The sequence below is a fragment of the Camellia sinensis genome, chromosome 9 (genome assembly GCF_055761805.1).
Source record: "Camellia sinensis isolate YWXY chromosome 9, ASM5576180v1, whole genome shotgun sequence".
NCBI classification, from domain to species: Eukaryota; Viridiplantae; Streptophyta; class Magnoliopsida; order Ericales; family Theaceae; genus Camellia; species Camellia sinensis.
Window position 1 is genome coordinate 93,813,236 of NC_138969.1, and position 72,089 is coordinate 93,885,324.

At 34.6% G+C, this 72,089-nt stretch overlaps 1 protein-coding gene and 1 long non-coding RNA gene across 4 annotated transcripts; one reads left to right on the forward strand and one right to left on the reverse strand.

The window, feature by feature from the left end:
• Positions 1 to 8,927: 8,927 nt before the first annotated feature.
• LOC145798693 (uncharacterized) lies at positions 8,928 to 11,838 on the forward strand. The gene is made up of 3 exons (XR_014340100.1): positions 8,928 to 10,210; positions 10,423 to 11,632; positions 11,753 to 11,838. It is a non-coding gene; the product is annotated as an uncharacterized LOC145798693 (long non-coding RNA).
• A 9,883-nt stretch (positions 11,839 to 21,721) lies between these two features.
• Positions 21,722 to 37,490, reverse strand: LOC114314888 (ribosomal protein L29 family protein). Of its 3 annotated transcripts, none has more exons than XM_082887305.1 (4): positions 37,172 to 37,490; positions 28,850 to 29,031; positions 22,935 to 23,092; positions 21,722 to 22,157 (listed from the first exon to the last, which is right to left on the reverse strand). In XM_082887305.1, exons 2-4 carry the CDS (start codon positions 29,013 to 29,015, stop codon positions 22,050 to 22,052), a joined length of 432 nt encoding a protein of 143 aa, XP_082743431.1. In that variant the 5' UTR covers positions 29,016 to 29,031; positions 37,172 to 37,490; the 3' UTR covers positions 21,722 to 22,049. The 3 variants fall into 3 exon arrangements, with proteins under 3 accessions (XP_082743431.1, XP_028117217.1, XP_082743432.1); XM_028261416.2 differs by having other exon boundaries at positions 37,161 to 37,476; XM_082887306.1 differs by lacking the exon at positions 37,172 to 37,490 and adding an exon at positions 30,010 to 30,088.
• Positions 37,491 to 72,089: the final 34,599 nt, after the last annotated feature.

The window sequence follows — 72,089 nt, forward strand, 5'->3', positions numbered from 1 at the left end:
TGGGTTTAATTGTTGCTAGTGTCTCTCAAATTTAACAGATACCAGTGATTTGAGAGTGATTGCTAGTATTGGGGGTTTACTCTACTGGATAGGTCCAAATGCCCCCTGCCTTGGAGATTCCTTGTCATTAAAAAAAAAAAAAAAAGAGAAAAATTTGTATCATTTGGATGAGGATTTTTTTTCTTTCTTTCTTTTTTAAAAAAATAAAAATTGAGAACTATATTTTAACCATAGCTTAAATTTGGAGCTGGGAATGAGAAAGATGGCAGACAGCAGCCAATCAATACCAGAATAGTCCAACATGACATGGGTCTTGGATCCTCACAAGTAGAATCAGAGATTGCTGCATATTTAAGAACAATTAATTAGGTGGGGATTGCTTGTTCTGTTTGAAACAAGCAAATCATTTGTGGCAAGATGGTTGTGATTTCTGTTGAAATTCGTGAACTATTTCTATTTTTTCTTTTGAAAGCAAACTTTAGTTATAGGAATCGACTATTCGGGGAGTGTTTTCACTTTAGAATTGTAATTTTGCGGTTCAAAGCAAAAATCGAGATAGAATACATTCTTATTCAGATAGAATCGTGTAGCTTCATATATTTAGTTAATATCCTTGTACGAATATAATCTTCCATGAGAGGATTTCAAATAGCTATTTTTACAAAGTTAATTGAAATCTATCATTATAAAGCTCTCACATCCATTGTTGATATCAAAATCTAAAATAGTACATTGGTTTAAAGGCTTATACTTATCAAATTATTAATGTCAAATCTATTTATTTTAAATCCATAAATCCAAAGAGAGCTTTATATATATATATATATATATTAGTGGGTGTGTGCCTACTCGATGATTGTGCTATAAATCTATAAAATATATAAATTTTAATTTTAATTTAAAAATATATATGTTGTGTTACTCAAGTAATAAAGATATAGATGTAAATGCTTTCCTAAGCACTCTCAACCTAAAACTCTTCTTATATATCCTCGCACCCCCACCCACCTGCACTTGCATTTCATGCAACTAAGAAGCAAACAACAATCACTACAACAAAAACATACTTTAGTGGCACTACACTAGTGGCATATTTTTAGAAAATGCCACAAAAAATGATATTTAGTGACACGTTTTTGAAAAATGCCACAAAACGACAAACATAAAAGGCTCTAGTGACATTTCAATAAACAAGTGTCACAAAACTACAACAAAAACATACTTTAGTGGCACTACACTAGTGGCATATTTTTAGAAAATGCCACAAAAATGATATTTAGTGGCACGTTTTTGAAAAATGCCACAAAACGATAAACATAAAAGGCTCTAGTGACATTTCAATGAACAAATGTCACAAAACTATAACAAAAACACACTTTAGTGACACTATACTAGTGTCATGTTTTTAGAAAATGCCACAAAAATAATATTTGGTGACACATTTAGATAAATGCCACAAAGCCACAAACATATAAAGCTCTAGTGGCATTTCAATAAAGAAATGTCACATCAATTTTATGGCATTTTATAAAATAATGACACAAAAAATTATGTTCGTGACATTTACCAACAGATACCACTAAACTTTAGTAGCAATGGCATTTTTTAAAAAATGCCAGGACACTAGGTAGGTGCAAATTACTTTTTATGGCACTTAGGTGAAAAATTTCATAAACAAATATTTTATAGCATTTTGAGAAATGCCACTAAGTCAAAAACTTTCCAAGCTTATAATGGCATTTTTGAAAAAATAAAAAATGCCAATATATTTTTAAAATTTTTACAATGCAGTAAATGATTAAAAATAAATAAATTAAACTCAATATACACTACAGGAAAAAGCATATTCGGCGACTAAATTTCCTGACCAAAAAAAATTTGGTCGCTGATAGTATAGCTTTCAGTAACCAAAACAACATTAGTAGTCAAAAGTAAAGGTTTTTGGCGACTAAATAATTTTAATAGCCAAAAGTCTACAATTGGCGACCAAAACTAAGTTTGGTCGCTGATTATTTGGGTTTTAGTGAAAAAAAAAATTTAGTAGCCCAAAGTAAAGCTTTTTGGCAACTAAAAAAATTTAGTAGCCAAAAGTCTACAATTGGCGACTAAAAATAACTTCGGTCACTGATTATATGGGTTTTACCAACTAAAAAAAATTTAGTAGCCAAAAGTAAAGCTTTTTGGTGACTAAAAAAATTTTAGTAGCCAAAAGTCTATAATTGGCGACTAAAAAATAAGTTTAGTCGCCAAAAGTGGTTATTTTTAGCGCGGGAGAACTAAAATCCTAAGGCGGAAATTAAATTTTTTGGCGACCAAAATTTTGGTAGCTGAAAGTGCATCTTCGGTGACCAAATCCGATTTTGGTTGGCAAAAGTTAAGTTTTTTAGCAACTAAAAATAATTAGTAGCCAAAAGTATAGAATTGGCGACTAAAAAATATTTTGTCGCCAAAAGTGGTCTTTTTTTATTTTACTAGTAAATAGTTTATTTTACATAATTTATGTTCAATAAAATAATTATGTTTATACATATACTTTTATATTAATATAAATGTATGTACTATATAAATAATATATGTTGCATATATAATTATATGGTGCTATAGAGGTGTAGTGGGAAGAGTTTGGTGTATAAGGTTTATGGTGCGGGAGGTTGGCGGTTCGAGTCTCTGCAAGAGCAGATCAAATTGTTCTACAACGAATTATCGTCACAAATGGCACTTGACAGCGTCACGAATAGTGCCTACCATGACATTAAAGTGTCACTGAAAAGTTTCAGTCTTGATGGTGTAATGACACTTATAAGTGTCACTAACTCTTTTTTTAATGGCGCTTGATAGTGCCACAAATAATATCTACCATGACATTAAAATGTCATTGAAAGTTTTTAGTCATGATGGTGCAGTGACACTTGCAAGTATCTATCGTGGCACTCGTATCTACTGTGGCACCGATAGAAGTGGCACTTGTTCAAAATGCCACAAAACCAAAAAATGTCATTAGAAGAATAGTTTTGTGGCACTTTCAAATGTCACTAAACTAAGAAAATGTTGTAGTGAATGATGTCTTGTCTTCTTGTAAAATATCCTAGAATTTCAATGATTTAGAACAATGTCTACACTACTTTTAACTCAATCAAATCAAATTAGCATGTTAATTAAACACATTTTGAACACAAATTGAAAAAGATTTTCTAGCAGTTCCAATAAAAAAATTTCTCTAAAAAGGATAGCTCTTTTTGGCCAAGAAGCCCTAACCCCTCCTATACTCTATCACTATAAACCAATACAAGAGTGTAACTTAATTAAGTACAGCCTTTTTTTCTGCCACAATACAAAAAAAAGTAAATTAAAAAAACAAAATAAAATCTTGTAGCAATGAGAAACAAAAGAAAACTCATGTATTTTGAAATATGCAATCATTTTGTGGACCTTCTAAGCTTGGAATTTTACTTTTCTGTATTTCTCATATTGTCCTTCATTTTTTTTTTCTCACTTAGCTATCGATGTTGGCAAATGTATCAAGCATGGCGATCTTAGTTGATCATAGTTTCTCTGATGCATGTGTCGGAGAATCAAGAGATGGGTCCTCGGCTGTAAGATTTTCAACTGGTGATACAATTTCCATGAATGCTATTATCCTTCCGAAGGATGATGACATAAATGACCTTCCTTATGCATGCTTAGCCATATTTAGATCTCGCTTTGCAAAGATGGATGGTGCAGTTTCTGGAGTGTGCTTTAAGTGTCAAAACCAAAATCAAACAAGGGCAGTGAGTCTTTTTGTATGGAAATCCCTCCAATTGTGCTACTCATGGATTCTAACATCCGATTATCGTAAGACAATTTTGCCTTATTTTGATAACCTTCCTCTTCAATTCAAGTATGACATCTTTCGGGTGGTCTATGTTAGTTGTGATGATGTACTAAACTTTCAGTCTAATCTTTCCTCATCATCAAATGTTGAAAAATGAAGTGGAAAGTAAACAAGGAAGCAAGGTGGTGCAAGATTGGGAGTGAATTGTAAAGCATATTAAGTAGTTGCACCATTTAATTTTGGATTTGTAATTTAAGTTGGTTTATATTATGGGTTTTTCACCAATGAAATTGAACATTTTTATACAATTATAGATTATAGATATAGATGTGTAAATAAAACTTATTTCATTCCTTCTAATTCACCTTTTCTTTCTCCATGACCATCTTCTTACTTTTCCCTCGAGTTAGTTTCCTTTTTACTAATCTGCCTCTTGGAAAATGCTTTCTCCAGCAGTTTTAAACATTGTTTGTATCTTGAATTGGAAGGGAAAATACCAGCAACGAAAATAAATTGAACTTTTTTATGTATTTATTTTTTTTAACGTTTAGTTGGTTTAGGGAAAAATTGACAAAATGAATAAATATTTCCCATAAAAAATAAATAAATATGAATAATTGCATTTCTCGTTTTGCTGTCAAATCAAGATCCTACACAGCATTAAGGTCATGGATTTTAATTTACATTTGAAGTCAATAAATTTGAAGTAAACGTCCTTCATCTCTCTAAAGTTTAGACTAGTTTTTTTTTTTTTTTTTTTTTTTTGAAATGTGTGAGGAGCCTATTGGATATTTCCGTCGTCGTTTGAGTACGAATCATTTCCTTTTTTCAAAACAAAAAAATTGCTATGTGGAGAAGAGTTCATATCATATCCCTTTTCACCAAACACATTCACTAACAAATTAACAATAAAGCTTGACATCTCTAATTAGAGGTGCCACTAGTGGTGTGGCAGTCGGTCTCCCCCACTGCCACAGTGTATGCTGTGTCTTTTTTTATTTTTTTCCTCCATTTCCACCTCACTAGTGGTGGATTTAGAGCTCTAAATCATTACTGCAAATTAATATAAGCCGTTGTTGCTTGGATAAAAATGTTAAAATTTTCACATTATTGTTGGATGCATCAATCATGAGATACTTGTTCTCTTCATCAAGTGTTGCATCTTGGTTGATAATTGGAAAATAATGCCATCATATTCCTGTGATTAGAGATGCATTTAGCCTTAACTAAACGGTGTGCTCACCTAGTAGATGTGCTTTTAAAAATTGAAGTAATAATATTAGAAGTTGACAGTTAGATAAGGAAAGTTACATACACTACAGGAAAAATGAGATATAACCACGTTTTTTTGGTGGCGTTTTTGGCAAATGCCGTCCAATCTGTGAACAAATCTTTTAAATTCCCGATTATGCTAGACAAGTTTATTAGCAAACGGTGGTGTAACATGGTATGAAACAAAGGGTAACATTTGTGCCAGTAAAACGGCACGGTTTTGTGTACGTGAAATAGGGGATTTTTTTTGCCCTTTTACAAAGGTAATTTTAGCGATGATATGCTTTTCGATTTCAGTCGATTGAACAGAGACGCGACTTGAGAGAGAGAGAGAGAGAGAGAGAGAGAGAGAGAGGGCTGGTTCTTTGATTTCCATCGATTTTTGGTGATTTTGATCTAGAAATTCTTGTTCTCCCTCCTGACCTGAGAGTATATCTTCGAGATTGTTTGAATCCTTCTGATCTAAATCGATCTAGGGCTCAAGGTAAGGGTTTTCTAACCTAGATTTACTAAGTTCACTCAAGATCTGTAAAATCTCATGGTTAAAACAACGTTTTGGAATATATTTTTGGTTGATGTTTGTAGATTCACTTGCATTTTTCCCCCAAATCTAGCGTATTTCTTGCATTTTTGCTTTTGTTTTGTGTTCTTTCTCTTCATTTGTGGTCTCTTGCTCTTTCTAGTCCATGCAATGGGATACATGGAAAGCTTTTCTCGTTCATGGCGAATGGATTTTGTCTAGGGTTTTGAGTGCAATGTTAGTGTCTCCAGGCAATTAGCGGTTTATATAATCGAGATGGGTCGTGAGTTTAACGATCTAGAGACGTAGATCTTATTCTCAGATCTGCTATCTCTCCGATCAGATCTGTAAATATCAGGTCTAAATTCTATTTGTTACTTTCTTCTAGTTTTGATTGGATTTATGTTTCAGCCACAATACTATTTTGAGCAGTTGGAAATTGTGTTTTATTTTAGTTTTTGGCATAGAATTTAATTTGTTGACAGTCCATTTAGTATTAGCAAGTACAGAGAAATATGTTTTGAAATAGTTTAGAAAGGATTTTAAGAGATATATATATATATATATATATATTCTGCAGTAGTAGGAGATGAAAAGGACTCATTTGAGTTTGTTGAAAAGATTGTTTACTCCTTAGAAAAAAGAAAAAAGAAAAAAAAAGAAAAAAAGAAAAATAGTGCTGGTTTTGCAATACATAGGTTGTGGGATCTGGAGCTGTTTTATTTGTCAGGATGTGATTTGTTTATTTGTTCTGGTTTTCATTGATTTACATTCCATCACTCTTGTTTTTGATTTCTTTTATTTAGCTTGCTAGGTATTCAACTTAAGTATTTGAGTCACTGTAGTGCAAGGAGGAGTTCTTCAGTGCCCATTGGGACACCAAGAAAAAGCCCAAAGATCTGGTAAGTTTAATTGAAACTCTGAACTCTGTTTGGTTGCTAAGATTTTTTTTTTTCTCATTCTTCTGTGAAATATTGGTTTCTTTTAAAAAATTTATATCTTTATTCCACTTGCCTATATTTCTTAGAATCAAAGGTCTGAAACTTTAGATTTTCTTTTAAAAAATTCTTCTCTCTCTCTCTCTCTCTCTCTCTCTCTCTCTCAGTCAATCTAACTCTCTCTCAGCTATGAAGCTTTGGTTCGAATCAATCTTTTTGTTATATTTTTATATGTATATATATATATATATATATATATATTATATCTGTGTTCATTCATTGCAGAGTAACTTTGATTTATACTGAGATTCACATATCTTTTTGAGCTACTTTTAATTTTGGTCTATATATCTTTACTGTAAGTTCAATAGTCATGATCAGTGATGGATTTTTGTGGTTTTGCATGTATAGAAATTGGATCAGCATGTGCTCTGTTTTAACTTAATCGAAGTTTAATTTATAATTTCATTTTGTTTGTATTCATGTGATTTTGCAGTGATTGCTCATGGAATCAATGTCGGAGATGTGAAGAAGCTTCAAGATGCTAGGATCTACACTTGCAATGGCTTGATGATGCACACAAAGAAGGTGCATTGATTTTCAATTTCGATTTTGTGAAGTTTTTAAGTTTGGCGTTTGCATTCATGTTAAGGTAGCCAAAACACATTTGATGATTATTTGATGATTTTGTAGATCAACTGATACTCAATTGGAAGAAAACTTATATATATATATATATGTATTTGAAATGTTTAGTTGAATTAATACTTGTTGAAAATTTGATCAAATTTTTTTGCTGTGTTAAATTAAATCTAATATTTGGACTTTCGAATTGGTCATGCTAGCAAAAAGCAACTACGTTCATTCATCATAATAACATGTATTTGGCATGATAGCTTCACATGATATTGAATTGAATGCCTTAATTTGTGAATCATCATAATTGAGCAGTTCTTTAATCTCGTGTAGTACAACCACTGTTAATTTGCTTTGAATTGATGATATATGAATTTGGACCATATTGTTCTTCTGAATCTTGTTAAATTTTTAATTCTGCTTCCTTAGTGGAATTCATTCATCTTAATATGAATTTGGACAAGGTGTGCTCCCTATTTATGTTGTACTTTGATCATTAGTTTTTGACTCAAATGTTTGTACTGTTGCATTTTGTTAGATGACTAAGATTTCTTCTTGTAGGTAGAAAAAATCATCTAATATTTCCTTTGGTTGACTAGTTTCATTAAACTCTGAACACTGGCACCGACACTAATAGTTTCTCTTACAGAGCTTGGTGGGATGGATTGGACTGAGTTTCCTTTTTACTAGAAATACAAGTGTTGCTACTATAGTTTGCCCCTGTTTATTTTTTATTTTATTTTATTTTCCAGAACTACTCAATCATTTCCGACCATCCAGAAGTCATTGATGGAAGACCAGGGACTCTGGGAATAGAATCCTTTATAGGACGTGCCCGAGGGAAACACCAAGGACCAAAAGATTGACACATTCAATAAGCAAAACAATGTCAAAACCCAGGTCAACCCAATCCAATTCAGCAACATTAAGACAAGTAAAAAACACTAACACACATTTTTAAGTAAAAAATAATTCTAAATTTTAACTAAAAGGACACCATCACCTACAAAACTAACACAAATGTCAAAGACAGCCACAATCCATCAATAAGCATCCAAACACAGTAAAAGTTTGGAGGAACTGAATTAGATTGGAAGATCATGTAGTTATAGATTAAATTGTTGTCTTCTTTTAGGAGTATTTTGTCTTCAGTCCACCAACATAAATGAGATGGTTCAGCTGAGCCTATGACAGTAAAGTCTATGAGGTCCACCATGACTATCATTATGACATTGTGATTTGTTCATGATCACATTATACATTACAATAAATAAAAATTTTAAGTATCAAAGTTTTTTGTCTTCAAAAAATAAGAATTTTGTTGTAAAAATCATTTGAAACCAATTCTTATCGTGGAGAATTTTGTTATAAAAAACATTTGGGACCAATTCTTATCGTGACGAGTATAATCGTTAAAAAGTCATCTCAAAAAGTCAAAAAAAGAATTTTTAGCAGCAAAATTTTTAGGAAAATTGCTTATTTATTTGTATCAAGGTGACAATGGCAGTGGATCCTTCTAATGTTGAATCTTTTTGGGGTATGTTGGTTGTTAATTTTGATTTTTTTTGGTTTTTATTAGTTGGTGCACTCTTTTTGAATTACATCTGTTGGTGTGCTTTACTTTGCTTTTGTTGAATTTTTATTTTTATGCCATTGGTATATGGTATGTGACTGTGTGGTGGGGGAGGGGAAAAACAGAGAGTTGTGTGTGGCAGTGTGATGGGGGAGGGGAATACAGTGAGGGTGTTGGTTGTTCGTTTGTGTTTGACATTCACTAGCATAAGGCACCTAGAATCCTCATCTTCATGTAATTATGTATTTTCGAAATGCAGCTTCTCTGTTTACTACTATGTGTGTACCAATTGGAGCAATTATTATGTTTTTCCTTTTTTAGGCCTTGAGTACTATTTTATTTGATCAATTGTTCATATTTTACTTTCTTTATGTGTTGTCTACTCTATCTTTAAGCACCATTATGTTTCTGCTTTATATGGACTTTGACGGAAGCAATGGAGCAACCTAAGGTTGTGGGTATTCATTCGTCTTCATCTTGCTGGCCCTGTTTGGATATTCAGTGTTTTGTAGAAGGCGAAGCGGAGGAGAGTGTTACCATAGAAGATCGGTACATGGTCATCATCAAAAATCATGTTGGCAGTCCATTTATTTTTTGGTCTCTTCTTGTTTTGAGATTTTGTATATATGGAAACAATTTTTGGGACTTCACTCATCTTTCCTTTGTCTTACCTCCTGAGATAGCTAAGAAAATCCATGCTATCACCCTCCCTTGGTACAAATCTGAGCCTGATATTAGGATTTGAAGTGATTCTCCTGATGGTAATTTTTCTTCTAACTCAGCTTATCTTCTTTTTAATAATTCTATCAACTCTCCAAGCCTGGACTGGTCTTGGATTTGGAAAATCCCCTCATCCCTAGGATCTTGCATTTTCTTTGGCTTACTCTTCATAGTCGCATCAATGTCAAAGCCAAACTCTTCAAAAGACACATCACACCTGATCCACTCTGTCTTTTGTGCAATCGGGAACCTAAAACAACTTGTCATCCTCTGAGAGATTGCCATATGATTTCTCACTATTGGACTAATCTAGGTATGCCTCTTCCCGTACTCAACTCTTTCACCTCTAACCTTCAATCCTGGATCAAGAGTAATTGTCAATCCAAAACTCTGCACAGTTCCAATATCAGTTGGAAAGTTCTATTTCCATTTACCTGCTGGCACATTTGGAAAGTGAGAAACACCTTCTATTTTGATCCCAATAATCCCAACCCTTTCAATATTGGAACTACCATTGCTGCAGCTACAGAATGATAACTTGTGACTCTGCCTATCCTTAATCCCTTAATTGGAGAAAAGTACAAACTCCAATTTATTAATTGGAGAATTCTATAGTTGTACGAACATGCCAAAGCAGGTTGTTGGATAGATAATACTAACTTCATCTATGGTCTTTGTAGGTAGCGATTACTCTAGCTACAAGACTGCGGTCTGCCTTGGACAGTGACCATTTTGGTGTAGGTTTCTTCCCTTGTGCTTCTTTATTAACAGTTAGTCAAGACCAACAATTTCTAAATTAGAAAAATTCAACCACTGCATAAAGCCTTGCAGTATGATGAGCATTTTTTTTTTTTGTGCATATGTATGTCTAGGCTTGAATAAATTTTTAATTGGCAGCCTCTCATGCTTACTCTAGATTTGCTTGGAATTTTTTTTTATTTTGTTCAAGTATGTTAGGAGTGCCATTGGTCCTCAAATGCACCAACCTCCTTTTACACCACCGTTTTATGAGCAACAACAGCACCATCAACATTCTCAGCCTTTTGTTGGTCATGGACGACTAGCTTATGATCACTCTTCCAGGTCATTCAAAGGTCTCTCTGGACCTCTGCCTTCAGATGTTGCAATGGAGATGAACAATGTGCTTAACAATCTCACTGGAACCAAAGAGTCAATCAAAGGTGCCAAGATTTGGTTTATGCAGAGGTCTCCATTTGCACCAGCTCTGGCCGAGGCACTTAGGGATGGTGTTTAGTGCGGATGATTCTAAGAGACAATTGCATATAATTTACCTTGCCAATGACATTCTATTTAACAGGTACACTTCCAGTGCTATGCCAAATCTTAGTTCAACATAAATTTGAGTGCTGTTAAAATGAATTTGATTTTGGCTGCTTTTCTGTGTGTGAATACCTATTGCTTTATTTTCTTCTTCTTTATTACATCTATTGCAGGATTCTTATTCACTGATATTTTCTGCGTCTTAAATGCTTCCACTGCTTCATATCTCGTGGTGTCCACTGGCTACCCGAGTACATTATTATGTGTCCTTCCAAATTTGTCATATAAAAAATAATAATAAAATTTGATTTTCCTCCCAGATAGAAATTTCTTTTTAAGTTTGTTCAACTTGATACAATGATATTACACTGGTGTTTTAATGAATATGTGGTATTGATTTATCCTGGTAATTATATTTTGGCAAGATAGCAATGTTCTTCGATTTTGATGATATATTAAGGGGAATTAAAATCGAGCTATTGTGATGCGAATGCAGGAAATTATTTCTTTCTTGAATGCTTCTTAATTGTTTAATCTTTTGGCTATCAATGTGTGCATTGATGCTACATATGTTTATCTTTGGGTCATTCTTGAAATATGCAGCTTGCAGCGTAGGATCAACCCTCATGAGCTTGATAGAGAAGGGAAATGCAAAGTGTCAGATGTGGAGACAATCCAGGAGCTCATAGAGAAGGGAAATGCTACAAGAAGTGCAGGCACAACCGGTGCAAATGAGGAATCATCACGTTCACATGCCAGTCTTCAGCTTGCTATACAAAGGTCAGCTGATGGCAGTGAATCTAAGCCTCCGAGAGTTGTTGGCAAGCTCTCCTTCATAGATCTCGCTGGAAGTGAATGAGGTGCAGATACTACTAAAGGTTCAATCTTTTGACTCTTTTGGCCTATCTTCAGATATTTATTCATCAATGAAGGTTCAATATGTCGACTCCTATGGCCTGCAGATCCATGATTTTGACATACTTCTTTCATATTTGTAGGAGATGAACCTGTTGGTTGAGGCAGATCAACCAGGAAATCAGTTGGATGATTATATAGCTAGATTGAATGCAATCCTGTCCCAGAAAGGAGCATAATGTTCTAGTGTCTTCTTTTGATTGCTAGACTAGTATATGTAATCATTTTCTATGTTGTAGATTCCATTCTTTTTTCAGTGCTCCAAATACTGTGACTAATATAATTAAAATAATATTAAGATTTTTTTTTTTTTTGCACAATGATTGTGGACTATCATTTGATATGATTTTATTATTTGAGTGGGAGTTATTATTTTCTATTAGTGTTATTCAATTTTATTAGAGGTATTTTTTTAGTTAATTCGCATAAAATTAGCACAATTTCAAAAAAAAAAAAAAAGGGATACCACGGCGTTTTAAGAAACGCCACCTAAACCTATAAATCTAACGGTCACGTTTCAAAAACGTCGCTAAATATCACAGTGATGTCATAGTACTGTTAGATAAGACATTTGGCGGCGTTTTTAAAAACGCCGCCTATACTAATATAGCGACGTTTTTCAAACGTCGTAAAGTTATAGCGACGGCCGCGTCATCGGCGTTTGGTACTAAACGTCACAAAAAGAATTAGCGACGTTTTTAGTACTTATAGTGGCGTTTTTTAAACGCCGCTAAAAGTGAACTTTCCTGCAGTGATAAAGGCAATTTTGAAAAAAGAAAAATTATAACAAAATTTCATGTTCTGGGATGTACACTTGTAATAGTATAAATACGGAACAACCAACTACATGCTTTACAACTTGTATCAATTAACGGAAAAGGTCAAAAATAAAGTTTAATTTTTTTGTTTTTGTTTTTGTCATTTAAATGAAAACCTTTTATTTCAGAAAGAAGTATATCTAGGGAGGACATAATGGTTGACAAGTTTTATTATGCAATATTGTTGCATAAACTATAAGTTTGTCATGCCTAAAAAAGTGTACAAAGACAACTAAAAGAAATGCTAGATACACTTCCAGTTCATGAAGTATCTTTCATTTTTATATTGGTAAATTTTGGCCAATAGTCCTTAAAGTTTCTGTAGAGCTTCAATTCATTCCTTTTTTATTTTAATTGCAACACATTAGTCTTCAAGTTTCTACTTTGTTTCCAATTAATTTAATTGTTAACCTCCTTATTTAACAGAAAACAATCACTTGCAAATTGCAGTGCACATCACTATGCTTTGAGGGTAATATGGTCCATCCACTACATCCTCTTTTAATCCAACTAGTGATTTGAGTTAATATGTACCGATTAATGTACTAACTAATATACTAACAGATGATGTGACATAATTTTAGAAATTTTGTGTATTTGTAATTTGTATAATAGGTGGAATTAGTAATAATGGCATTACACTAATTAGTACACTAACATGTACATTAATTTGTGCATGTAACACCAACGTAAGTCAGTCAGTTGGAGACCCAACTCATCTTCATCACCAATCCAGCCATTGCCTTCCTCACTCAACCCCCAATTAACCACAAAACTACTTGTGTGATAATCATTCTGCCACCACCAAACCACCCCTAATCAGCCACACCCATCACCAGCATCTCACCCTCCATTACCTCCACCACCACTGAATAATCAGAGCACACCCAAGTGCCCCAAAACCTTCTTATCCATAAGTTGTATTATATCTGTATATGTTAATGGCGTTGTGAGTCTTCACTAATTTCTAGCCCATTTGGGTTCAAATGGTGCCAGCTAACATGGGGGAGTCGGGGCTGGATTAAACATTTCTCTTATGTGAGGGTTAATAGCAATTTCCGAACTTGTACTTTTGGCCTTAAAGGATAAGACTTTGACCTTAATCCCCTATGTGCTCCATTTTTAGATTTATCCTCATTTTTTACTAAAATAAATAAATATATTTATATATATGTATATAGTGATATTTTTTTTTTACTATTTTTTTTATGGGGGAACTAGCATCTAAAAACATACATTACAATGATGCTTCCTCTCCTTCCACTCCCTCTCCAATGTCAACAACTCTAATTCAAACCATGACCCACGTTGAGAATGACTAATTATTTTTTTTACTTTTTTGAATTATTGTTGTAACATCTTACTTTAAGGGTTGGTTTGGGGTGTCCTAAAAAAGTGCACTTTTTGTCTTTTTACGAAAAGATGTGCAGAAAAGTAGAGAGGTGATGTGATGGAAAAAAGATAAAAAGATAAAAAGATGGATTATATAGGTTATGCCAAACGAGGCCTAAGTCTTCTCAAAAGGTTTGAAAGGTTTCAAAGCCCTGATTGACTTTTAAGCCATGTTTAGGCTTAGGCCAAGTTTGGCATGATTGAAAAAAGATAAAAAGTCAAAAAGTCACTATCCTATTTAAGTCACATCATCTTATTTAAGTCACATCACCTCTCTAACACATCATTTCAAACCCAACCCAAACTCAACCCATATTTCATAAAAAGTCAAAAGGTACACTTATTTAGTCTTCCCAAACTAGGCCTTATAGTATGGGAAGATAGTAAAAAATAATTGTTTAACTTCTAGTTAAGTTTTTGATTTTTTAGATAAATGATTTAAAAAATTGGTAAAAAGTGACTTTTGAATTTTTTTATTAATATTTATTTATGATTTCAAATCATAATAAAATAACCAAACTATCCCTATTTAATTTAAAATATTTACAACTCCACCTATGTAACACATTTTGATCTATGAGGGATAGAATTATAATTTCACCATTGACTAAAAATCAACTTTCCAAATGAAAAAAAATTCAAAAAAACCAACTTTTAACTTTTGTTACAAATCAAAAAAAAAAAATGAATAAAAGCCAACTTCCCAAAACAAGCCTTAATAAAGGCCAAGTTTGGCATTACCTAAATAATATAAAAAGTCAAAAAGTCACTATCCTATTTAAGTCACATCATCTTATTTAAATCACATCACCTCTCTAACACTTCACATTAAACTCAATTCAAACCCAACTCATATAAGCTAATAAGTTAAAAAGTACACTTTTTTAGAATACCCTAAACCAACCCTAAGAGTTTTTGAAAATGAATTGGAATAGCCATTCGTGGGACCCACTTAAATCATATTCTTTTGTAAACAAATGGCATGGGATTGCTACAATCAATCTCTCCCATATTGAAGGCTAAAAGACCATTTTGTCCTTCATTTCGCAAAACCATCAGAGTTACATTGCCTTCATTTGGAATGTGAATTGACTCTTTAATTTTTTGATTATTTTAGCCGGAGGCTAAAAAGTCTTATTTGTAATAGATTTTTTAACTTTTTTGACTTTTGTGAGAGAAAAAATGAAATGATTATAAGTTAGATATGACATTTTATCTTATTGATTTAAAAAGCATATTTATTTTTTTATAACTAAAATAGTTCAACCCAACCCAACCCAACTCAACCCTCCATGCCAAACGAACCCCATGTATGTTTACAAGGACTTTTGCACAATTTACAAATTTAATTCCAATTAATTAATACCACCACACTAGACAAACAAACACATTTTATCTTAGACCATCTCCAACGGTGAACCAAACCCAGCATCAAATTTAAATTTTGATGAAAAATCTACTTTTTCAAGCTCCAACCGTTGCACCAGATTGATATCAAAATGAGATTTCAGCAAAAAAAACATCAACTGAGAACGAGACACAGATTTTACCAAATCACTGTTACTGACCGTTGAAAGAGGTACACCGGTCAACCAGCCGGTTGCCTAGCCGGTTGACCAACCGGTCAACCAGTAAAAGATTCAAACAGTTCAGAAAAAAAAAGTTCAAACCGTTAAAAAAAAAAAAAAAATTTGCCTAACCGGTCAACCGGCAGGTCGACCACCCCGGTCGTCTAAAAAAAGTTCAGAAAGTACAAAAAAAAAGTTCAGACAATTCGCCAAAAAAAAAAAAAAAAAAAAATTTTTGCCTAACCGGTCAATCGGCCGGTCGACCACCCGGTTGTCCAGGGATAGATTTGGTGAAAGGTGAACCGTTGGAGTGAGTGGTATCAAATTTAGTGAAATAGATCATTTTTAACTCAAATTTAGTGAAAAATTTGAGTCACCGTTTGAGATGCTCTTATATCACTGAACTAATACAATCATACTAATAATATCATCACTCAATTCAATCTCACCATATTCGTAATTCCATTTAACCTAATCTACCAAACAAAACACGGTCTAATTACGTCAATTTTATAAAATTCCTAAAAAATAAGCTTTTTAAAAAAATAAAGTACATACAACAATTCAGTGCAAATCAATAAGTGATACTAAAACAATTGAAAGACCCACTAAGTGAGTACTTTGAAGAAGGAATTAGCTGTAGAAGTTGCAGAATCACCGGTTACAGTCGTGGGGTTCGACCACATGTGCTGACTCCATTTCCTATTTTCACCTTCCTTTCCATGCACAATACCCTTGCATCTTCCCCAACATTAGCTACCTCCCCTAACGATAACCATTAATCCCAAACCCTAATTCCAACAACAACAAAAACCCTAGAATTCACCAATTCGCACAGCGAAAAGCCTCAGATCGCCTCCAAACCCGCGTCTGCCCTATCGGAACACAAAAACCCTAATTCCAATTCGGTATCAATCTAATTCGAGCTCAGAACCCTAGAATTTTAGATCAGAGAGAGATAGAGCCGCCTTTCCACGATCTAGAAGAGAAACAGAAAGAGAGAGAGAGAGAGAGAGAGAGAGAGAGGAAAAGTGTACTTCGTACTTGGAGAAGAGCAGACCGGGCAGGGAAGGCAGTTCGGGCATGGGCATGGGCATGGGCATAGGGAATGATAAGATATGGTGAGGTGTATAAAGTGACTGGACTACAAAGGAGTAGTGGGGCAATGAATTGCTTGCCTTGACTCATATGTAAGGTTGCGTAAAATATTGTCTAATTTATTAAAATTACACTTATTTGTATTAATTTGTATCGTTTTAAGTGTTAATTGTAGTTTAAATTTTAAAATTAATAATTTGTCAATCGAACCACTCCACCCCGCTCTGCTCTGCTATAGTTAATACATATATATTTTTTAACCTCCAACGAAATATCAATGTAAAAATGAGTGTGAGAGAGATCTAAGATACGAAATTTTATTACAAATTAGTAATTATATATATGAAATATATTATGTAAAATTACTTTGTATTATATATCTAAAAAATATTATACAAATTAGTGTTATATATTATACAAATGTATAATAATTAGTTAAAATATTCTTCAATCCGTCAATCTGTTAAAAATTGCTTAAATTACAATTTATCAATCCGCTAATCCGCCATTCAATTTATAATTTTACTCTCAAATCGTCCGAAGTATACCGCGCATACACCTACTCATGGGGGTTGAGTTTGACTTCGAATTTTACAATTTGAAGACTTTGTTTGCTGATTTTGGGACAATCCCTTGTAATATTCCAATCTAATTTTTACTCTTAAAATAGTAAAATTAGGGTGATATTTGGTTTGATTTTTATAAATTAGTTTCAAAATAAATAAAAATTAGTTTCTTACAAGAAAAAAAATTACTTATTATTTTTATATAGTTTTTATCCTTTTGAACAGAGGAAATAATTTTTAAAATTTTAAGTACATATTTTTTATGCTTATTATTGTCAAATTAAATTATTACATTTTTTAAAAAAAATAATTTCAGAAAATCAAACCAAACATAGCCTCGTGTTTTTGCATTTTTTTTCTTTAAAGACAAAATGATACTTGTTATGTCAAATGAAAATTATTACAATATCATCATATAACTTTGAGTAATGTTAGGAACATATAAACCAAACACATAATAGAACAATGTCTCACAAATAGTGGATTTCATATGTAGGTCCTACATCATGTGAATCTCATCCTTTGAGAGATATTTGTCAAATTTTATATTTGGTTCTCTGTATATTTAGATTTATCGAATAACTTCACTATAATGTAGGTTTCATAATGAAAAATTATTGAGTAATCATGAAGCATTTTGAAGCATTGCTCTACTCGCATTTTATACCAATTATCTTGGCTCTTTGATTTAATTTTTAATTTTATTTTTAAAAATTTGTCCAAGAATTTAAGATTAGTTTGACAAAAATAAAGATAAAAAAAATATTCTTTCTTTTTTAAACATTAGTTTCGTCTAATGATTTTTTTTAATTATTTCCTTCTTTTTTTTTTAATTACCAAAATGACTTTTAAAATATTATCATAAACAAATTTTGAAAAAGTTAATTGAACAACAAAAATTAACTAAAAATAAAAAAAAGAAACTCCGTAGGAGCATCATAGCTTTCACAAGCTCTAAGATAACCGGTTAACATTCAAATTTAGCCTAATCCAAAAGAAAGAACCCCACCAGAGTAACAGTTCCAAACTAGTCTGCAATAAGGTCTCCACTATTTTAATTAAGGTTGTGTTTCTCTCATGTTAAGATCTCAACATGAGAGAATTTAAGGGGTCCATAAGGCCCACCATGAGTCTCGTTTCAATAATTTGAATTGTTCATTTTGTAAGGTCCTCCATGTATATTATTCGAGAAAAAATTTAGAGTGATCTGATGATTGTAACTTTTTCATTTTATTGCATTTGTCTCTACAAAATAAATAGTCTATTTGCCGTCCATTACTGTGATAAAATGAAAAGGTTATGATTATTAGATTGAACTAATTTTTTTATGAATAATATAAATTGAATCCTACAAAATAAACAATTCAGATAATCGAAACAAGACTCGTGATAACCCTTACGGGCTTTACAAATATTTTCATATTAAGATCTCAATATTGAGAGAAACCCAACTCTTTAATTAATGATATACAATTGTAATGTCCCATGCTACCTAATAATTTATCTTTGATGAATAGGTCTGAGTTTTGGACAGGCATTGGTTTCATGATGATCACTTCTTGACCCAATAATAGGGGGGTCATCTTATAAATGTAATTTTATAAGATGCCAAATTTGTATTGTCTTTATATGTTCCAATACAAAAACTCATTTCTTGATATTCCTTTTGAATAATTTTAGGATACTAACAATCTTATTAAAAATATAAAAGGTTTAACATAATTAATTATTAAAAAAATAATAAAATTTAGACATGTATATTTTTAATAAGAATTTAAGTAAATATGACATTCCTAAAATGCTCAAAACTCTTTAGGCAGTTGTTAGCGTTAATAAATGTACTAAGAAAATATATTAAACATTAAAATATGTAAAAAAAGTATATTGAAATGTAAATATTTTATCATTTTATAATCCTTTAAAAATTGTCTTTAATATGACCCTTCATATATTTATTTCTTTTTTTGAATTTATTCAAAAAGAATTTACCTCATGAATTATAAATAACAACTACTCAAAACACTAATATAAAATTTTAAATTTCACAAAAACTTATAAACAATTGCAATAAGTTGCAACAAACAAATACGAAAAGTATATAAAAATATGTAAAGTATTTTGAATTGTGTAAAAATATATTGAGATTCTAAACATTTTAATATTTTTCTTCCTTTATTAGTGAGATTATTATTAGAATAACTCAAATTAAATATTTTGACATTTTTTACCTTTATTAACAGTTTATTAGACTATTTTTAACATAAACCATATTCCATTCATAAGAAGAAAAATGATAATGTTATGCAAAAAATATTATATTATGCACTTTTTTGTATATGGATGCAAAAAGATAAAAATATCCAAATAAAATTGTTGGAAAATATAATTTTGTAATTTTTGTTGAAAAAAAATGTTTTCTTCAACTCAAATTGAAAATGCCAAACAATGCCATATCCCAATCTCTATACATTTATGTGCTGGTAACTGTAACAGGTCATCATTTGACCCGAAATTGAACTTTGACCCAACCCAAGTCTATACCCCGAGCAGGCTAACCAAACCCAAATGAGACTTAGATAGGGCCTAAGCCTAGACTTTAAAGACCAAAATGGACTCTTGGTCCATGAGAGGCGACAAATCAACCAATCCATTGATTGCCTTGTGAGAGCGGTCGACACAAAAATGAAAAGGAAAGAAAACATAAATAAATAAATCTATAAAATAGGTTCAGCCCACCTGCCCAATCTATTGGACAAGGGTGGACCTATGATTTTGGCCATGATTTGACTCGACCGAACAAAAAAAAATTTGAAGACTAAGATAGTGGATGGTTTTGGACATCATTTTCGTAACCCAGCCAATATCGAATCCTTTAGTAGCTGTATGTGTCTAGGGGGAGCATAGTTCAGATTGAATCGAATTGAAATAAAATCAAAATCAACCCGTAATTTACGGATCCTGAAAAATTAAAACCGATCCAATCTGTTTAAATCGTGAAATTAATCCGAACAAATCCATTTAAACACGGATTGGATCGGTTTAAGACCACGGATTTACATAATTAAATAACAAAAAAATATATATAATACGTTAATTTCATAAAAATATAAATATAGTATCATATTAGTTTCACAATAGCAACATGTCTTTTCATAATAGCGACAAACTGTTCTAGAATTTAAAACAACCATAAGAAAACTAGTTCCACTATAAGTATTTAAACCATTACAAATTAACACTAAAAACTAGCAAACAAAAGTAATAAAAGAAGATATTATGCAAGTTTAGGCTTGGATTTAAGTTTTATATGAAATAAGATAAGATACTATGCAGGAGGGTGTATAATAAAAATATAGACTATTTGTATATGGTTCGGATTGGTTCCAATCCAGAACCGTGGGGTTCAATCCGGAACCAATCCGTGAATTACGGATTTTTAATTTTTCAATCCGAAATCGAACCACGAATTCAAAAAATCAATCCAAACCTACTGAATTAGACTAGACTAGATTGGATTACGCATTTCACGGATTCCTTACCCAGTCCTATATGTGTCTATGCAATATGACATTTGGCATTCATTTAACAATTCATAACTAAAGGACATGACTGTCAGTGGAAGCAATAACTGTGGGCAATACATGCTTTACAAATATATATTATGCTCATGTTTTTCCCAGAAGACAGAAATGCATTCTGACTCAAAATTAAATCCCAGTTCAACCAATTAAAAGCCATTCCCAAATGCATGCAATTGATGACGGGGTTCTCCAATATGAGAACCAGATAGATTAATGTTCACCACTACCTTATCACTTCAATGCCATGTGCCTGTAATGTTCAGCTGCATAATTGATTCTTGCTTTTTAATCAACCAATATATATATATATATATATGGTAAATTTAATATATATGGATATGGACATGCCCTTTATGTGATGGCTAAATAAATTTGAGATAAAAAATAATGGAATATGGAATATAATATAGGATTGACCAGTTTATGCCAATAGTTTACATTTATGGTGTCTCCTTACTTCCAATTAATTATGCATGTAAAAACCAGACATTCATTTTGTAACATTAAAACAAATAACCTATATATATGCTTAAAATTTACATGTATATTGTATATCATCTATTTAAAAAAGTAACTAGAATTTAGTGTAGACAGCATCCAAGATGAGTCTAATCCATACCTCTTAAGGTGTTAGCCTAATGGTTGGAAGCTAACTCCTACTAGGTCCGGTAAGTAAGTGGCTCTAGGTTCAAGTTTCCATTAGGGTAATATGGTTCCCATCCACCTCTGCTTTCAGTTTCTACTCACTAGCACTCTTACGGAGCTGGGATGGGATCAAAGCCAGTCTTAAGGGATTTTTCCCTGTGCAGCACCCCCACTTTGTTAGGCATGTTTAGGCTTATCTGGTCTGACTCTTTAGTAGATAGGGGCTCTTCGCTCACACCTAAAGAGGATTGCCATAGTTGATCACTCCCCTTCTACCTTTCTGTAAATAAATCTGATTAACGCTTTTCAAATTCTAAGCACTTTCCTGATTTTCAAGTGTAATTATGCCACATACCATTTGTATGCAGAGAGAGAGAAAGCATGTGAAGTACTCTGGCAGTAATAGCAAAACTTGGAAAGAGAATAGTCATACAGCCCACAAGATATGAAGGTCTACCAATTATTCCCAACACCACTGTGGGCTATATGTTGCTAGGGTTTGTTGTAATGAATCAAAACATTGCTTACATTACTGATTGCCCTGAAATATATATGAAGCTATCTATAAAATCACTAGAAGCTCGTTGTTCATGGATACAAGTTCTAGCCAAAACCCTATGCACTGACAAGAAGACTAACAAAAGGCACCATTAAAGGCGACCGACAAAACCTGATCAGCGCAAACGCCGAAAGATAAGCAAATTGGATGTCATCATAAAGCATTTACCATCCTCTTCATCTCGGCAGACCTCCTTGGATCTGGTTCCTCGATAGCTCTTTCAGTAAGTACATGCTTGATCCGACACATAGACTTCCTGACCTGAATTTCATTTCATCACCAACCACAAGCCCGATTAAGAGACAAGAAAAGACGGCCTAGAGCAAAAAGAATTCAAAACATGCTAAATACCAAATACTTCCTTCTTTTTCCATTTTCCTGGCAACCAAGCAACATAAATCAAAATCGTAGAATTTCTAATTTTGAACTAGATGTGGCAAGCATATGGATCACTACAAAGATAGGAGTAAGTTTGCAGCTAAGAGAAGAAAAAACACAGGGAAGCTTATATAGGGTCAATTCAGTTTCTGCATTAAAAATAACCTTTTTGCAGCTAGACAACAATTCAATTTTGCATTCAAAGTAGACAACTGACTACCATTTAGATTTTTATTTATTTTATATAATCTTGACTACCATTTAGATTAGAAATCCATAGTGAAGACAAAACAGTTTGACAATGACTAAGACTTGGCATCCCCATAATGCTACATGGACTCGAACCTCAGGAAAACGCAACACAAGGACACAATGCAAACTTGCCCACTTGGAGGCACCTATTTTAGCTGCAGTGAAAAAAAAAACAAGAATAATTTATTCAGAACACTAAAAATCCTATTTGGTTAAAACATTGTAAAACAAAAATCCTGTGCATTTCTAGTGCGAGAATATCATAAAATTAATGAAACCAAGACCAGCAGTGCACAGCTGTATAGGGTTGGAAGGAAAACAGTAAGCTCATTCAACTCATAAAGAACAAGTGTTGGTGAAAACATATAATGATTGTACAAAAAGATAACCAAAGAATCTGATTTAGACCTTGGGGATACGCTCTGGATTAGGAAATCGTAGGTTCTGTGCATTAAGCATCTGGCGTTGAGTCATCAACATGTTTTTTTCCTTCAACAGAACATACCACAGCTTGTTAAGATCGTCCCAAGATTTAAGACGGAGCTCAGAAGCCTTCCAACTTCGACCTGAAAGAGAGAGAGAGAGAGAGAGCGCAAGTACAAAAAGTTCAAAGAGAATATTATTAAAATCAACATGTTAAAAAGAATTTAAAAGGACAGTACTCTAATAAATGAAATCATTGGTGAGCCACCTGAACCATGTGTAAATGACAGCAATATTTAAGATTTGAGAAAGAGATCAGAAACGAAAATTATTAAGTGTTAACTACTGGTGGTATATTTGGACACACAATATCATTAAAAGCTTTATACTACTCCAAGAGATCTAAAATGGAGGAATGACTCAAATTGAAAAAACAAGCACCCGGCTCTTCCTTTACATCAGTCTTTTTTTTTATCCATCTCATAAAAAAGTAATGGTATTTATTTGTAAGTAAAGAATTATATTAAAGAAAAGGCGCCAAAAGAGGAGCAACGCATAAAAATTATAAGAGATCAAAAAGGTAATCCAAAAATTGAGCTCCCTTGTGAAATCTACAAGAAGAAAAGAGGGTTCACAAAAATAAATAAACAAATAAATATTTGCACCAAAAATGAAGCTATGCAAAAGCTCAGCTTAAGCTTTTGAACTCCTAACTCCATCTCTTTAAAAATGCATCTATTCATTTCTCTCCACAATCACCGTGGAGGTGCCACCATCCAAACTTTCTTCTTGTTCTTCCACAAACAAACAATACCCCAACACTCCAACAACATCCATTATGAGGATGGGATCATTCATTTTACCCTCCAAATTGGAAACAATAAGTCCACAACTCCTTAACAATATTACAATGAAGAAGCAAATGATCCACCAGCCTCCATCACTATATGTGATGACCGGGTCTCTCTTTCTCTCTTTCATTTCCTTCTTTTGGTGTCGTTCTCTTTTGGCTCTCGTTGGGTTTGAAATGTTCGGGGGACGTTTCCAATCGAAAACTATTATTCTTGTCTTGTTGGTGTCAATTTTCATTAGTTCCGGAGAACGTGGGGTCAGGTTCGAAGTGCCCGGGAGTGAAGCGAAAATCTACTGGCTTGCTGGGCCATGGCCGCACGTGCGGGAGGCCAAGCCGCACGTACGGGAAGAGAGGTGTTTGGCTGGGGAGCACACTACTTAAAAAGCAGGTGCGGGCTGAGGTGCAGGAGGATTCCCGCATGTGCGAGGATGAGGGTCGCACGTGCGGGAAGGGGCGCTCCGCACATGCGGGGATGGGTGCCGCACGTGCGGCACTCTGCAGTCCGAAAATCCCTGTTTTTTTTCCTTTTTGGTCCGAAAGTGTATCTCATTTTTGACACTTCTCTCTCACTCTAAACCATATTTTCCTCTTCCTTCTCTCTAGAAAACCTCCCCAAACACCCTTAGACTTTGATCCTTGCAAATCTTGAGTTGAGAATCATCATCTTCTCCCTCCAATTTTGAAGATCAAGGGTTGGAGCCCCATTTGGTGTGGTGGAAGTCAAGCTCTCTCATCCTTGATTCTAGGTTTCTTCTTCCAATCTTCTCCAAAACTTTGAGGTAGGGAAATTTCCTTGAGTTATATATATAGTTGTGTTGGATTTGGTTGATTTAAAGGTTCCATTAATGATTTTGAAAAGTTTGGTTTGCCTCATAAATGCTAGGGTTTTTCAAAAAATGGGTTTGATCTCCCTCTCCTCCTAAACTATTTTCTTGAGGATCTTAAACCTACATAATGGGAGGTATTATTTTGAAAAGAAAACTCCTTCGAAGGAGGGGAGAGATGTTTGTTGATTTTGACTTAAAACCTTAATTTTTTGGGTAGTCTTGAAAGATGTAACATATTTAAGGGCATCTTCTTGTTGTACAAATAGAGAGTGAGCTCTAATAGTATGTTTAGCAAAAAAATGACTATCAACTTGGCATATGAGAAATGTGTTTCCTAACATTTGTTGAACATTGAAAATGCCTTGTAGTGAGAAAATTAATGGTTGTGCAACTTAAATTGTGAAATTTGAAAACATTGGAGTTGATGTTTGAAAGGCATCACACGTAGTCTTCAAGGGACTAATTTGCTGTGAATTGGGCATGTTGAGAAATTGTTATTGCTTTAAGTTGAAGGTATGGTCACTGTATGATAAGGTTGATAAGAAGAATGAATAAGGTAGTAAATTGTTATTGTTGTAGAGATGTTTGAGATGAAGAAATGTCATGAGATAATTTGCATTGCATCATGTCCCCATTTGATTATCATTATCATTACACATTCTCATCATGTCATTTTGAGAAGGATTACACTATAATGAGAGCTATGAAACTGTGAATGGGGTAAATAAGGTAGTCAGTACGGATTAGGGGGTGTAAATGAATTTAATAAATTGGCCTAAGTGTCCATGGTGAAAGACCAAAAAACCGCGCGGATAGGTGTCGAGCCTTCCGATTAATACCGGTAAAAATGATAGTTTGGTAGTACTCGTAGAGTCTACTTCCAGATGCCAACCTAGGGATTACCAGTGTCGTATTTACTGCCCCTCGTGATTAAAAAGTTGAAATTTGAGAATTTATGAGCCTATAATTGTAAATGAAGTGCATGGATAATATCTTGAAAGGAGTATTGTGCATTGCATGTGCACTTGCATTCAATTTCTGGCCATCTAACATTAATGTATATACTTTGTTTGGTATTTCTCTACTGGGCTTTATGCTCACCCCTATGGGATTTGGTGCAGGTAAGGACGTGGTGATCCCGCCGAGTTGAGGGTGCGGATAATTGTAAAGAGCACATGGCTCTTCTTTTGTTGTGTTTTCTTTTTGTAAAGCCAAGGGCTAACATGTATGGGTCTGAAAGACCACTTTTGTGCAACCGGACTGTTGCATTGGAAGATGTAAGCCCTTAAGGGACATTTTATTATTCCGAGATTTGGTACTTCACATGCTATAGATTCATATATTCTTTTGTGTTGTGAATGTATACTGCATGTGGAACTTTGTATTAAACCCATTTATTGTATATATGAAGATAGAGGAGTTATTGTCATTGTGTAGTGAATGTTTGTTCTTTTAGGGGTTCATGTTGAATTATTTCGGGGCATGACACTATATGCCCTCCCCAAGATGTAAATTTCCAATGAAATCCACCAACAAAAAGGAATACGCCCAAAACTACTCCAAAAAAGAAAAAAATTTGTAATAAATTAAGCTTGAGTCTCTATAGAGCCATTTGTACATCTTTAAAAGTGCACTGGTTTCTTTCTCTCTGAAGGCACCACACTAAACACATAAGAGCTTCCCTCCAAGCCTTCTTCACCTTCTTCGTGTGGCACCCCTGAGCCGAGCAATCCTAAAGCTGATGCATAGTAGCTAATATCACCCACCACCCACCAAATATAGAAACCAATAAGCTCCAAAGTTCTCTAGCTACATCACAAAGAACTAACAAATGATCCACCTCCTCCTCAACTCAATTGTACATACAACACCAATTAGGCAAAAACAATCCCATTTTCCCTTGATTATCTATTGTGAGGATAGCATCCAAGGCCCGTGTCCAAACAAAAAAATGCTACTTTGATGGAAACTCCCAATTTGCATACATGATTCCATGGTAAGGCCTTGCCTCCCATACTACTTAAAATGGAGTAGAAAGATTTAACAGTGAACTTTTCCCCTTTGCCTTTCTACTTTAATTCATCTTCCCCAAGCCCACTTATTTTGACATTATATAATTTCTCCAAGAAGCTAGCAATTTGCTTTTACCCCAATTCTGAAAAGCTATTATAAGGGAAGCTTCCTAAACCACACTTGCCTTAATCAAACACAATGGCATTTGATCGTAATTCTAAATAAATAAATAAAAGTTAAGACCTACTCATATTATTCATTTAACAAGAAAAAACAAAAAGGATAAAAATAAATAAATAAAGAAGTTAAATATAAATAACACTAATGATAGGACACTAACAAATATATCAACAAACGTATCATTCAAGACACAAGACTTTTATTTGGGTACCACCACTTGACATGAAACCCACTTCACATTGTGTACTTGGTATATTTACCGCTATGTTTGATAGTGACCCTACCATTACTGTAAAGATATTGACTGTTAAATTGATTAGTAATTTATTTTATTTTTTTTCTTTTGACTACTAGTAGTTGGGTCAACTCATATATTATAAAATATTTTTTATTAATGTTACAATGACTACATTTGTATACCATAAAATCTTTACCATCTTATATGTCATCATTGTAGTGGGTATAAAGGACCCAACTACTTATGTTTGTTACCAATGCAATGGTAACACATGAGATGATAAATAATTTACGATACACAAATGTGATCATTATAGCATTATTGAACATTTTTTGTTTTCACCACAAACACAAACCATTTCTCTATACGCCATCAGTTGACATTTCAGCCTTCAAAACAAAAAGAAGATGAAGACATGTACACAACAAATGGCAGAACTATCATTAAAAACAAGGATTAGCAAATTCTTCGACAAACTTTCTATTTGGGGAGGCCATTTCCCATTTTCTTTTGGAGGACTATAATAGTAAACCACTACTAACAAAAAGATTGAAAACTTTGCAGGGGCCAAGACTGCCCCGGTGCCCCTCCCTCCCTCTGCCCTAGTGACGATGGCTCCATATAAGGAAATATTGGTTCTTCGTATTGAAGGTAGGCTCAAGCTTTTTAGGGCCACCAAATCCAGCAATTTAGTGCAAGAGGCCTCTAGAGGCTAAATGGGATAAAGGACTTTAACCCCAAAGAGCCCTTCCAGAGGTGAACTAAAGTTGGTAGGAAGATGTTGAACTTCATATGAGGGGAAGGGGAGAGGGTAATAGTGTTTTATACTATAAACTATCAAATACTCAAACCTCCTTCCTTTATCGCAATCAGCCCCAATTCACAAGGTGGCACTTGAACTCCTCACCAGACCACCCTACAAGAAATTCCTATGAAGCTTTTTCAACCACTCAGCTACAAAAGCTAGGATAGTGAAAATGGATAAAAAGTACATAGGAAGGCTAGATAAAGTGCTTTTAATGAGGGTGAGTTTTCCTCCCTTAGAGAGAATCATACTACCTTTTTCATCCCATCAACCCGCTTTTGAAGTGTTCAATCAAATTGCCTCACAGTAGCCTTCCAAGAAAATCCACTAGGAAGATATAAGTAGGAGGAAGAGCCATCACAAATTCAAAGCAAGAGTATTAATATCTTGCACCTTTCTCACAGGATTCAGCTCACTCTTATTCACATATACCTACAAACCAAACTTCACTTCAAACAAGATCAACACACATCTTATATATATATATATACATATATAAATATCTGATCCTCCTCAGCATGAAAAAAGTCATGGTATCATTTGCAAAAATGAGATGAGAAATAAAGCTCGACTCCACACCCATTTTTCCTACCAGTTCGTCTTTTAGTTCATTTTTCTGTTGAATTTCTCAATGAGTGGTACTCAAAACCTTTAACTCTTAGTTATACTATTTCTGGATTTCAAACCATGGCAGAACTTTTCATACTTCCAGTCCAGTATAAAATTGAATAAGAGCAGACAGATACTCAAATTCTTCTACAATATATTATTTTATTGTTTTTTGTTCTTGTAAGAAATATGGCCCTTCCTTTACCAAAATATACTCATCTACATCAGATTGCTGGAATATGTTCAATAAATGCAACAAACAAACACCAGGTTTAGTGAAAATAAGAATCCAATTTCGAGATTATGTATGTATATTGCATACATATGTACATAGATATATAGCAGCACAAAATAATTAAAAGGAAAAGTTTCTACCATAGACAACAGGTTTGTCATCTTCTGCGCTTCTATCTACCTCAAAGAACTCCTCAAGAGGGTTGTAGCTTGTCCTAGCTGTAGAAGCAGCTGCGGCAGCTGCAGCAGAAGCTTCTGATTTGGCTGCAGCAAAGAGGGTCCTCCCAAAAACTCTTGAAATGAACATGATAGTGAATAGATTTCTGTGTAATAAAGCAAATTAATAAAACTAGGAGAAAAACAAATTGGTAATAAAGAATTAAGAAGAATCACAATCAACCATAGAACCCCAAATGCAAATATGAATTATCATACCAAATTATCATTTCAAAAGGTTTCATTATGAAAGGGATTTGGGGAGTTTTCCTCCTCACACAGCCTCAATCAAAGTTGTGGCTTGCTAAGCTATTACAGAGAGATTTTGTTCTTTTTATTGAGTGAGGCCAACAACTCTCAAGTCTCACCTATCTTACTTCAATCCATGAATCCTAGGTTAGAGATATTATATTTGGACAAAGGACCAATCATTAAATGATTGAACTGATTCCCTAATGGAACAAAAAGAATGTAAAGTAGGGCTGCCTATGCTACAAGTAATCGGTGTGCCGTGTGCCACAAATTTTGATTTGAACATATTATGTATTACATGTAAAAAATAAAAAAGTAAGGTGTTAGGGTTAGCTGATGAAGTTTTGGCCAGAATTAACTAGGGATTGTGTAGTAATTGTAAATGTAGATTGTGGAACAACTTTGCAAACTCACTAGTCTCTTGATTCCATATTAAGAAATTGGAAAATGACAAAAACCAATAAAATCAAATTGCATGGTTCTGGCAATTGTGCAAGTAGAACTTCTACCAATCAACGGCGAAAATGCTGAGAGATTACCACCCAAAACAGTTATAATGGTTCTCAATAGGAAGACAAGTATACCATAGATTTTTCACATTCCAACAGTAATGCGCATTTCATCAAACATGTAGTGAGCATAAGATCTGACCAAACCACCAATTTAGAAATTCAAAGTAAAAAAAAGCAAATATATAAGCAAAATGGCTATTTCCTCAAATTTGATGGTGAACATACAAACCCAAATGCATAAAGTCTCATCTCCAACGATTCCATTGAAAAAAAATAGTTGCAGGTGTATATATATATAGAGAGAGAGAGAGAGAGGGAAACCCAGAAAGATATAGCTGAAAATGGGTCAACTCGACCTCTTCTAGTCCCCGGCGAGAGAATGAAACAGCAAAGTAGTGAGTTAGACCTTACCTTGTTTCAGATACAGTTTCTACTATTACCAGAGAATCTTTAAACTAGAGTAATAAATAAGCTTTTTTTTTTGGGGGGGGGGGGGGGGGTAAATTACGAGCGCACTTGTTTGTTCAAAATATAGAGAATTCTATTATACACACCTCATGTCATATGCACCTTTAATTATGTTATTTTTTTCTTTAATTATGACCAAATTTATTCTTTAGTTATGACATTATTTTGAGATTTTAGGCCTCGTTTGGCAAGAGGCTATTTTAGCCAATTAGCCAAAAAGTTACTAAATTAGCCAAAAAGCCAACAACCCATACCAAAAAGTCAAAGATTCTCTTTTCTCTCTACTTTTTGCACATCTTTTCGTAATTAGCCAAAAAGTCATCCCAAACATACAAGTTTTTTTTACCTACATTTTTAGCCAAATAGCCAAAAAGTTACTAAATTAGCCTGTTCCCAAACGAGGCCTTAGTTATGACTCTTTTAAGTTTGATTATGACTTTATTTTTTTTATTTTTTTTAGTTATGACTCAAAAAGTATGAAACTATGTCATTTTCTTCTCTAGTTACAAGGTGCATATGGTACACTCCTACACACCCTTGAGTGCGTACCATAGTCTTTCCCTTAAAATATGGATTGTTCCTATAATTTTATAAATTATAAATATTTTATTGTCAGAATTTTTAATTTAACAAAAGAGTTTATTATACTTTCTATCCCTAAACTACCTTCAAATTATCTATTTAATTCCTGAACTATCAATTGAATCTATTTAGTCCCTAAAGTATATGAATCAAAATCTATTTAGTTTCTGAACTATCGATTGTGTCTACTAGGTTCCTAAAGTATATAAATCAAAGTCTATTTGGAAAATTTGGTCAAAATCTCCTCAAAATAAAACTTTAATGCATTAAGGACAAGCATAAAAAGTTTTCATTGAAAAGTACAACACACACCATTATTACCAAAATATCCAGAGTGAGTAATTTAATATTTAAACTCTAAAATGATATAACTTTTGATCTAAATGCCTGTTTTTAATAAAATTAGTATTTTTAGAATACTCTCATCAAGATCTATCAAACAATATTCAGATTGACTATGAGATTCTTTAAAAATAAAAATTAAAAATTAACATTGAAATTGGCATAAAAGTAACATTTTACTCTATTTAACGGTAAAATGTTACTCTGATTCACAGTAACATTTTACTCTTATTCATAGTAAAATATTATTGACTACCAGAGTAATACTTTATTATCTTCTTGAATAGGGTATCAGTAAGAAAAAAAATAAAGTGTGAACTAAATGTAACTTTACGAGTTCTTTCACTACAAGGTCACAAACAAATCAACAACAATCAACAAACAACAATTCAAATCACAAACTAGAAAAGGGAAAAACAAAAAAAATTAGAGCAAACTAACATAAATAAATTTAGTTAACAAATCATAAAAAAATTCCCCAGGAAGATACTTGATATCCCCAATCTACTACAAATGGTGGAGGAAATCATCAACCGAATAGTGGATACCTTGAACTTTGAATTTAGTCCAACGAATAGCCTTTATTCCTTCTGGTCTAGATTTGATCATTGAACAATGGCCAACAATGATCATTGAACAAAATTTCAACATCAATCACTAATAGATTTGATTCAAATCTTTAATATATATATTTAGGGTAAGATTGTCCAGAAAAAGGCAAAAGAAAATATTAATCTATCCTTCATAAAGAACACGCTTCTTGTTCACGAGGTTTAGGAAGTAAAACATCTTAAATTGTCCTTTACATACTAACATGTTGGGCCTAGAAAATTTTGGCTAAGTATCATATAATTTTAGAATTTTATTCAAAATCACTTGCACAGATAGGGCAGGGCATAGGGTCATCCAACCTGCGAAAACCACCCAATCCAGTTCGAACCGCGCATGTGAGGGCGGTTTCGAACTTGCAATAGGGTCGGATGCGGTTCCCACTATTTCTATGTTGTGTGTGGCGAATGGGTTGCGAGTTTTATCTGCACCCGCACACACCCGTCTGCACCCTCTTTTTTTTTTTCTATTATTATTTTGGAATGTGAAACGTGCTGCGTGTATACACATTCATATACCAAATAATATATATAATATATACGTGTATATATATATTTTTTTTTTTGGCTTTGATTTTTGTTCTGTTTCATTGTCTCGTAATCGTTAGGTATGTTAATTTCGTTAATGGGTTTCTTGGGTTGTTCTTAGAAGTTTCGATTTGGAGTTTTCTTATCTCTATTGGGTTTTCTCTATATTGTTATTGTTGTTTTTGTGATGTTTTGCCATGCATGGGTCTCCCCCTTCTCCCTTTTTTAGACCTGCAACAACAATAACAAAATATATATATATATATATATATATTATATATACATACATTTCTCTAACCTTGTGTCAAAAAATTCTCCAATTTCAGGAGGATAAGAAAGATGCGATCCATTCTATTTTCCATTGCACGTCATTGGCCACGTTGCCAACAATCCGCATAGGAAACAATTATATGATTGATTCAGAAAATTAGTAAACAATCATATTCCAAACCTAATTTAATCCCAAAAGAAAATGAAGAAAAAATATGAAAAACTAGACACGTTACCTATCTAGGGTTGAAATTGTAATGAATGATGCATAATTTCCACACACACTACAATAATTCATAATTGAATGATAATGTTTTATTTTAAATATGACCACTAGACACAATAAGTGATTACAGATTTTTTTATAGAAGTTGTGTCACATTCACTCTCCTTTAAATAACTTCCACATCACCTAAAATTTGGCAGGCAATCACTCTCAAGTCTCAACTGCTTGGATTGTGAACTATTTGGTAACAGCTTGAAACCTCTCTCAACTACTTCAATTGTGAATTATTAGAATTGTTAGATTTTCAAGCACACACAACATATATGCCCACCCCCTTGTTTGGTAGGAACTTGGCTGAAATAGTTTATTTATTTGGAAGGAACGGGACTAAAATAGATCAATTGTGTAAAGAAAGAAATTTCAGAATAGTGGCTCCTGCATTGCATGGTGGGCTGGGAGTTTAAAACATATATGGTTCTTTGCTTTCAATTATTTAGTGCAAGTAGGTGCTGCCTAAGTCAGATTCACATTTGCTTTTAGTGCTGACAGAGTTAAGGAATAGAACTACTATTGCCAATACAATGTACATGAGAAGATACAATAGAAACTATATCAGAAAAATGGAGTTGCTAACTTTCAAGACCAAAAAAAAAATATCTATCATTCCTCCATTTGCGGATCTTCAGATGGGAGTGAGAGATGTCACTGCATGGTTTTGTTTAGCTTTCAATGGACTTCAATCTATCTACTTGTTTAGATAAACATGGTTCACCTCTTGGGTATCTCTTTTTTTCTTTTTTTCCTTTTTTGGTAAGAAAAGAATTTGAGGCAAAAAGCGTATACAAAAAAAAATAAAAAGTTAACTCCCCCATATATCTATACCTTTGTTATCATAATCTTATGATTTGTGATTCGATTCGTGATTTTTCAAAAATCGATACGAATCTATAGGTGAATTTATTTTGGAATAGAATCTATGGAATCTTAGGAGTCACCTCTTCTTAGGATTGATGTAATTTTTAAAACCATTGTGTCCAACAGATTTTGACCATTTTTTACCTTCTCTTTTTTTTTTTTTTTTTCTTTTTCTTTTTTTTGAAAATGACATAATACTTCTAAGAGTGTTTAACAAATATATATGATTTATTGTTATTTTAGTGTAAAAGAGGTTTTAATAGGATCCAATCAGATCCCGTTAGATCCATTATGCTCTTCATCTCTTTTTTCTCATTTTTTTCCTTCAAAAAAGCGTACACCCATGAATTATTTATTGCTATTTTAGTGAAAGAAATATGGTTCAATATTATATCAGTGAGATTAGTTAGACCCAATGATTCCGTAACTTTTTTTAAAAAATAGAATGGTTCAATAACCATACACCTCTTTTAAAGTGTTTTAGGTTTCAAAATGAAATATTTGACTTAATTCTTTCTTCATATTACACTACATAGAGTTCTTAGTCCATTTTTTATGTCAAGAGAGATTATACTTTGATTGTTGAATAATTATATAATTGGATGGATTTGCATCCACGTCTCTTGATATGAAGCCAATGCATTCCCAATTAGATAGTGTAATCATATCCTTGTATAAGAACTATATTATAATATCTGCCAAAATCAATTTAAATCATTCTTTTTCAAATATACAATTGTATAACATCATTATTTTTATAGTTTGTATTAAATCTTAAAGATTCTCGATTTGATTGGATTCACAAAATTAAGATTTTGATTCATGACACAATTCTCAATTTGACAACTATGATCTATACATGCATACACCTCCCTAAAAAAGTCAACAAAAACCCAAAAAGGAATAATGAAATGTCTCCCTGAACCTAAAATATAGAAAAAGAGTTTTCAGCGTGAAACCAAACTCTCTACATTCACAAAAGACGAATTGTTCCTCTGATTCCACAAGCACCTCATAATGCAAAGAGGAATAACTCCCACACCTTCCTCCAATTTCCCCTCAAACACCTGTACTCCAAGAATGGGGTTAAAAAAAAAAGACTCAGATCAAACCAGAGGTCACCCACCCCACCCCACCCCACCCCACCCCAAAAACTAAAAATACCATGCACCACACACAATCATAGCTTGGATCTCTCTCTTTTCCTAATACATTCTCTACAATACTTTAAACACATTGACCCTAATCGAATATTTTTTATGGCTGAAATATGCATTCCACAAGTGTGCTACATAAAAAGTTGCAGTCGATCTTTTCTTCAATCCGGATTGCATAGCTAGCAACTCTCCTCATACCACCACCTTGTGGCCTAATGACATCTAGAGGCCTCCTCATTGCAGTAGTTGCTGCAATTGAGTTTTCAAGATCCACTAGAGGTGTGCTGACCCAAATTTCTAAGCTAATAGGTTGTCCATAAAAACTGAAAAACAAAAAGCAACTGAAACATGATGCTACTTAATTTTCTAGATCATTTGGTGAGACCATGTGGGACAACAGATACTAGTATCCCATCCCTTTAATATTGCACATACATTCAAGCATTATAGATGAAATAAAGAACATTTTAATAGTAACTAACATTCTCACATCTAGAATTATTCTTCATAAGAGAACAACCACTTGAGGCTTGTCACTGTAGTCACATGTTAGATGAGATGACATTTCACGTAGTAGCACAAGCCATTTTTTGATTATATATATATATATATCTTGTTGAAGTTTGAACATTGAGGAAAATTATAAATTAGTAATCTCGATTACTATGAGAATGGAATAAATTACGGCATTCAACATATGGAAAATGATACATAGAGAAAACAATATACACCAAGTTCACCAAAAATTGGAACATAAACAGAGGGGTTTACAAAAATGTAAACATATGTGCGTCAAAAGCATAAATATTGCTTTTACTTTGGCTGCATCCTAGAATAGTAAACACCATATTAAGGATAACTTTACATAATTGGTAGCAAGACAACCTGCCTAATCCAGCATCCACAATTGGCACAAGCCGTGAGGGCTCAACAATTGCCAAGCCCACCTCTGCAATTGACTTTCGGGTTCAAGAAAGAGAAAAGTAAATGGCATGATGCAGTTCACTAGATGTGCTTGGCAAATGGCACAAGATTGTTTACGAGACCAAAAAGTTGATGGTCTACTGAGAGATCACTTTAAACCATTTAGTTTGTCAATCAAGTAAAATGGCAAATGAAATTCAATCATACAAGCATCATAACATGCACCAGTTAAATTCTAAGTCTACTAACACTAAGTATATGGTCAAAGCCCTCTTTTCCCATCATCCCTACACATAAGATACATACAGAACAAAAAAGTTATTCGGAAATAAAATGTGCATGGTATAAAATATTGAAGTAGTGTATGTATATACTGTTATCCAGATCACAGATGCTGAAAGATTGCAACATTTTTCCCTTTTTCTTTTTATTTTGAACTACTAGAAATATATATATATATATAGATATATATATTAAATAGGAAGTTCTATGATCCACACCCCTTTTTGAGGTGTGTACCATATGCCCCAGTTATGATTTTTGTGGTCTTTGGTTATAACCATAATAGTTATGACTTGGTTATGACTCATGTGATGTTATTTATGACTCATTGTGATGTTGGTTATTATGACATTATTTTGGTTATGATTCAAAAGTGTTTGGCTATGATTTTTTTTTTTTTTTAAAAAAAAAAAATTATGACTCAAAAAGATCTAATTATGACAAGGGTGTGTACGATAGCATGCCCATATTAAATTATCAAATTTCAAATGTAATTTTTTTTGAAAGTGTCAAAAATGCAAATGCATAATACTGATACAAGATGCTGCATTTTTATGTACTGCAGAGTACAAAAAAAATTGTGCCACTAACTCAAACCAATACTATAATACTACACAATTAAAAAATTCTACATCACCAATCAACAATTCCAACTTTGCTTAACCTGCAACATTCGATTGCTCTGACATGTTTACTGCTTATTTCCAAATTCTTCCAGAGGTAGATAACTATATTCCTTGGCATTCTCATACATAACCTAAAAGCTCTCAGTACCAAACACACAGATTGTCCAGTTGGGATTTGTTATCATTCAAATAAACCAAAACCGAACTACGTAGCTTAAGCTAATTCACTAAGGCCATGTTCGATTGGGGGTTTGGGAAAGGGAATTGGAATAACAATCTGCGGGACCCACTAATTAATACCAACACACGCGACAAACAAACACATTTTATCTTACATTACTAAACTAATACAACCAACTAATAATCTCATCACCCAATTCAATCCCACCATACTCGTAATCTCATTCACCGTAATCTGCCAAACAAAACAGGTCTAATTACGTCAATTTTATAAAATCCCTAAAAAAGAAGCTTTTAAAAAAAATGTACAGACAACAATTCAGTGCAAATCAGTAAGTGATACTGAAACAATTGAAAGACCCACCAAGTGAATACCTTGAAGAAGGAAGTAGCTGTAGATGTTGCAGAATCACCGGCTACCGTCGTGGGATAAGCGAAAAGCCTCAAATCGCCTCCAAACCCTCGTCTGCCCTATCGGAACACAAAAACCCTAACTCCAATTCGGTACCGATCTAATTCGGGCTCAGAACCCTAGAATTTCAGATCAGAGAGAGAGAGAGAGAGCAGACCGGGTAGGGAGGGCAGTTCGGGCATAGGGAATGATAAGGAGGCTTTTCCCATATTAACCCAAATTTATAACTTAATTTTCAAATTAGGTCTAGTTTGGACGGAATTGTTAAAGCGCTATTACAAATCACGCTTTAATTATTTGTAGTAGAAAATTTGTAAAATAGTGATTTAAGAAAAATTTGTTTTTTTAGAAAACGTGATTCCAAACCACATTTTTACTGTGTTTATTTTGTTTTCTAAATAAAACGTAGTTTCAAACCACACTTTTACTGTACTTAAAATTTAAATTTTGTTTTCTGAAAAAAACGTGGTTCCAAACCACGCTTTCACTGTACATATTTATTTTCTTAAGAAAACGTGATTGTGAATCACGCTTTCACTGTTGACTACAATAAGCGTGGATTGCAACCATGCTTTTGCTGTTCATTTAAATTTTATTTTATTTTATTTTTTTAAAAATTTTTTTTTCTGTTGTCATTATTTTGGTGATAATGTAATTCATAAATTTTTTTTGGCTTTACTAAAGTTGTTCTCATGTTAATTTTTTTTTTTCTTTTGTCTTTGTTTTGGGTTAGAAGGTGTAATTCAGAAATTTTGTTTGCCTTTACTAAAGCCGTTTTCATGTAATTTTTTTTTATTTTTTCTTTTGTCTTTGTTTTGGATTAGAATGTGATAATGTAATTTAGAAATTTCTTTTAACTTTACTAAAGCCGTTTTCATGTAAAATTTTCTTATTTTTCTTTTGTCTTTGTTTTGGGTTAGAAGGTGTTATTCAAAAATTTATTTTGACTTTACTAAAGCTGTTTTCATTTAAATATATATATTTTTTCTTTTTTCTTTATGTTGGGTTAGAAGGTGATAATATAATTCAGAAAACCGATTTAGTAAAACCGTTTTCTAGCCGTTTTCATTAAAAAAAAAAAAAATTTCTTTTGTCTTTGTTTTGGGTTAGAAGGTGATATATATGCTTTACAGTCCGAAGCACACCCACACACTGTGCAGTTCGACGAACAATGACGAAAAGTGAGACGCGAAGAGCACCGCGGAATAGGCCAAGAAGACGAAGGCCACCGCGAGAGCTGCAGCAAGAAGGAATAAGAGAAAGACCTCAAATTTTGGTGATATATTTTTTACATACGAATGGTACTTTTTCCATTTTTTGCTATGTAATGTAACTTGTATGTAATTTGAATTCTGATTACGAACAAGAACTTATATAATGTAAATATTGGGTTGGAGTTGATGTTATTGTGATTCAATTGGTTTCGCTTATTTCATAAGACTGATGTTGTGCAATGAATGAATGAATGAATGGAGAGGTTATTTGTTTTATTCAATTGGTAGTGTATTTTTTGTAAGAATAAGAACGTTATTTATTATATTCAATGCACAATGGTTACATTTTTGGGTTGTCACGATTGAGAAGATGAACAAGTTAAGAGAATGTGTATTTATCCTAAAATAAATTTTGTCAACATTTTTGTAATTAAACCTAATACATAATATACGAAGTCACTGATTTACTAAATACTCATACAGGTATGAAAACAACACAACTGAAGTTGCAAATGTAACAGTTTTCAGTTACATAGGTAGTACAGACATAAGTCTCCCACAAAAATACATTTTGGACACCATGAACTGAATACACAATACATACATCCTGGACACCCTGAACTGAACACACAATACATGAACATAACGGTTAGACAGACAAATATTAGGCAGACAATCTAACAAACTCATTACGGAAACACTTAGTCTAACACAGACATTACATATTAATGCATGACCTAATATTGCCAAAGTGTACACATTAACACCTAATTCGCGCTTAAATCGGCAATCTCAGAGGTTGAATAATCCGAAAGCTCAGCGTCAGAGACAAGTTCAGGATCCTCCATGATACCCTTGATAGCCGCAACATTTGGTTCTGTTCTGTTCTGTTATGTTCTTCTGGGCATCCTTCTTAACTATGTATAGTTGCATATCGCGGGCTAACCTATAGCGCATTTGAGAAATCTCACGTTGTAGTCTTTCACATAGTCGATCAACATTATCAGGATCTTCCTTTTGGATCTCAACAGAACGTGCTTTTGGCACATTTAGTTGATTTTCCCGACTTAAGGTTTCTAGCTGTACCCGCTGTATAAATAGTGCGGGCCACTTGAGACGAGCAGCGTTAGATAAACCATATCCTGTTTGATTGTCAGATGGCTCTATACATGAACCTCCTTGAACTCGATAATACTTGGGCATCAAAAAATGTCGCTTCCCAACCTATCACGATAACCACAAGCATAATCTAAAACAGGTATTGTTGTTTCGTCTTCAGCATCGCCACGTCCCCTTCCCCCTCCTCGTCGTGAACTGTCACTCCTTTGCAAGTTCCTACCACCTCTGCGCTTCCCACTCCCTTCCATGAATCATGTAGTCATGCTAATTTTTTTAAACAAATGAATGATAATTTCGTAGGCGAAATGAGTTGTAAGGCTGTGTTTTCACCTTTAGTCGTTTATATAGTTGGTTATGAACGGCTTTAGAAAGACATTGAAGGAAAACCATAGAAAATAAATGCCTCTGCATGACAATCCTACATATACGAACAAGGTATGAGTTGTCACTAGAATAAAAAAACAGAGAAAAGCAAATACTGTGTACCAAGTCACATGACTTGACAATCCATCTGCATACATTGACAAAATAAGGGCACGCTCACTGTAAGGTAAATCAGTGAATTCACTGTTGTCATGTGACTTTTTGAATTGACAATCCCATATATATCAATAAGAGATAAGTTGTCACTGTAATTAGAAAACAGAGAAAAACAATGCCTGTGCACCAAGTCACATGACTTGACAATCCATTTGCATATACCGATAAAATAAGGGCATACTCACTGTAAGATAAATCAGTGAATTCACTGTTGCCATGTGACTTTCTGAATTGAGAATCCCACATATATCAATAAGAGATGAGTTGTCACTGTAATCAAAAAATTGAGAAAACCAAAGGCTATGCACCAAGTCACATGACTTGACAATCCATCTGCATATACTAACAAATCTCTCCACGATTTGACTACTTAATGTGTGAAAAAAGAAAGCTTATGTAGGCAATGTTGTGTTTCACTTAGCTATGCATCATTCGTTGTTACGACCAACTATTTGTATTTCATTGAAAAGTATGACTATTTGAATTTTTGTAGTCATTTTGGAATTATTTTAAAATCAACTTTTGAATATTCAATTTGTAATATTTTGGGAAACATTTACAACATCAACTGAACATTGGTCGTAACGTACCCATCCGCAGATCAATCGTAACAAATTTGTAAATCCCATGCACGCCCACTTAACCCCATAGGTATGGAAGATTAATTGTTATTTAGATTTTTTCTGGAAATCACTCGTAATAAATTTGCAAATTTCACGGACAAACACTTAACCCAATAGTATTGGAAGACTAGTGTATGAAAATATTGTTGGAATGAAAATGTATATATTAAAATAATTGTTATAAATTTTAAATCCAAAACTTACTTGGTTTTCGAATTTCCAAGAACAATTTTTTGGAAATTATTTAATCCCGCAACTGGACCAACCACTTGGCTTTGAACTTGTTTGTCCTGCCCCCAAGTTTAGTTTTCTGTCAACCCCTCATTCCTTACCAGAGTCATCATTTTCACTGGACTTCCAGGAATTGGAAGGTGACTCTTTCTTCTTTCTTGATGGAGATTGAAATTCTTTACGTACAGGTCACTATTTGAGGAGCCCTTGTTGAGGGAAAATTTTGACTGGGCTACCTGTTCTGTGAGAACCCGAATATAAAAATTAAGTAAATAATTAAATAATAATAATATTACAATCTCAAATATTTTTGTGGTCAATCCTAAAGTGCAAATTAAATATTTGGAAGGTCTTTTAATTAATTTTTAAACCTAAAATAAATTTATGGTGAAAGTCTTTATGGTGAGATAAGATTTTAATAATAACAAACTAAATAAATAAATAAAAGCAAAAGGATAAGGAAGTCAGATTTTTTAAAGTGTGTGGGTAACCCTAAACTCTCATATTATTCAACTAGCAGCCATGAAGAGGAGATAGGATTAACTTTTGGTGAAAATTGAACAACTAGTTTGGTGCTTTAATAACTCCATCTCCAAGGTTGAAACCAATATTCTGTGAATATAGTTATTTTGTATTTATGTTTCTATGCATTCATTGGAAGAGGATGGAATGAAAACTTAACTGATTAGGTGGCTTCAATATATATCAGGTTAATAGTTGGTGTCAAATAGTGTAATGGGTATAGTGGATGTATGAAAAATAAGTATATGGCATGGGTTATATTCCATGAGTGTTTTTGCTTGTAATGGTGGATCTTGTGAGTAAAACGTGGCTTAGGTAGGAGTACTTGGCCACCAATGTTTGTGAATATCATGTGTGTTTTATGTAGTTTGAGGAATATCAGATGGGTACAAAAAGTTGAGGGTACAATCTATGAGTATGAAATTCTGCACATAACCACAATCTTTAAAAATGAAGAAACCTTATCAAACAGATGAATTTTGAATTGAAATTTTTACAGTTGATTAATTACATATTGAATTGCATATTAGAATTTTCTCATAATTTTTGGGAGTCAAAATCTATATTAACTAGGGCATTCAAATCTATCTAGAAAACTGGTGTTAAACAGTAATTTCAGAAGTGTTGTTCTCTTTGGGTATAAATCCAAAAAATATCAAATTAGCGTCATTAGAACTAGTTACAAGTCTAGTTTCTTACATTTTTTGCCTTGCGTTGATTGTTATTCTATACTAAGAGAATCGTCAATTTTTTTAAAGAGGTGCAGAAAACAATCTGTTTGGGTATAATTAATTATAAATAGTTATTTTGACAAGCAAATCAAGTAAAACCAATTGGGTTTTAAACTTAGTCCCCCAACTGGACCAACCACTTGGCTTTGAGCTTGTTTGTCCAGCCCCCAAGTTTAGTTTTCTGTCAATCCCCCATTCCTTACCAGAGTCATCATTTTGACTGGACTTCCAGGAATTGGAAGGTGACTCTTTCTTCTTTCCTGATGGAGATTGAAATTCTTTACATAGAGGATCACTATTTGACGAGCCCCAGTTAAGGGAAGCTTTTAACCGAGCTATCTGTTCTGTTTTATGTGTTGTTGAAGGCGGTAGTTCGTTTGTCTGAACTTTATTAGTCCCCAAACTGGACTAACCACTTGGCTTTGAGCTTGTTTGTCCAGCCGCCAAGTGTAGTTTTCTGTCAACCCCCCATTCCTTACCAGAGTCATCATTTTGACTGGACTTCCAGGAATTGGAAGGCGACTCTTTCGTCTGAAGACTGATGGGGATTGAAATTCTTTACGTAGAAGATCAGTATTTGAGGAGCCCCAGTTAAGGAAAGCTTTTGACTGAGCTACCTGTTCTGTTTTCTGTGCTGTTGAAAGTGGCAGTTCATCTATCGTAACTTTATTAGTCCCCTAATTGGACCAACCACTTGGCTTTGAGATTGTTTCTCCAACTAACAAATTCTGTTTTATCTATTAAAATGCATTTGTTTTCCTCTCCCTATCATTTTCTATGTTCTATTAGAATAGATGGTGCATTAAGTTTTGTATGTTTCTAATGTGAACTTGTACAATATATTGTTGTTATGCAATGCAGCATTGTTGTGATTTTGTGTTTACTTGTATTCATGATATTATATTTCTATTTTAATTTCATTTTGTGGGATAATTAGTGGGGGTAAATTTTCATGACACTCCTAGTGTCTACAAATTTGAAAGCACAAACCTTAATTTTGTTTTCTCTCTCTGTCTCTCTCTCTTTGATATTAAATTTTCATGACAATTCTAGTAATACTCTGATAAAAATCATAAAAAAAATTATTAACACAAAATTTTAAAATAAGTTTTAGTTTTTTCAAATGTTTTCATAAACATCTAACATGTAAATATTTTTTTGAAATACTTCAAAATTTCATAAAACAAAATTAAAAAAACTAAATAAAGTACAACATCAAAAACTTTATAAGTCTACTGATATGTCAAGAAGAGGATTGGTTGATAATTAAATATTATCTGATTATCAACCAATCACCTTCTTCATACATCACTGAGTTTATAAAGAGGGTACAAAAAATGGAGTTGTATATCATGTTTGGAAAAAAAAAAAAAACCTTAAGTATTCACATAATTCAACATATATTAATCCATTCATTAATCCAGAACATTCATTAACTCATTGCAATTCAATAAAGAAAGTCACGAACTAATAAATGTGTACTTATAAATGTAGTTATTTCATAAACTTCAGGTTCATATAACAAATACTTGAAATACATCCGTAAGTTAGATGGACAATAATATTGTATTACACTCCAGTAACGAAGATACGACACAACATACAAACATATATGAAAGATAAAGGTGTTTGATTTCTCATTCCTCATCTGACATGTAGTAGTCAGAGAGATATTTTTCATTGTTTAAGACATTATTTCACTCAATCACTATCAAATCTCTGTTGCTTGCTTTTGCCATTTCGGTGGCTAGCTGAACCATGAAATGTCGACATCTCCGCATCAACATTCTGTTGTTGTTCTTCTTAATTCTGCTAACTGTTTTTTCATAGTCACTCACATTTCGTCTAGCCGTGGTCAATGAACGACGATGAAGTACCGGTGTCCCAAAGTTACGTAGATCATTAAACAATCATTCTTGCTCCGTTACCCTGAACGCCCATTCTGCTCGGATACCAGCATAATAATCCTTCGGACTCGAGTACTTTTCGCTCTTGTAGTCATAAGTAAATGGAGGTAGCAGCCACACTTCCGGATTTCTTTGCCGGCGTGAACTTCCTGCACCTCTTGAAGACATTGTTCATAAAATAAAAAAATTAATAATAATAGTATTTGTAGATATATTACTATTGTTACGACTTGAATAAACATCATTCTAGGGGTAGCACTATTTATAGACGTCATACTGGGGGTTAACTAGAGATGATCTGGTGACGATAATGCATGCTGGGGCACTATGGAAGAAGTGATACCCATGATATTATTTTGTCTTATTAATTTCATGCAATCCTGAGTACCCGTGACTTTGTGTACCTGTGACGTAGTCACGAACGTGGTTGTCAGATAAAATCATAATTGTAGGCTGTCCTTTTCACAATGCAATCCCTTCATATTCGAGCAGTGAGTTGTCAAATTAATCAGTAATGTAGTGAGTTGTCACGTCGCCTAATAAAACTATTTTTTCATGCTTACTTTTTTAATACAGTAAGTAGTCACTTCGAATTGACGATTTCAATACAAATTGGTGTTTTCAAAAAATTATAAATGAAATCATAAAATGAAACAGCGGCTTTAATTTTCTTTGTTTTAAAGTAATATTGTTCATAAACAACTATAAAACAGAGTGCAAGTAAATACACAACCGTCCAACTCACTTCGACCTACAAAACTATCGTTGATTTTTTCACCAAAATAATAAAATGGTCACTTGATATGTAAACAAGATTGGCACTGCAGCCTATATTTTATCTTATTTTCACTTAATGAACTTTACAGTCATCCCATTTTCTCCTCTTTGTATTTTCTGCTTCTTTTTATATTCGGTAAATTACACTTCACTCCTTCAGTCCTTTATATAATTGTTTATCAACACTATCGCCATGTGGTCATATTAATGTGACTTAGATGAATTCTAAAATGTGAGAAAAAAACAAAGCATCTAAGTTGCGCTGCACAAAGTCACATGCATCACGTAATGTGAGGAAAAAAGTCACAAAGTATATAATTTACAAAGTCAGAAAGTCACATGCATAATTGCATAAAGTGACATGCATCACTGCATCACTGCACAAAGTCACATGCATCACTGCATCACTGCACAAAGTCACATGCATCACATGTATCACTGCATCGCTGCACAAAGTCACATAGTATCTGAGGAAAAAACAAAGCATACAAATTATTACGTTTGTTCAAGTCACTGCATTGCATCACTGAGAAATGTTGGATGTATCACTGCGCCGAGCTACAATTTATTATCGTACCATACCTACTGTGCCCATGTGAATTCTGCAATTCACAATGGGATGAGGGGGTGTCAGAACAAAATAACAAAACAATTAGACCCTTTGTGTTTAAAAAGCCACCATATGCAGCCCCAAATAGATTCATAAACGTTGAAGATAAAATATTATACAATTAGAATGTATTGAAGATTAATTTGTAGCAGAGTTAGAATGAATGAGTTTTTCGATGTACAGAACTTGAAAGTGTTACAGATAAAACCTAGCCTAGTATGCAGACAAGAACAACACCGACTTAAATTAACACATAATTAACTTCAAATTAAATTGGTCAAATTTCTCCAATTAAATTAAATGAAATATGTAAGGTAAAAAGTGAAATTAAATATATTGTCAAGGCAAAATAAATTGAATTATATTTATAAACGGAAAAATTAAATTAAATTTCTAAGCAGATTTGAACTTTACTTAAAACCTTCAGATATGCACTGAGTAGTAAATAAAAGTCGCAGTGACAACTCCTATAAAGTTGATGCATAGTTGTTCAGGTCATAAAAGTTGACGTGACAACTCTGATGCATAGTTGTTTACAATAATTTCATACATACAGCTACCATGTGTATATGTGGTATAAATATCGCATCATACCACAACAAAATTTTTATAGCTATTTCGAGCGATATCATCATGAGATATACGGTGGTTGATCTATATTCAGCAAAGGGTCGCTATTGGGTTGCAGATGGAGATGAATTTCAATCCCCATTAAATCCAAATTTGCGTTACTTACATGCCACCATCAATACCATGAGAGCTAAGTGAGAATTTTGCATAACTCGAGCAAACGTTCTCGTTGAGCTATGTCGTGAAGTTAATATTAAATTTCCTCGCCGGTTAGCCATGCATATGCCAATTGACACTCCATAGTTGTTGCAAAGGGCATTGCATCGTATCCGCGATGAAATTAATCGCATGACCCAATGTTTGCAAAGGTCCTCACTAATGAAGATCGCAAATGAGCGTGCCGAAGATGGGTTAATGGATGATGCACACCAGTACTTCGCTTAGAGCATGGATGTTATGTATAAATATGATATTGAGATGTCAGCTGATGATGATAATGAATGAAATTGTTTGGATGAATGACCAAACCATTTATCTTGTAATGGATTTGTAATGCTTATCCACGACTTATCAATGAAGGGAGATATTTCAATTGTTTTTCAAGAGTTCTTGTAATTCTATAAATAACAAATACCTTTGCTTTCTCCCCGTTATTGTTATTTTGAAGAATGCTACTTGAACTAGACTTTCATGATTTCATGCATTATTGATGTGGAATATAATGATGATACTGAATGAACTAAACAAGCATGTATGACCAAACGTTTTCATTCAGTATAATGGCTTTGTAATGCTTATACATGAGTTATCAATAGGAAGAGAAATTCGTAACGAATCTTGACATGTGTACTTATAAATATAGTGATTTCATAAACTTCAGGTTCATATAACAAATAGTTGAAATACATCTGTAAGGTAGATGAACAACAACATTGTCTTACACTCCAGTAACGAAGATACGACACAACATACAACATTGTTTAAGACATTATTTCGCTCAATCATTGTCAATTTTCTATTGCTTGCTTCTGGTTAGAAGATTTAAGAAAAGAAATTCTCCGCCATTTGCTTAGAAGATTTAAGAAAAGAAAAAAATATATATAATTCTACATTTTGTTTGGTTATAATAGAAAATACATGAAAAAAGAAAGTGAATGCAATCATACAGAAAAGTGAAAGAAAAGGGAAAAAAAATTATGTGTTTGTTTAGATAGATAGAGTCTTATAAAATAATAGAACTAGTTTGTTAGATAGGCTAACAATTTTTTACAAAATATATATGAAATTTTATTTTTTCTTACAAATTTATTTTGTTTCCTTTTTACTCATATTTCTCCCCACAACTATCCATTATGCAATGTTTATATTTTTTTCCCAAATCATTTTTGTATACAATTTTTCATCTATTCATTTATTTTTCTTTTTTTTCAATTCACTACTATTTTTATTTTCAATCATTGGTTTCTTTCCAAACAAATGAAACCTAAATATAACTTAAAATCCTATCAATTCTGATCCTTTTCTTTCTGTTTTCCTTTTCATTTTTATTTCGCTCATCAAATCTAAGCAAAAACTGCCTTGTTGTTTGTTTAGCACATAAGCACTTCCAATGGGGGCTTTTCTCAAATTAAGCCAAATTAGCAACTTAATTCCCAAACTAGGTCTAGTTTGGACGAAATTCCCAAACTATGCTAAAGCGCTATTACAAACCATGCTTTCACTGTTTCTCCCTCCTGCAGAAAATTTGTGAAATAGTAAAAGCGTGGTTACAAACTACATTTTTAATTAAGAAAGCATGGTTACAAACCACGCTTTTAACAATTTTTTTTTCTCTCCAGAAAACGTGATTAGGAACCGCGTTTTTAATTAAATCATAAAAACATGTTTTGAAAACACGTTTTCTGTCATGACCCGAACCCGTCCCTATGGGTTAAGGCCATAACCGGCCAGTAATCATGAGATTACTTACGGCCTCAAAGCAAATAAAGCAAAACTCATCAGAGTAAAGGGACCAAACGGAAGCAATTCAAACCTTTGTCCATAGAGTTGTGCTTACATGGCATATCCAAACAACCAACATATATACATTAATAACTCACAAATTTATACAGTGGCATAAGTTATGTACAGACAGGATCATATAAGTCTAAGTCAATCCATCAAAACTATATACAGGTATAAACAAAGTCCTCGCCAACATGACAATTTAACAAGACAACAAAAAGGGCGAAGATGGGTCTCACGCGTGAGACGTTTGAGCTAACTCTTCAAAACTTCGATTGTTTCTCACAATTTCACCGGGGCTGGTTTTGGACGTCTTTTGGCTTACCTACATGTACATGAATGAGCGTGAGCGAATGCCCAGTGAATAATATCAAATGAGGAAGATACATAAGTAATCATTGAAACAGTTACAGCAGATGGCCTTTGGTCCAATCATTTATATCTATCGGCCTTGGGCCCAATCATTTATATCTATCGGCCTTTGGCCCAATCATTTATGTCAGTCGGCCTTTGGCCCAATCATTCATGTCAGTTGGCCTTCGGCTCAGTCATTCATGTCAATCGGCCTTCGGCCCAATCATTCATGTCAATCGGCCTTCGGCCCAGCCATTCATGTCAATCGACCTTCGGCCCAACCATTCATGTCAATCGGTTGTCCATAATTCAAACTAGCAAACTTGTAAAGAAATAAGCAATTGGACAATTGACAAACTTCAAAATATCGATATTACTCACAGTGATCGGTTTGTGGATTTGCCCTGGAGCTTGACCCTACACATCATATAACACATATGGGTCACAAACGATTCAATCCGTTCTTTAATTCACATATTTCTCTTTAGGCTTCATCCTTATCTCTTTAACTCAATTACAATGCTTAATGCATGCCTAAGAGTGCTTGCAAGTGAAAGAGAAAGGAAAACAAAACACAGAACGATCATACAAAATTTTCAGAAATAGGGTCCCCATTCGAGCGGACCCTTGAGGCCTGCAAAAGTACTGGTTATGTGAAATTTACGCTCGAGCGTGAATTTTGACGCTCGAGTGGAAAGCCTCTCTACATGACTCCCCGCTCGAGCGTGAACTTTCTCGCTCGAGCAGACGCCATCTCTACAAAAATATACTGGGAGCACGAATTTTACACTCAAGCGGCGGTTTCCCCGTTCGAGCGGACATCGAAATTCTGGAAAATCCAGAATACGATCTTGAACTTCAACTTCAAACTCAAAGGCTCCAAAAGCATGATTTTGACTCAAACTTCATATATATATGCACTAACATGGTACAAACACTAAATTACAACATTTTGAAGCTCAATTTCATAAATCAAACCCATGTATGGCTCATTTTCCACCAAATTCATTACTAACATAACAACTTCATGCATTCAAAGCTTCTACTCCCATGGATTGTACATGTATGTGACATATAATCCTTATTCCCATCCCATATGATGAAAAGATGGTCAAATACATGGATTTCAACCAAAATTCAACATGCGTCATGTAATTCAAGCTCAATTATGCAAATTCAAGACAATTATATACATGCATGCATATATAGTCTTCTAATTCAACAAAAACCAACTCAATACGTGCTCTTGATCACAAACAACCCTTGAACTTACAAGATCACAATTTCAAACTTACGAATTCAGGGTCAAGTGCTTACCTAGAGGTTCAATTCTTCACAATTTCTAGTTGAATCTCCAAGTTCCTCACTCAAATCTCCAATTGCTTCTCCCTCTCTCTCTAGTCGACCCCTCTCTCTTTTCTTAGAGTTGAAATCAGCCCCCAAAATGTAACAAATGAGAGATGTTGAGGGTGTAGTGCCTCTCTTAAAGTCCCACTAGTCACAATTATTTCAATATAAAACATTTGGGCACTTAATTCATTAATTTAATCAATTTAATCTGATCCGAATTAATTTTTCAATTAAATTTCACCGTAGGCTCTAAAAATTATGCCAATCACAATGGCGCGACCAATTTCAGTTTCGATGGCTGATAGGGCCTTCAATTTGATTTCCAAAGCAGATAATCAAACAGATATTCTTACGGTGAACAGATAAAAATTCAAAACCACATATTTTCACATAATGGCATGCAAAGTCATATTAAACACATAATCATACTCATATTAAGGACCAATTAACATATTACGGAACAGGGATATCACATTTTCACTGTTGCACTCACTCTTCATTTTCATTCTCACACCCACACTCATACACATACACACACACACACACACACACACACACTCTCTCTCTCTCTCTCTCTCTCTCTCTCTGTGACACATACACACACACCCAACACACTCACATTTTTTTAATATATATAAATTTTATTTTATAAATTTGGGACCAATATTAAATATATATAATAATAATTTATAATAGCAAATAATAATCAATTATATAATTTTTATAATTTTTGTAAATATAAATCATTTATATATAATTTTTATTTTTTGAGTGGTTAGAAATAATTTTTTACAAATTAAATTGAAACAACCATATGTATGTATATAATCTGCCCAAAAGTTAAAATGATAATTATTTTTTACCCTTAAATGATAAGTATTTTTTATTTTTTATTTCTTAACCAAATTAATTTTTAATTTTTTTTAAAAAAAAATTCTAAAAATCAAACCATACATAGCCTAAAAATCTTTTGATAAGTCATTTCTTACGTTGGTAACTTATTTAATTATTTGTTAATTTTACGAGATTTTTACCATCTGAGGCATGTTTGGTGACCATTTTGTTTTCAGTTTTCAATTTATAGTTATAAAAATTTTAAAAACTATCATAGAAACTCGTTTGATAATTTTTTTGGTTTATAAATGGTTGTCTCAATTTGTAAATTTGGGAAAAAAAACGTAAATTCAAAAAATGAGTTTATATTGGTTTTTAAACAAAAATTTTAAAATTTTACTAATAAAATAAAATTTATATATATTAAAAAAATGTGAGTGTGGTGGGTGTGTGTATGTGTTAGAGAGAGAGAGAGAGAGTGAGTGTGAGTGTGAGAATAAAAATGAAGAGTGAGTGCAACAGTGAAAACGTGTTTTCAAAACACGTTTTTATGATTTAATTAAATACGCGGTTCCTAATCACGTTTTCTAGAAGAAAAAAAAAATTGTTAAAAGCGTGGTTTGTAACCACGCTTTCTTAATTAAAAGCGTGGTTTATAACCACGTTTTTACTATTTCACAAATTTTCCGCGGGAGGGTCCTAGAAACAGTGAAAGCGTGGTTTGTAATAGCGCCTCCAAACTACGCCTAGTTTGGGAATTAAGTTGCTAATTTGGCTTAATTTGGGAAAAGCCCCCTTCCAATGTCATTTGTTCAAATGAAGATTAATCTCTCTTTCTCTCTCTCTGAGTCTAGCTTTTCTCTGTATATTCTGTGTATGTATATATATATATATATGTATATATTAGGGCTTTTGAAATTGAAAAAATGAGAGACTACGGAGAATGGGAGAGAGAGATAGAGATGTGAAAGAGATTTTGGAAATCATCAAAATAAGTAAGAATAAAAAATTGTGAAATTATATTTTCGAATAAATAAGTATGATACATTTACATCATCTGTACAAGTTTGATTTACAAAAACTATAACAATTACTATAAATAAATAAAAAACTATACACTCCATATCACACCGGCTAATGCCCTAACCTGCCCCCAGTCCCACAACCCCGACCGTGGACCTCCTCCTCGGTCTCCTACGGTAGACTCTTTGAATATCTGGCTCACCCAATCGTAAATGCGTATCCAGTGGCACTCCCTCCTCTGCATGTGGCCCTCCATTGACTGCCTGTGGAGCCTGTAAGTGTGACCCCCCTTCTCCTGCATGCGCTGCCCTTGATCTTGTCTCTGGCTGAAGATCGGATACTGTTGTGAGCTGTGAAACTCCCTTATCTGGTGCAACTATATCATGATCTGCAGCAGGACCTCGACTTCGACCTCAACCTCTGCTTCTGCCTCTGCCCGCACCCCGACCTCGGTCGCGATGTCTGCCACAACCATAACCTCGGCCTCTCCCTCGCGCTCTGGGGGGGGCTCAATATGAGCCTCATCCTCAATGTGGGAGATGTCAGTGAGAACTGCATCATGTGTACTCACGGTCACGGTCGAACTAGTCCCCACAAAAGCAGGTGGTAACTGGGTGGGTGGGGTAACAACGTCAAGCATGTATCGGGGCGATGCCCAATCAGGGTTAGCATGTTGGGTAGGATGTACGTGTAGGAAATCTAGAGAAATGTATGGGGTACTATGTGGTGGGGTGACTGAAGTCCAAGAACCTACTGTGGCTGGCGTTGAAGTGGAAGGCACAGACGTGGACGGGACTGATGTGTCTGGAGCAGCTGCTGCACTGTGTACACCGTACTGGTCAAAATGCAGACGATCTTCCCGATGGGCATGCTGGATCCCCTCGTACAATAACTCTCGGATCTCTACAAGGGCCTGCATCGCATGCTGTCCATCACATCTGAAAAGGGCGTCCTCAGCCAAGTGATATGACCTCCCAGCTCGAACCACCTGAACAAAAATTCAGACGAATTAGGCTATAATTGATTGAAAGTAAATCAATTATGATCTTAACAATTATCTGACACATACTATGATACTCACCAATGTCTCGAGAGAAGGCCCAAGTCCTTAATATCCAGACTCAGACAGGTGGCTCGGATTACCAACTAGTAGGTGTGTATGTCGCCGATACCACAACATGTAAGGGTCGGAAGAGGGGAGGACCTCATCGCTCCAGTCAACCTGTACAATACTATCACGACGGGCATCCCACAACTGTATATATCGCATATGAAACAGACTCTAGTCTGTGCCCGCTCGGCCACGTCTATCAGTCGCATGCAACCGCCACTCAGTGTGGCACCGATCTGGCATGGACTAGACCTGACCAAACAGTCGGAGGACAAGATCAGGGAGATGCCACTCAACCACGTCAAAACAAATGAGTGGCACTCTCGCCATCCATATCTCCTCACCTAGTCGACAATAGTCTGGGAGCGTACAGAGGACCCCATCATAAGGCTGCCAGATAAACTACAATAACGACAAATATATTAAAAATCACTTATGAACATATACAATGAACAAGACAACTAAAATTTAGGTATTTAAATTTCATACCTCGCCCTCTATCATTTGGTCAAGCTGGTCTTTATACACGACGACTACGTGGGTCGATACGACCTCGTGGCCCATGTCAACCCTCCACCGGCTACCTCGAGGTCCGGCTGGCAACTGCATATCTCCCTAGCCGATGGGATGCTCACTAGGAGTAACCACTTGTTGCCTAGAAGGGGCAATGCGAATCAATCTCTCCCACGCCCAAATCTGCAATAGTTTGAACGCAATTACAATACTGATATATGCTAGACAATATGAATTGACATGTAATAAAATTCTTACTAAGCTATAGCAAGACAAGGGGTCCTTCGATTTCCTTAGCACTCACCTGAGCTGCTTGACATAGCATCCTATACAAGCATGCCAAAGCCACGCTACCCCAGCTGTACTGGCCGATCGCGTCAATGTCTCTCAACAGTGGCAAGTACATCAGTTTGAGCAAGTTTTGTGACTTATCAAGGAGAAGTACCCCCCAAATAAGTCACAGAATATATGCTCGGGCATGTTGTTGTACTAATGCATCTGGAGCCTGATCTGGAAGATGACCAAACTGCTCGGACAGCCACCTCACCCTTAGTCTACTTGCCTGTAAGTCTGCAGATGTAGGTGTTACTCCTAATAGCTCAGCACATAGGACTATCCACTGCTCCCTCGTAATGATGGGTCAACTCTAGTAATTGCTCGCCCATCAATCCGTACACCATATAGGACATATACGTCCTGCAATGTGGCAGTGGCCTCCCTGATTGGGAAATGAAATGTATGAGTCTCTGTGCGCCATCTCTCGACGAGAGTAGTGATGAGTGGGTGGTCCAGTCTAATATGGCCTATACGATAGACACCATAGAATCCCGGGTGTAGTATACACTGTAAGGCTCTATGGTCTAATGGATGCTCCCACAGGCCGGAATCTCCCCGCCGGCATGTCACCACGATGCGTGCCTCGTCCTGCATAACAAAATGACTAGTTTAAATTATAGCATTATCACGTAATATAAAACAAAATGCAGGGTATTTTCATTGTAAGTGTAAAGTCCAACAAACGTTATTGCATACCAGATCCTCCCATATACTGTCAGCTTGATGTGGATGATTGAAAAGTGGGACCTCATCAGGTAGATGTGTCATGAAGCCTGTACAAGTGAAATACTAGATCATAACAATAAAAGTCTCATTTAATCATAACAGGAAAACTGTAATTATTCCATAAATTACGATTTGTAAAAGAAAAGTATGCTCAACTATTTACAAATTTATATTTGTGTGACACTATATATGGAAGCACTTCACTAAAATGTAATTAATTTTCATTTTAAAAAACTGTATTGGTGAGCATGTAATTTAACTATAACAATTAAACTCAAATTATTCCATACATGACAACTTGAAAAACAAATGTGGTCGATTATTTTAAAATTATCAATTTGTGTGCCACTAACATGGAAGCAATTCACTAAAATCTAAATTTATCAATTTATGTGCCATTAAATATGATAAGCAATTCAATAGAACCTACGGTTATCTATGCTATAACTAATATAGAAATCTTTTACAAAATAATTTTAGGGTCTCAGTTGCATAAGCTTAATAATGACCAGTAACATGTGGATAGTTTTTCTACATAAATATTTGCGAAAAAATTGAATGAGAATTTTTTTTCAATAAGAGGTTGCTAATTACATTTATGGCATATTTGACAAAACTTCATTATTGATTTTGTAATAGTAAAAATTCCAATAAAGTATAAAATTTGTAAATTAAGTAGATCTAATTCATAAATTGTAAATGTAAAAAATGCTTGCAGCATTCGAAAATATTTAATTTATTCATAAATAATAAATTTTTAAATGGTAGAAGAACTATGTGATTTTTACTAAAATTTTGTCATAGACATTTTCAATCAAGTAGACAATAAAAAACTTAGGCCTATGTGGTATAGTTAAATGTTTTTGCATACATATTTAGTTTAATTTATCAGTTTAGTATGTTACTTGTAAATTTTTTCAAGGAAATCAAACAATTACAATATATAAAGAATTAAAAATTAGAACTGATCTATTACAAATAAAATATGATCTGTTTAAATGTACGACTCCGTTTACAAATAAATAATTAAAAAATAAAGAATTAAATGATCTATTACAAATAAAGAATTAAAAAATGATCTATTACAATGTGTAAGTATTACATAGTCTTTATTGACCAAGTCGCGCTGGACATGTTCGCTTGTCATGACCTGTCTGCTGGCACTCACTGCAACGAGCGGTCAAACGCCTATCTGACATATCCATCTCATTCGGAATACGAGACATAGATGTACGACCCCGTTTTACTTCTCGCAGACGAAGTACATTAGGCATTAATGTCCACTGCGGATCATCCCAATAATCTTGATGAGGTATTGGATTGAATTTAGTTTCCTAAACACTCATGTATACAGGAAGCCTATATACTAGATCAACGTACTCGAATGGATTGTCATCGCATTCAGACATTACAACGAGCATATAGGAACATAGATAGTGTCTTATCTCATATTTCCCACAACTGCATGTGGGTTGATTCATCCGCATAATTTGTGTATTGCGACCTTGTCCATGGCAAAAAGATGTTTGCACTTCAAATACGCGGCGGGGCCTATCAGACAATATTGATACAATCTAATCAAGTTCACGTTTTTAGGTGTACTTAACTTCACAACATAATAAGAACAATTTAGTTTACATTACAAACTAACTTGTCATACGATATCAACTTGAAAGTATTTCCCCTTGCGATGCCATCCTCAATAGTTTTTTGCATCTCTCTAGGGTATTGGAACTCATTTCGTACATTTATTTCAGCTTGGGCTCCTATCTCGTCAAAATATTTTACGAGCTGCCGAAATGTAAATTCAACCATAGCTGAGATAGGTAAGTTTCTTGCACCTTTCAAGACACTATTGAAGCACTTTGCATCATTGCTGGTCAATACCCCCCACCGATATCCACCGTCATACGCAAGGGCCCACTCCACAGGATTCATCTTGTGAACCCAATTGATGTCATCTTGGTTAATAGCCTGTATCTGTTCTAAGTAACCATTACACTTTTGTCGTTGATGAGCACTTCCTGCTTTCCATAGAAGTTGTTTCCGCTCCTTATTTTTGAACCTAGTGTTAAAGTTACTACAAACATGTCGAAGGCAGTGCCGATGATATCCAACAAATTGGAGCGAGGGATTCAGCCAATACCGTCTCATAGCAGCTAAAATACTCTCAGCTCGATCAGATATCAAAGTCACTCCCTGTCGGTCCATGACAATATGTTCCTTGATGTTTGAAATGAAGAACAACCAAGACTCCAAACTATCCCTGTCGACAACAGCGAATGCAAGAGGTAATACTTTGCCATTGGCAGTGACAATCGTTGTTACAAGTAACACACCAGTGTATTTCCCGTATAAGAATGTACCATCTATGGTTATAACAGGCCTACAATATCTGAATCTATCGATGACAGGTTTGAAAGACCAGAAAACAAAGTGGAAGACGGGCATAATGGTTGTACCTCCGGTATATCTATGCTTCCATTGTACGATGGTGCCAGGATTAGATGTTTGTAATGCATGCATGAATTTAGACAACAACCTATATGATTCATCCCAATCCCTGAATACCATTCTAATTGCCTTTGCCTTTGCATGCCACACCTTCTTGTATGATATATTATAGTTCATGGTCTTTTTGATATCTTCAATGACATTCTTAATTGGCATATCAGGTTCATTCTGCATACGACAATACCTATGAGTCAGATTATTTTGGTGTGAACACTATAAACAAACAAATATGTATATATATATATATATAAACATTTATTTTGTATACTCACCGCAACTTGTCCCAAAAGATGAGAAGCAATGTAACTGGAGCTAATATTAGTGTGGTCCGTGTTCATTCGTGGGTATAAACAATGGTGAGGACCCTTATACTGCTTTATTTCAAAAAAACCATGTTTCCTACTAAGAGATGCACGCGCAACCACCATCTACAATCGTGCTTGCAAGCACACACCCAAACGTCTCGCTTGGAGGTTACGACTTTATACTCTCGATTATTTGTTGCATGGTACAATTTCACAGCATATACGAGTTGCTTCTTATCAACGAAAACCATCCCTTTGTCCAACTCTGGATTTTCAGCATTCTAGATTCGGTTACGGGGAACGATATCGCGGTTACTAATGTCAAAATCACCGCCCATGTGAATGTTTTCATAGAAAGGGATTCCAAGTCTAGGTAGAATGGGGGCATTGTCAAGGTCAACGGGAGCGTCAGCATCATCTTCTTTATCATCATCATCTGATCCGCCCAATAAATTTTCTTCATCACACATTTCATTCTCATCATTGTCTAGGGCGACATCAGGACTGTACATGTCACTGTCAGCAAACTGTACATAATTCACCGTTTCAGCCATATTACCAGCAACTTCAACTGGAGTGGTATGATGGCTGTAGGTGGGCACATCTTCTGTGTTATTGTGAAATTCAGTCTCATATCCACCACGTGAATTTGATTCTACACCATGGCCCTAAAATGTCTGTTGTGTGTAGCCCACTGCATAACATTCATTTGATTCATACATAGGAGACTGAAATGCTGTCGTGTCAATCCCATGTGTCAGCAATGTAGTGAACGGACGAGAATCCATCTGTGTCATATTCGGGACATTGTGTAAAACCTCTTTATTAATGTACACTTCCAAACAATTTGGTGGTTGGAAACTTCCACCGATACTTAATATGGTGTTCAACGCCTCATCGTCATTGATCGGTAATATTTTGTATTTGCTGGTTGCTTGCCACTGGCGATAAGGATATCTACATTTGAAGATCAATCGGACAGTTTCCCCGTAACTTGCCACCTTGGACATAAACATCTCCTCAAAATTGCTAAGCGTGGTGCCAAGTTGCACCCCGTATATCTCTTTTGGCTCAGCATCATATGACGCACCTTCATCGGGATCCCGAATTATGTTTTCCCCCTAGTAGAAGATAATTGGTGCAGTTGCCATATACTTGTTTCAATGAAACAATAAACATTAAAATATCAACAATATACATATATCGAATTTTACTTCTAAAATAATTATATGAATTTTAAATCATTTAGTTACAATTACTTGTGAGGCAATAACTTTATTTAAATAACCAGTAATTGTAATTCAATAATCATTATTCATTTTTTAATTAAAATATGAGTTGAAATAAACCTTATGTCTTGGATTTAGCTTTTTAAGAAAAAAGCTTACAACACATAAAGAATGTTAGTTTGTTTGGACATAACTGTCTATGGAACTCCTGTGTTCTGCTTTTTCCATTATATATTACGATTAACATCATGCTCTTGTGCACGGTAAATGTAATTTTTTCTTTTTCCATGTTTCTTCTTCTTTGTTTTGATAATATTTCAGTGTTTATTTGATTTTTGTAAATTAACCTACTTTTATTTTTGGATTCGTTATTTGAAGTTGTTTAGGCGGACACTTGGTGAAAGGAAGTTGTGGGAGTCAAAAGACAATTTATATTTTCCTATAAGTGACATTTATATCATAAGTGACATTTTCCTATAAAAATCAGCCCTCTTATTTTTGTCAATTTATATTTTCCAGGGTAGAAGGAACTGTAGAGGTCAAACATTACTTCAATTTATATTTTGTCACATTTTTATTTGTGTCTCAATTTGTTTATTAGTGTTTATTTTCTCATTTTTTTTCACTTATTTTTATTTGTATAAAACAACAGTTGAGATTTCATCTCTACGTGGAGTTTTTATTTACTTCCTATGTGGAGACTCTTATCTTTTCTGCGTGAAGGTTCTTTGTTGTCATTGCTCTGTTGTCTTAATTCATAAAAAACATCAAAATAACTATACTTCTTGTTTTAATTCTTTGTTGTCATTGGTCTTTGTTTATTCTCATTTTTTTGAGATTGGATATGCTTTGTTCATATGATCCTTTTTGGAATTCATACATATGTATAGATGTCCTATACAAAAATGTTTATTGAATTAGTGACCAAAAAGAAATTTTGAATCACATAGCAGCAATAACTTTAGATTTTGAATAAGTCTAAGAATACAAAAATGGTTGTAGAACTGTACACAAAAGGTATATAGATGGATAAATTTTTTCAAAATAGTAACAAACTCTATAAAATTTTATTAACATCTTAAATCATAATGTAAGTTTTGTATGAAATTATTATTTTTTTCATTGAGTTGAAATAACTCGATTGATTTGGACAATATAAAATAGAGGTTTCAAACATTGTTTTTAATTTTTTAAAGCTAGTGATCCAATTCTTTAGATTTATGGACAATTAAAGATAAGTTAATTTGATTTACTCAAACTTGTGCCATTAGGGACCTTAATGGCAAAGTTATTTCCTATGTGAAATAGTAACCCTCGTCCACTTTTTAGAGGTCATAGAGGCTTTGTTATGAATTCAAACAAAAAGCTCATTTTGGCTTGTTCTGAAAAGTAAGAAAAAAATTTAATTTATTTACTCTTTTTTTTTTTCTTAAACATACAAAAAAATAAAATAAAATAGAGAGATAATTTATAATGGCGAAAAAATAGAGAGAAAATTTATGTTGGTGGTTAAATCTATGTAGTAAATTTTGGATAGTTATCCATGTGAATCTATTGGGCCATTCGTAGCAATTATTTGGTATTATGAAACAAAAAGCTCATTTTGGCTTGTTTTGAAAAGAAAGAAAAAAATTTAATTTATTTACTCTTTTTTTTTCTTAAACATACAAAAAAAAAAAAAAATAGAGAGATAATTTATAATGGCCAAAAAATAGAGAGAAAATTTATGTTGGTGGTTAAATCTATGTAGTAAATTTTGGATAGTTATCCATGTGAATCTATTGGGCCATCCGTAGCAATTATTTGGTATTATGAAAGGAAAAATTAGTCTAAGGTCCCTCTCCCATTTTTAATAATGGAAGAGATCCACAATATTATTTTATGATATTTAAGGTCCCTCAATCCCCAACACCCATATATCACAGAGAAATTTGATTCCCTTAAATCAAACTACCTCTCCCTCCCTTCTTTTCTCTTTGCTCTTCTCTCTCTGATGAACTCTACCTCCATCATCGGAGTTCATCGTCGTCATTTGTACTGGACCAGACCGGATACAGTAATCAAGTATATGACAGATGGTATGCTTCTGAGAGAGATTTTGATTGATGAGAATTTATCTCAGTATTCAGTTATAATGCTTGATGAAGCTCATGAGACAATCCACATTGATGTCCTTTTTGGATTGTTGAAGCAGCTTGTAAAGAGGAGACTTGACCTTCGATTGATTGTCACATCTGTCACATTAGATGCAGAGAAATTTTCAAGTTATTCCTTTAACTGCAATATCTTTACAATTCTTGGAAGAACTTATCCGATGGAGATACTCTACACCAAATAGCCAAAAAGTGACTACCTAGATATATCTCTAATCACTGTTATAGAGATCCACTTGACATAACCTGAGCGTGATATCCTCCTCTTCTTGACTAGTCAAGAGGAGATTGCTCTCTCTCTCTCTCTCTCTCTCTCTCTCTTTCTCTCACAACTCATACACATATAAACATCCATGTATATAGTATGAAGTTAAACTATTTGACAAAATGCTTCTTAGAACTCCAAAACACATAACTGTGAGATTTGGTTTGACAAAACTCTTTTTAGAACTGTAAAACATATAGCTATGAGCTTTGAAGCTAACTTGTTTGATAAAATGTTTCTTAGAAAAATAATCATAGAGAAAAACAATTACAATTTTCTCTAGTTTGTTCAAAACACAGAGAAAATTTTGATTGTTTTTTTGTTTCTAGGTAGCCCAAATTTCTCTGGTTTGGTTCGATTTTGAATGACCAATAATAAAGAAGTTTAGATAACCAAGAAATATTTCCTGGTAGGTAACTAGAGAAATTCTTTGATTTTGAATGACCAATAATGGCTATGAGAAATTTGGAGAATCAGAAGCTTCTTCTGCAACCATATATCCAAAGAAAAAATATTAGAGAGTGAGAGAGAGTTTAGGCTAAGATGAGACTTGAACTTACTTTGTCCAAAGAAATTAGAGTGGGAAATCCAGAGAAATTTGGCGAGAATTTCTCTGGACAGTGGGAAGTCCAGAGAAATTTAGAGAGAAGTCCAGAGAAATTTGGCGAGAATTTCTCTGGACAGTGGGAAGTCCAGAGAAATTTAGAGAGAAGTCCAGAGAAATTTGGCGAGAATTTCTCTGGACAGTGGGAAGTCCAGATAAATTTGAAAAGAAGTCCAGAGAAATTTGGAAAGAAGTCCAGAAAAATTTGGAGAGAATTTCTCTGGACAGTGGGAAGTCCAGAGAAATTTGAAGAGAAGTCCAGAGAAATTTAAGTCCAGAGAAATTTGGAGAGAATTTCTCTGGAGATTTAAATTTCTCTGGGTCAATGTGTGAGGGACCTTAGACATTATGAAAATATTTGATGTCTTTTATGCTATAAACTCTTAATACCAGGGACCTTAAAAAAAAATCCCCCCTCTCCCATTTTTAGTAATAGAAGAGATCCACAATATTATTTTATAATGTCTAAGGTCCTTAAACTCCCACATTCATATATCACAGAGAAATTTGACTCTATGAAATATTATAAAATCGTTACATATATTTTTTTGTTCTAGGTTTCGATCAATCGCAACCATGGAAAGGGGGTGGAGCCATAAGAGTAGCAGCGAAGGTAGTTGGAATCACCATCGTGAACGACGATCTTTGCGGCGTCCCGTCGGTATCTCCGGCGGAACATCAAGTCAGCTCAGCCACTCACAGAGCCAGTCGTCCTATCTCATCTATCATTGCTTCTTCCGAAGAGGTGAATCGGAACATCTTGACAACTTTTCAGAACAATTCAATCGATGCTGCATCGTAGAGGTTGTGTTGGGAGCTCGACGATTGGGAGTTGAAAGTTCTGTTGAGTGCTTCGAAAGTTAAAATCATAAATATGGCAAATATTTTTTGATTGTATAAATATATATATATATATATATATAGAGAGAGAGAGAGAGGGGTCGGACTTGGGAAGAAGGAAATTGATGATGTGTACCCTTCTCTCCAGTAGAATCCCACTCTTTTTATTGTGTTTGTGAATTGTGGTAATGTGCATATATATGAGTCAACTGATTTCTTGTAAAAAAATGATTTACTGTTATCATTTCAGTAGAATTTCAGAATTTATCCATTGTCAATGACAAACTCATGTACGGAATGGAACATTTTGTCAGGCCTGAAACAAGCAAATAGAAATCTCTTCCAACTTGGTTTGGATTTTGGGAGAACCTCCTTTTTTGATCTCATAACTAGTAAGTTTCTCCCACTCTTCTTATCGAGACTACTTATATTCAATAATTGATATTTGATTCTACAGAATTCAGGTTGTAGAGCTGGTAATAATTGTTGATTTTGCTAAATTCGACTTCATAGAGAAAATTGGTGCAGGGACTTTTCGGAGAAATTTTTAAATTTCTCTGACCTTCTTTAGACTTTCCATTGCAAATTTCTCTGGTCTTCCCTTCTCTCCAGAGAAATTTTTTTCTCTGGCCTTCCGTATATTTCCCACTCTCCATTAGAATTAGGTAAGGATAGATATACCCTGGAAAATTTATTGAATTCATTCAAAGAAAATGATAGGAATTTCCCAAACAATTGTAGAAATTCTGAATCAATATCAACAATATAGCATATTCAAACAAGATGAAGCACATTACAATTTCTCTGGAGAGAAGGAAAATTTCTCTGGAGAGAATGGAAGACCAGAGAAATTTATAGTGGGAATTCTAGGGAATGTTAGAGAAATTGGAAAGTCCAGAGAAATTATTCCCACAATTTCTCTAGCTAATTTTCTCTTTGAAGTTGAATTTTGTCTGAAAGTCTAGGGAATGACTTCTTCTCTTTCTTGTCTATGCTAAGGTATGGCAAGATCTTACTGTCAACCACCTCATCTTGTTGGACTTGATCTACAAAGAGCACTAGGATTAGCAAATAGAATTTTGATAGTAACCCTTCATGAAAAGATATTTGTAAGAGAACATATAAAATGCACGATGATACAGAGTTTCCTGGATTGTGTGAATTTTCTCTGAACTATCTAAATTTTCTCTAGATGTCTAAATTTTCTCTGGACTATCTGAATTTTCTCTGGATAAAAAGAATTTCTCTGGATGTCTAGAGAGAATTTCTCTGGAAAGTCCAGAGAAATTCTCTGGACCGAATTTTCTCTAGATCGAATTTTCTCTGGATTGATATTGAGGGACCTTAGGCATTATGAAAATATTGAGTGTCCTTTATGCTATAAATTCTTAATATCAGGGACCTTAAAAAAAATCCCCCATTATGAAACACAGGCTTACCCATCAAAGTGCCATTTTTTTTTCCTTCTTGCCTAGGAAATTTCTATGGACTATTAATTAGAATGTTTTAAGATTCTTTTCATGCATATATTATAACTAGTGTATGCCTGTGCCTGAAGGCACAGTGCAATTAATAATGACTTATAATTATATAAATCAAAATAAAATTATTAAAACATAATGTTAAGATTTTCCTTTTCAATGATGGTGGATAGTCACAAAGCGGAAGTGGCGATGAGTCCCTTCGTTCAATACCCATTTCAAAAACTTTTTCAAATTTTCTTAAGTTTTGTGAGGAAGTTTTAATTTCTACTATAATGCTATTATATGTATTACAAATTCAGCTCATTAATTTTTTTAAAATTTTTATTAAAAAATTATAAAATTAAATGTTAGTATTTTATGATGAAATGTCTTCAAATTATTCTAATATCAAAGTTAATATTTTTTATAAAAATTATTAATTTTATTGAATGTATATTAAAAATAATACATGATATAGCGGTTTGGTTTGATTTTTTAAATTATTTTTTGATTTTTTTTGAAAAAATATAAATAAATTTGACAAAAATAAATTGTTTGGTTTGATTTTCCAAATGGTTGTGGAAGAATGTGGCGCCTCCCAAAATTCAATTTTTTTTGTTGGTTAGCTTGGAGGGGCAAAGTGCAATTCAGTCTAACATACAATTTACAAGTGCTTATGTGCTTATATGTAGACACCTGCAATAAGCTATGTCCTAAAGTATGGATTTAGGTAGTTAACAACTAAGTGGAAACCTTTAGCGAAACCCAAATGAAAATAAATCCTAAGAATTTTTTTATAATATTTTGGGTGCCTGACCCCAAATACAGTAAAATAAACCAAACGAAACTAAACCAAACAAAGCTTTATGTCCTAATCAAGTGGGCTACGATACATGAATCCTTTTTTTCGTCATTTCGTACTATTAAAAGCTATATGCTCGGTTAAATTAAATAAATTCGTTAGCATCATTGATCTTACAATTGTATCACTAGTCTTACAATTGTTTTATAAATTTTTCTTTTCAATTTTGTTAGTATCATTGATCACATAATATGCCAAAGGCACTCCACTTGAAACTACTTTGATTCTATTACAGGTGGGAATTTCTAACACAACATGAATCGTACACGAAGTTAGGGGTTAGGGTTGAACATTTTCAACACAAACACAAATATGACACTGTATAATAACATGATAAATAAATAGGGTTATGTCAAACCTGCATAATATGAAATTGACACAGATAACCCATTTAATAGATAATTAGTTACAAATTTTAATGTTATTTTCATTAAAGGATTCTAGAAATGTTTAAATCTCTTATGTAACCTACACAATTAAATAAAGAAAATACGTAAAATAGTATTTTGAGGTTAATATAGTCATTTTGTCTTTTATTTGAGAGAACATGATCTTTTCATTTATTATTTTGAAGTCAATAAAAATATTTTTTTTTGAATAAAATAGAGTCAAAATTAAATATATATATATATATATATATTTTGAATAATTTCATTTAGTAGAGATTAGTTTCATGAAATTTAACTTAGGAAAAAACTTTAATCTTTCCATACACTTAGTATTTTTAATTACAACGACTTTTTTAGCATGATACGTTAATATGGCACGAATCAGACATGAATCCAAATAACATGACACAATAACACAAAATAATAATAATAATAATATCGTGTCAGTGTTAAGAGAATTCTGACACGAATTTGAGATGACATGACACAACACAAACATGATGCCCACCCTTAGATTCTATGGATCACTTCTCTATTATTTTTACTTCCATTGTTACTAAAGTTACATATTCAATTTAGCTACTAATTTTAAACCCTTTTGACTCAAATGATTATCTCCAAATTTTAAGTGTTAATTCCTCTCTTAGTTTCATCCATTAGAACAATATCATTTGCGAACAATGTACACCATGGGATATCATCCTGATTGTGTTTACTTAATTCATCCATGACTATGGCAAATAGGTAAGGACTCAAAGCTTACCTTTGGTATAGGTCCTACAATGATTGAAAATTCACTAGCTTCTCCAACAGGTGAACTAATTGTAGTCACAACCTCATTATACATATTTTTATCACATCAATATACTCCTTGGTTACATTTTTTTTCCCCTCTAACACCCACTATATTATATCTCTAAGCAACGTATCGTAAGGTTTTTTTCTAAATATATAAAAACTACATGAAAACCCCTTTTCTCTTTTCACTTTTTCATTAATCTACTTGGTAAATATATGGTTTCCACAATTGATTGGCCTAGCATAAATTCAAACTAATGAACTAACAATTACCCTCTATCACAATCATTTTATGAACAATCAACACATCTATAATTGTTGCAATTTTAGATATTTCCTTTATTTTTATATATAGGTACAAATATACTTTTTCTCCACTCATCATACATTTTCTTAATCATTAGAATCTTATCAAATAATTTTTGTAACGCCCTCAAAATAATAACATTAAACCCAACAAATAAGACATGCATTGATATTCAAAACTTCCACATTCTTTCATTTCTCAGAGTTTCATTACAAAAAGTATTACATGTTAACAATAAAAGCAAATGCCCTACAGGCTTACAGCTTTCCAAGTTAGCACTTGGTTACAACAAAAGAGTACTAACTCATACACATTAAGCCCTTGGCTTGTATTTACATGTAATACATCAAAAGTTAAGCGACAAAAGTATGTCCGCCTCTAGCCTCCCAGCTATGTCCTTGGAGGTGGCATGCTACCTGTACCTGAAAATGATATTCCCATATAGGGTGAGCCACAGCCCAGTAGAAATACACTAAACCAACCATGAACAATGACTAAAATATTAGCAATTGATAGATGGCCAACACTGATACAATCACATAAATCACATATTTATGTCATACAACTTATGAGTCCAAGTTTCCTTTCATTTTCCCTTTTTCAACGGATAGGCATATAAGCACTACCCACATTCTCAACAGATACGTATAACAACAATATCCACATTCTCAGATAAGCAAATAAGCTATATCCACATTCTACAACAGATATGTATAACAACAATATCCACAGATAAGCATATAAGCTATATCCACACTTCACAAAGATAAGCATATGAGCTCTATCTTCACTTCTCTAGACAAGCATATGAGCTGTATCTACGGAGTTCATCCCCTATCTTCTCCCAACACTATCCGGTTTAGAGGTACATCCCCTATCTTCCCCTAAACCGCGGAGTACATCTCCCATCTCCTCCTCTACACATAACGTATACAAACACATATCACTCAATACATATAGTTAATGTATTCTATCAACCGTCAAGTTCCATGACACACTTCATTGATTAGTTTCCGTTTGCCTAATCATCATGCATTGTCTACAACAATCACGACTATCCTCCACCGATAGCCCAAAGCAGTTATTTCTAAACAGAAAATAAATGCACAATGGATATTCAATCAACATTTCATTTCCTCATTCTTCTCAATTAATTATCCCAATTAATTAAACAATGTAATTAGGTCAATTCCCATAATTAACATTTCAACCCTTAGGTCCCATTTTCATCAATGATTTAACATTCATTCCATTTCTCTATGCCAAACATGCATCTAGGTTTATTATGAATAAAACCCCAACTTTTGTAAAATTGGACAAAAGCCCCAAACTTTTACCAAATTACCAAACCAACCCCAACTTCTCAAAATACCAAAATTTAAAGACAAGATCCATAGAGAGGAGTAGGATATCCCTACCTCGAAGTTTCAGCCAAAAAGGAGATGAAGACTCGAAGATCAACGTGCTCCAAATCCAAACTTTTTCAGATTAAATCAAAGCTCTCAACGCCCTCTATCTTTTTAACAAAGGCCCTAGGCTAGATTCACACCCTAGGGAGATCAATTCTTAGAGAGAATATAAGTGTAGAGAGAGAGAGTCTCGGATCTAGGGTTTGATCAAAAAAAGAAGATGAAAAAGTGATGTTCAAAACGCTACTGTCCGCTGATATAAAACACTCTCGCTCGAGCGAAGCCTTTGTCGCTCGAGCGACCAGACACAGAAACTCTCGCTCGAGCCAAGGAACTCTCGCTCGAGCCAAAAACTCAAAAGTGCGCTCGAGCGAAGGAATGCTCGCTCGAGCCAACAACTAAAACCTTCAGGTCTGAAACCAGAAGCACGCTCGAGCGACAGACCTCTCGCTCGAGCGAAGAACAAACCAGACCGCTCGAGCCAAGAAAAGCTCGCTCGAGCCAAGAAACACGACTTTCAGGTCCAGAACCAGACGCCATCGCTCGCTCGAGCGAAGCCACTCTGGCTCGACCCACCAGACACAACTCAACTCTCGCTCGAGCGACCAACTCCTCGCTCGAGCGAGGGTCCAAAAATCTGGGCAGCAACACTAGGCTCCCAAACACAACCAACCTGTAACAAACCTGCCCAACACATCCTATAACTCAATACGAAGTAAAAAGGATGCAAACAAGATAATAAACAACTACCAACATCCACGGACACATGTCCGGATCACTGTACAACAAGGGTAAACCCGGGATCGCTATAAACTCCCCCCCTTAAAGAATTTCGTCCCCGAAATTAAGCACAAGTTTTTCAAAAACAAGTTTTTCTTCATTTTAAACAATGTTACACTTTAACATTCAACAATCCGACCCATTACTGGTCATCCCCTCCATTTAACAAGAGGCATCTCACAATATGTAAACAACATATGTACTTTCAACATGCATTAACATTACACATTAACTTTCCAATTTCAACAATACATTCAACACATATAGTGTCACATTCAACTTCCATATGAGGCAAGTTCCCAAAACACACTTCCAATAAACCAAAACATTTTCAATGTTTCACAACTTAAGACATACATGAAAGCTCTTAAGTTCAACAATTGTTCAAAATTTAAATACAAGATCACATATCAACAAACAAGTCCGGATATTTCTCGCGGACTTCCAACTCACGTTCCCAAGTGGCTTCCTCCACTCCGTGATGTTTCCACAAGACTTTCACCAAAGGAATGGTCTTGCCATGCAGGACCTGATCCCGCCTATCCAAGACCCGAACCGGTCTCTTCTCATACGAGGCATCCTCATCTACCTCTAAATCGGTCCAATCCAACACATGTGATGGATCTGGCTCATACTTCCGAAGCATACTCACATGAAACATGTCATGTACTCCGGACAACTGCGGCGGTAAGGCTAACCGATACGCAACCTCACCAATCCTCTCAAGGATCTCAAAAGGACCAATAAACCGAGGGGATAACTTCCCACTCTTCCCAAACCTCATCAAGCCTCGCCTAGGTGATATCTTCAGAAAGACATGATCACCTACCTCAAACGCCAAAGACCTCCTCCTACGGTCAGCATAAGATTTCTGCCGACTCTGGGCTGTAACAAGCCTCCTACGGATAAGCTCAACTTTCTCCGTCGTCTCCCTAACCAACTCCGGACCCAACAAAGGTGCATCACCCACCTCGGCCCAACAAACTGGAGACCTACAAGGTCGGCCATACAAGGCCTCAAACGGTGCCATACCGATGCTAGACTGAAAACTGTTGTTGTAGGCAAACTCTACCAAGAGTAAGTGCCTCTCCCACGTCCCACTGAAGTCCAGGACACAACCCCGAAGCATATCCTCGAGGATCTGAATAGTACGCTCGGATTGCCCGTCAGTCTGAGGATGATAAGCCGTACTAAAGGTCAACTTAGTGCCCAAGGCACTCTGCAAACTCTGCCACAACCTAGCAGTAAAACGAGGATCTCTATCAGAGATGATCGTCACTGGGACCCCGTGCAATCTCACTACATCCCGAACATACAAGTCGGCAAGATGATCCACCGAATCTCTCACGCGCATAGGAATAAAGTGCGCCGACTTAGTCAACCGGTCTACAACCACCCAAATAGCATCACTACCCCGCTGAGTCCTCGGAAAACCTACAACGAAGTCCATAGTGACATGCTCCCACTTCCACTCGGCAATAGGCAAGGGTTGCAACAAACCCGCTGGCCTCTGATGCTCGGCCTTCACTTGCTGGCAAGTAAGGCACTTCGATACGAAAACAGCCACATCTCTCTTCATACCCCGCTACCAGAACTGGCGACCCAAATCCTGATACATCTTAGTACCTCTCGGATGCACCGCAAGGCGCGAATGGTGAAACTCTCGGAGTACTTCCTCACGGCAAGACTCCGGTACAAACAAACGGTCTCGGTATCTCACACTCAGGTCGGGATACACCGTCAAACCCTTCTCAACCTTCCCACTGGAGATCTTCTCTCGGAGGGATTCTACCTCAAGGTCACCTCTCTGTGCCTCTAACACTCTAATCACAAGTGTAGGCTGCGCAACAACAGAAAACAAGGCCGCAGCCTCAACAGATTCGCCCAGTAGCAAATCAAACTCGCCAAGTGCTCCCAACATCTCCCATTCCCGGATGGCTATACAAGCTACATCACTAATGGTTTTCCTACTAAGGGCATCAGCCACAACATTGGCCTTTCCCAGATGATAGTGCAACTCAAAATCATAATCCTCGATGAACTCCATCCACCTCCTCTGCCTCAAATTCAAGTCTCTCTGTGTAAACAGATACTTCAAACTTTTGTGGTCCGAGAACACCTCGAACTTCTCACCATAAAGGTAGTGCCTCCAGATTTTCAAGGCAAAAATCACTGCCGCTAACTCTAGGTCGTGTGTGGGGTAATTCTTCTCGTGTATTTTCAACTGACGTGAGCCATAAGCTACCACTTTCCCCTCTTGCACCAACACACAACCCAAACCCTCTCGTGAGGCATCACAATAAACCGCATAACCCAACCCTCTCTCCAGAATAATCAACACCGGAGCGGTGGTCAATCTAACTTTCAGATCTTGGAACGACTTTTCACAAGTCTCACTCCACACAAACTTGACTCCCTTCCGAGTCAGTCTAGTCAACGGTGACGCTAGCTTGGAGAAATCTTTCACAAACCGACGGTAATACCCAGCTAATCCCAGAAAACTGCGGATCTCAAACACACTCTTAGGCTGTGCCCAATCCTGCACTGCCTCAACCTTGGATGTATCAACAGACACCCCTTCCCCGGATACCACGTGGCCTAAGAATTTGACTTCCCTCAGCCAGAACTCACACTTCCCAAACTTGGCATACAGCCTATGGGCTCTAAGCAACTCAAGCACCACTCTCAAGTGTTCCTCGTGCTCATCCTCTGAAGGCGAATAGATAAGGATGTCGTCCGCAAAGACGACCACAAATCGGTCTAAGAACTCTCGGAAAATCTGGTTCATCAAGTCCATAAAGACTGCCGGTGCATTGGTAAGCCCAAATGGCATCACCAGAAACTCATAATGGCCATACCGCGTACGGAATGCCGTTTTCGGAATATCCTCCTCCCTGACCCTCAACTGGTGGTAACCCGATCTCAAGTCTATTTTAGAGAAACAACGGGAACCCTTCAACTGGTCAAACAAATCATCTATACGGGGCATAGGGTACTTATTCTTAACCATAGCCCGATTCAACTTCCGGTAGTCAATACACAATCTCAAGGCACCATCTTTCTTTTTAACAAAGAGGGCCGGCGCTCCCCACGGCGAAACACTAGGGCGAACAAAGCCCTTATCGAGCAATTCCTGGAGCTGAACTTTCAACTCAACCAACTCTGCTGGAGCAAAACGGTAAGGTGCCATAGAAATCGACGCCGTGCCGGGCACCAAATCAATAGAGAACTCTATCTCTCGGTGAGGTGGCAAACTAACAAGATCTTCGGGAAAGACATCCGAATACTCACAAACCACCCTCGGCAACACAATCTGACTCTCAACACACTCACTACTCTCAAAACTAGCAAGTAAACCACTAAGCTCACTTCGCCCTCACGAATCATACCCCGGTGGCAAAACACTACCAACCTGGTCTCCCAAGAAATGGAACCACTCCCCGCTCAAGGTACATAACGTGACCCTCTGGCGGTAGCAATAGATAACAGCCCGGTATGACGATAACCAGTCCATACCCAAAATAACATCAAAACCCTTCATAGGCATGACAACAAACGGAAAAGGAAGCCTATAGTCGGCGACCTCTATATCACATCCTCTAACACCCTGTTTCAGGATCAACTCACCACCCAAAGGCGATACCACACAAATAGGAGATGCTAACTGTGCTAACTCCAATTCCAAAACAGATGCAAATGCAGCAGATACAAAAGAATGAGATGCACCTGTGTCTATCAACACATTAGCAACCGAGTTGCAAAACAGAAAAGTACCTCTCACTACTGATGGAGCTGGTACTAAATCCTGCGCGGTAACAGCATACACGCGCCCCGTAGGCCCCTGGTCTACCTGCTCACCTCTCGGAGC

Bases quoted from the DNA above. Each gene is read 5' to 3' on its own strand.
- LOC114314888 (XM_082887305.1), bottom strand. From the start codon at position 29,015: ATGTTCATTTCAAGAGTTTTTGGGAGGACCCTCTTTGCTGCAGCCAAA. The intron at 23,093-28,849 runs GTAGAAACTTTT...TCTCTCTTTCAG, and splicing joins TGACAAACCTGTTGTCTATG to GTCGAAGTTGGAAGGCTTCT. The intron at 22,158-22,934 runs GTCTAAATCAGA...AATGAAATTCAG, and splicing joins ATCCAGAGCGTATCCCCAAG to GTCAGGAAGTCTATGTGTCG.